This window comes from Rhinopithecus roxellana, chromosome 10 (assembly GCF_007565055.1).
Source record: "Rhinopithecus roxellana isolate Shanxi Qingling chromosome 10, ASM756505v1, whole genome shotgun sequence".
Classification (NCBI taxonomy): domain Eukaryota; kingdom Metazoa; phylum Chordata; class Mammalia; order Primates; family Cercopithecidae; genus Rhinopithecus; species Rhinopithecus roxellana.
In genome coordinates this window covers 56581570-56653192 of record NC_044558.1, presented here as the reverse complement: position 1 = coordinate 56653192, position 71623 = coordinate 56581570, and the positions used below count along the sequence as shown (strand labels likewise).

Sequence of the window (71623 nt, the reverse complement as noted above, 5' to 3'; positions counted from 1 at the left end):
CACACTAAATCTTAGCAGGGTGCATGGCTGCCAGCTAGATACTACACTGCCCAGCCTGTCTTTCAATTAGAGGTGGTCCCATAACTATGTTCTGGTCAATGCAATGTGAGTGAAGCAATGTGTGTAACTTCTGGGTCATGCCTTTAAAAAGGAAAGGTAGTTGCTCTCACTCTTTCATCCTTCTGCTTGCTATGACATGGTGACACATTAAGCAGCCACCATGGACCCAGAGATGCAAGCCTTTTCTATCAAAGACCATCTACTCCATATATCTCTGTACTAGTACTTTATTTGAAGTAAGAGGCTCACTATATTTGTGGGTTTCTTTGTTGTAGCAGCATGGCTGATATCCTTTGAATGAAAATTAAGATAACCATATAATTCATTAAATCCTTTAGCCTACTCTGAAGAATGTTTTCAAGGAGTGCAAAATAAAAACCAAGTTTCAAAATAGAGTTTACTGAAGTCACTTATTCAATGGCATTTTGTGAAAAACTATGAAATTTATTCTATCATGAGCATATTCAAAGTTGTAGGTTTATAAACATAGTAGCTCTTCTATTTAGCATTGCTTTTTATCATAACTTTGAAATCCCAGATAGATTATGTGGTAGCCTCCAAGATGGCCTCATTGACCCTCCTCTCTTGGTATTCATGCCCTTTCTGTTTTCCCTTCCTACACTGAATGATGGCTGGCCCATGTAACCAACACAATACTGTGGAAGTGACATGTGTAACTTTTAACACGAAATCATAGGAGACATTGCAGTTTCCACCATGGTCTCTCTCGGATCTCTTGCCAGCCACCAAGCAGCCACCAAGCAGCCCTATGGAGAGGCCAGTGTGGAAAGAAACTGAGGCCTTCCACCAAAAGCCAGCACCAACTTGCTATCCATGTGTGTGAACCTGCTTGCAGTACAGAGTGTTCAACCCCAGTCAAGCTTTCAGATAACTGCAGCCCTAGTTGACATCTTTTTTTTTTTTTTTTTTTGAGACGGAGTCTTGCTCTGTCACCCAGGCTGGAGTGCAGTGGCCAGATCTCAGCTCACTGCAAGCTCCGCCTCCCGGGTTTACGCCATTCTCCTGCCTCAGCCTCCCGAGTAGCTGGGATTACAGGCGCCCGCCACCTAGCCCGGCTAGTTTTTTTGTATTTTTTTTTTAGTAGAGACGGGGTTTCACCGTGTTCGCCAGGATGGTCTCGATCTCCTGACCTCGTGATCCGCCCGTCTCGGCCTCCCAAAGTGCTGGGATTACAGGCTTGAGCCACTGCGCCCGGCCCTAGTTGACATCTTGACTACAGCTTCAAGAGTGATATCAAGGCAGAACTGCTTCGCTAAACTGCCCTTGAATTCCTGACCCACAGAAACTGAGAGAGAGAATAAATGTTTATTGTTGTTTCAAGTAACTACATTCTGGGGGTAACTTCTTATGTATATATAACATATACTATAAATTTTTTGAAAGTAAGATTCATGACTTATACTTATTTTACCTCAAGTTATTGTTATCAACTACTCTCCCACCCCTAACCTAGGTGATTAGAGCATACTACAACATCTGATACATGAGATGTGAAATGATATTGTCTTTGAAATTCAGCATAAGTTAACTCAGTGAGAGAAAACAATTTATTAATTAGTCTGACTAGCTTTTCTTCCCTGAGGGCATTTAAGATTTCTCAGGGTGGAGGTGAGGACAAGTGGTAGAACTCAGGTCTTAGATGAGTATTATTACTTGTCATACTGGAATCTCCTCAAATTCTCTGTTCTCAGTAGTTAAGTTGAATATTTTCTTCAGACTGGGTGTATATGAAACCTCTGGTAAATGGAATGTTTCCAATATCCTATGGAAACTCACCTGGGCAAAGGAAGTGAATCAGTGTCTGGAAGGAAAGTGAAGGCATTCCTCTCTTCACAGGATAAATTCAGGCACAGGTCCTTTACTAGGGACCAGGTGAAAACTGCACCGGCAGGAAGAACTAACAGTCAGCCCACTGAGAATATAAAGGGGCAGGAAGAGACTAGTGAGGAAGGGCAGCAGCTGCTGCTGCTGGTGGTGGTGGGGTTGGGTGGGCAGTGGAGCAGAGATCAGAGACAGATTGGCCTTAGACCCAAAATTTACCTACATATATTTAAAGATGGGATCTTACTGTATTACTCAGGCTGAAGTGCAGTGGCCTGATCATAGCTCACTGCAACCTCAAACTCCTGGGCTCATACCATCCTCTCACTTAGGCCTCCTGAGTAGGTGGGACTACAGGCATGTACCACTGTACCTGGCTAATTTTATTTTATTTTATTTTATTTTTTTTGAGATGGAGTTTCACTCTTGTCTCCCAGGCTGGAGTGCAATGGCACGATCTTGGCTCACTGTAACCTCCACCTCCCGGGTTCAAGCCATTCTCCTGCCTCAGCCTCCAGGGTAGCTGAGATTACAGGCACCTGCCACCACGCCTGCTAACTTGTGGATTTTTTTTTTTTTTAAAGTAGAGACGGGGTTTCACCATGTTGGTCAGGCTGGCTTTGAACTCCTGACCTCAGGTGATCCACTCGTCTTGGCCTCCCAAAGTGCTGGGATTACAGGTGTGAGCCACCGCGCTCGGCCTAATTTTACTTTTTGTAGACAGGGCTCTTGCTATGTCGCCCAGGCTGGTCTCAAATTCCCGACCTCAAGCAATCCTCTTGTCTTGGCTTTCCAAAGTGCTGGGATTACAGTTGTGAACCACTGTGCCTGGCTTTGATACATATTAATATGATGAATATTACCCAGATGAGCATCACTTTCTTCTTGAAATAGTAGTTTTAGATTCTTTTGGTTACAAGGCTGACTGGAGCCTCCAGCCTTCTCACTCTGCAAAAGATGAGAAGATCTGCATCTCTGATATTCAGATCCCTGTAGTGGGTCCCCAGTGGTGGGAAACAGATAGTGGGAAAGGGACATTGGGAGCCCAGAACTTTCATTTCCCCACTCCTTTAGTGCTCGGTTCCCTTAGCTCAGACATAGCTTATGTCTGGGGTCACATGGGGTTCTGCGGGTGCTAGACTGGTCACCTTCAACAAGGCAAAGTCAATTACTTCTCAGAACTGAACAGCAGATGTTGGAGGAGGACAATATTCTAGATATCATTTAGCCCAATGTCCTCATTTTAAGCAAGGCCCAGAGAAAGGAAATGACTTGCCCAAGGTCATATAGCTAATGTGGGACAGAATTCAGGGTCTTTATTCCAAGTCAGCTCTTTTCATCATGCCACATTTGCTTTCACTCATTAGGATAAAATCATATTCCATTTTATCCTACTGACTCCCAACTTCCAGTTCTGGGTTGGGAAGGGTCAATTTCCAGACTTTTCTAAGGATAGGACGAAGAGACTTCGCTACTATTTTTAGGCAAAATAGAGCGTTACCCCCTTTCCCTGCCTCTCTTTCCCCTGTTGTTTTCAATGAAGAACTGAGTCTATTTCTCTGCAGGCAGGAGGTCTCTCAAGTTCTGAGTTCCATTCAGTTTGTGGCAGGGAAGCTGATAGGCACAACGCTGTGGGATGCCCTTCACCTTGGCAGGCTGATTGTATCCAACTGGTGGTCATGGCCTAGTGCCCATTGGCAGGCAGGGTGTCCACTCATGCATTAACTTGATGTCTGTTGTCCATGGATGCCAGATGGCTGGCTGAATACCTATAGTGCATCTTGTCTGGTCTGCAGTTCCTGGTTTGTGTCACTTTTAGATTTGAATATGTGTGACAATTTTAGGAGGGTGGTCGCTCCACGGATTTAAGATACTGGCATTTCCAGATTGGCAGAAGGGAGGACGCCTTACTGCCAACCTAGAATCTGTGCTGGATAGCACAAGACCTGGACTTCAGGAAAGTTCTTCAAATGTCTCTGTGATCTCTCTCTTCCCAACACTTCCCCCACTGTAGAGTTCTTGGTGTCACTCCTCCCTACATGGTATGTATCTCTGTCTCAGGCCAAAGTGTCTAAGAATGGGAAGGCAGAGAAGTGAGGTATGTGTGCGTTAGGATGAGTGGACTGGGAAGCAGAAAAGGCACCCTGCTTACTCTTTCCCACAGACTCAGAAGACTCTGGAAGCTACCTAATGCCCTAAAATTTCCACTGCAGTCCCAGACAACCTTAGACTATATCTCCACCTACTGGACACCAAGGAGATTGACAAGACTGTCTCAGTTTTTTCTTTAGAACTAGCATAGAGCCTAAAACCTCATCAATACTCTACGTTTATCCCAAGGTTAAATCATTCCTTCTCAGAATTTGTTGAAGCTATGGGGGCAGATTGACTGCCTTTTCAGGGAGACTGGGTACTAGGAAGACTTGGGTACAATTTCCCCCATACACTGCTTTCTCTATCAAAAAAATCTGTCAGTGGGGCACAGTGGCTCACGACTGTAATCCCAGCACTTTGAGAGGCCGAAGTGGGTGGATCTCCTGAGATCAGGAGTTCAAGATCAGCCTGGCCAATGTGATGACACTCCCTTTTCTACTAAAAATACAAAAATTAGCCAGGCATGGTGGCGGCGTGCGCCTGTAATCCCAGCTACTCTGGAGGCTGAGGGAGAATTGCTTGAACCTGGGAGGCGGAGGTTGCAGTGAGCCAAGATTACACCATTGTACTCCAGCCTGGGCGACAGAGCAAGACTCTGTCTCAAAAAACAAAACAAAACAAAAAAACGTCTCAGGGGCTGGATCAAGAGCCTCAATTCCTTGCTTCAGTTGCCCTGGATGTAGGTTGGTTAAACTCTATTCACCTCGTATGCCCATAGACAGAAAACAGCAGGTAGGTAGGGTTAGATCATAGGGTCCCTGTTAGCCTTAGGGCAAGGGGAAAGCAATCTTAAAGAATTGCCTTTTACTTGTCTCTCTGTCTGCCACCTGACTCAAATATGGGAGAGACTAGGGGTGTCCTCTATTGTTCTTTTTTTTTTTTTTTTGTATTTTTAGTAGAGATGGGGTTTCACCATGTTGGTCAGGCTGGTCTTGAACTCCTGACCTTGTGATCCGCCCGCCTCGGCCTCCCAAAGTGCTAGGATTACAGGCGTGAGCCACCGCGCTCGGCTCTATTGTTCTTTTTCACATCCACCAGCAGTTCTCTTCCTATGCTCATTAGCAAAGACAATTCCATTAGAATCCATTAACAATCATTTTGTCCATGCTGAAACCATGGGCTAGCTATTCACCAAAGTCCTTGGGCTACATCTTCAGAAGTGAAGGTCGTATATAAGTAGTGACAGCTCTCAAATGAATCCTTTATTGGTGAAATGGGGACAATGTCAATACACATCCTCAAAACTGATCAGGCTGCACAATAATATCAATTCATGGAGGTTACAGCACTAGGAAAACAATTTACATCAGATCCAGAAATTTACTCTACTTCTCCAGCTGAACATCTTACCAGGTGAAGTAAGAAGCAGTCATTTCTTTTTTATTTTTTGGATGTCTGGTTTTCACTTAAAACATGCCCTTTAAATATCTTTCAAATTTTTGCTTAAAGGGAAGGAATCAAGAAGGAATTAAGACAATGTTGGGGATCATCTTATGCTACATACAGTTCATGTCATTTCTGTATTATGTATCTTCAGTTTATTCATTATAGCTAAAATGTATAGAGTGTTTACTGTTAAAACTCTTAAAAACTTTAATGCATTTTTCCCACTTATATCTTTAAATTATCTTATGACATAAATACTATACTTTTATTTTCTTTATGTTCTTAATCACTACTATGCTTTTATTTTTATTTTGAGACAAAGTCTTGCTTTGATGCCCAGGCTAGAGTACAGTGGCGTGATTTCAGCTCACTGCAACTTCTGCCTCCTGTACTCCAGTGATTCTCCTGCCTCATCCTCCTGAGTAGCTGGGATTACAGGCGCCCGCCACCACGCCCAGCTAATTTTTGTATTTTTAGTAGAAACAGGGTTTCACCATGTTGGCCAGGCTGGTCTTGAACTCCTGACCTTAAGTGATCCACCCGCCTTGGCCTTCCAAAGTGCTGGGATTACAGGAATGAGCCACTGCACCCAGTCCCCACACTCTTTACTTTGTGATTTGTGTGTTGATTTTTAAAGAACCTGCGTCCTTAAAAATTCAAACAGTAGGCCAGGCACGGTGGCTCATGCCTGTAATCCCAGCACTTTGGGAGGCTGAGGTGGGCGGATCACGAGGTCAGGAGATCGAGACCATCCTGGCTAACACGGTGAAACCCCGTCTCTACTAAAAAATACAAAAAAAAAAAAAAAAAAAAAAATAGCCGGGCGAGGTGGCGGGCGCCTGTAGTCCCAGCTACTGGGGAGGCAGAGGCAGGAGAATGGCGTGAACCCAGGAGGCAGAGCTTGCAGTGAGCCGAGATCGCACCACTGCACTCCAGCCTGGGCAACAGAGCGAGACTCCGTCTCAAAAAGAAAAGAAAAGAAAAAATTCAAATAGCATACTTATCTTCCTTATATATTCCTAAAAGCCTTCATTCAATAATATGTGGTTTCAGAAACTGTTGTGCATACAAATTAATATAAGGGGTATTGCTAAAAATAGATTCCTGTTTGCTGCTTCCAGATACTCTGATTCAGGAAATCTGGAGGAAAGTCTAGGAATCTGTGTTTTTAAAACAAGCCTCTAAAATAATTGTGATGTAGGTGACAGTTGAACTATGCTTTGGGAAACTGCCTTTGATTATGAATGGTATCAGGGTAGGGCTGTAACTAAAACAAACCTTCATGTGTCCATCTCATTTAATTGGCTCCAAGTAGCAACAGATATAACATTGGGGTTTGTATCATCCTTGGCTAAGAACTAAACCCTGCTCATTCACTTATTTATTTATATATTCTGCAGCAAGGAGAGGTAGCCCTGGGGCCTGTTTGTTAAAAGCCCTCAGAAAAGAGGCTATTATGTTAAATTTTTTTTTCTTTCTCCTAACCTGAAACATCTCTGTGCAAAGGTTTGGTGAAGGCTGTACAATTTGACATGTTAGCCCTGGTGATTCTGCGGTTCTTCAAAGGAGAGGGCTGAGAAGCAGCTGTTATTTTTTTCCACCTTTTGAAATGCACAATGCAGGGGGCAGGGTAAGGGAGGAGAGTCAAGGGACTAAGCTGGAGTTAGTAAACAAGCTTTGAAGCACAATAAGAAAGCATATTGGCAGGGGAGAAATCAAGGGCTATGTAATACCACAGCATCCTCTGAAGACAGCACCAGTCGCTGCTGGGTCTTCTCTATTTTTGGGGAAATAACAACAACAGAACAGTACCGGCAAACTGTCCCTCGGCTAACATCTGAAGGTTTGTCTGAAAATGTTCTGAAAAGCAGTTCGCGTCGGAGAAGCAAGAGAATGAAGGGCAAGTCTTGAAGGAAAAAAAGAAATTAGGGCAAAAAACTCAGCAAGTACCTCAAATAGCCCAGAGGAGGTTGCAGGGACTTAGCAGAAAGCTCCATTTAATCTCTGGCCCAGCTAACATAGCCTAGAGGACACTTTCAATGTTTTTTTTTTTTTTTTTTTTTTTTTTTAAAACAAGCCTAGCTTTTGAGGTTGTGATGAGCCCTTCCAGCTTCTAGAATCAGTGATGGTTCTTTGGAGAATTTTTTCCCCACTTAACTTCTGGGGACATATTAACGAAAACCCCCAGTTGGGAAATTAGGGAACTCCAAAGCTGCTCCGTGTGTTTAAAAAAACTACATTTGATTCAATACAGTCAGGGAAAAAACCCTTCCTTTTCTAGGTTACTTTCTCCTCCCACTGCTTCTCTCACCTCATCTGGATGGCCTCAGAGAATATTTTAAGGTTGACAGGAAAATTTTACAGAATGATCAAAAGTAAAGCAAGCCCTAGAAATGGTTGCATAATTTTCCCTTTCATTATAAAAATACTTTTTCAACTGAATAACTAAAAAACATGAAATTTTACTGTTGGACTGAACCTTAGAGGTCATCTAGTTCAATTTGTTCACTTTATAGAAGAGAGGATTAAGGCACAGAATGTTTAACTGATAGTTCCAAGGTCACAGGGCTCATCTTAGACTCAATATGTTTGACTCCTAGTTCAATGTTACTTCTCAACTGCTTTCATAATCACTTTTTTTGAGACAGGGTCTCATTCTGTTGGCCAGGCTGGAGTGCAATAGTGCAATTATAGCTCACTGCAGCCCGAAACTCCTGGGCTCTAGGGATCCTCCCGCCTCAGTCTGTAGCTGGGACTACAGGCAAATGCCACCATGCCTGGCTAATTTTTAAATTTTATTTTATTTTTCTTGTGGAGACGGTCTCGCTGTGTCACTGAGGCTGGTCTTGAACTCCTGGCCTCAAGTGATTCTCCCACCTCGGCCACCCAAAGGGTTGTGATTACAGGCTTGAACCACTGTGCCTGGGTACAACCACTTTTGTCAAGTAGGTTTGCCTGTCCACTTAGTACTCAACTACTATAGTCATTGGGGGGTGAGGGTGGGGGGTGGTTTGGCATATGGTACATATTTCTCTGAGCTTTGAAAATAACTAATTTCCTTCAAAAAAAAAAAAAAAAAAAAAAAGACTTGCCTCAATCTTATTATAAAAGTAAGCATTCAAAACCCCCAACACACTCTAGAGCAAACTCTCAATGCTCCGGGCACTGACTATCCAGTTTCCTTTATTCTCCCTTCTGTGGACCACGTACTTGGATGTTTACATTAGTTACTAGCTCTATAAAAAGTCTGGTATTACATATGTTGTTGGACTGTGTGGCAGTTTCCTGATCTCTAGATTGTAGCTGTGGTGCTATCTTCTCATACTTAGTGTTCCAGTGGTCATCAGAGGCTGTAGCTCCTTTGGTGAGTCAGTTCGGTAGTGTTCTGAGAGTCATTCCTAGCAGTCCCACCTAGAGCCTGCTCCTTCAGCTATTCAGATGATTTTGTAAGCACCTAATTTTCTATATTAAATTCACTTTCTGCTTAAAATATCAAGAGTGGTTTCTGTTTCCTTCTAAACCCTGAAAGATACAAGCATTAAGAAGCTAATTACAACACAACTCAGTAAGTATATTTAAAAAAGTATGAACCGGCTGGGCGTGGTGGCTCAGGCCTGTAATCTCAGCACTTTGGGAGGCCAAGGCTCACACCTGTAATCTCAGCACTTTGATCATGAGGTCAGGAGATTAAGACCATCCTGGCTAACACGGTGAAACCCTGTTTCTACTAAAAGTACAAAAAATTAGCCGGGCATGGTGGCAGGTGCCTGTAGTCCCAGCTACTCGGGAGGCTAAGGCAGGAGAATGGCATGAACTCGGGAGGTGGAGCTTGCAGTGAGCCGAGATTGCACCACTGCACTCCAGCCTGGGCGACAGAGCAAGACCCCGTCTCAAAAAAAAAAAAAAAAAAAGAGAAAAAAAAGTATGAATGGGGAAGAATAGGAGCATAGAACAGGGAACTTGGAAAAATTACCCCAGAGGTAACATTTAAGTTGGAATTGAAGGTGGAATAGGAATATGCTAAGCAGAAAGGCATTGGGAAGGGGAGGGAATGAGTGCATTTCAGGAAACAAGATGTGCTGAGGTATGGTTATTAAAGACCACAATGTATTAGAAAGATGGTGAGTTCGCCATGGCTAGACTCTGAATAGGATGGCGAGAGATGAGGCTGTAGCAATCATCAAATACAGTGGGGTTAAAAGTGCTGCCTTTAGGAGTAGCAGACATGACTCCCATTCTGGTTTCCTCATATAGTAACTAAACAGCTCTGGTCAAATCTTGTAAGTTTGAGGACCTTCAGCTTCCTTATTTATCAAGGAAGGACTTGTAACTTTACTTGTAAGCACAGTATCCACTTTATTAAGATTACGTGGAATTAAATGTGACATGCATATAAAGTACATTGTATAGTACTTGGTGCATACCAAGTGCTCATAAGCCTTTGCTATTACTCTTTTTTTCTTTTTTCTTTTTTTTTTTTTGCCAGGGCCTCACTCTGTTCCCATGCTGGAGTGCAATGGTGTGAACATAGCTCATTGTAGCTTCTAACTACTGAAGGTCAAGCCATCCTCCCGCCTCAGCCTTCCAAGTAGCTGGGACTACAGGTACTTGCCACTATGCTTGGCTAATTTTTTAAATTTTTAGTAGAGACAAGGTCTCTTCATGTTGCCCAGGTTGGTCGTGAACTCCTGGGCTCAAGTCCTCCTGCCTCAGCCCCCCAAGGTGTTGGGATTACCAACAAGAGCCACCATGCCTGGCCTGCTATTTACTACTACTGGGTAAATTAAAAACAATTAAATATGAAAGTTGTGCTATGGCAGGTGGAAGATAAACGGAGTGAGGAAAACCTAGTAGCTGAAAGATTAGTTGCTGCAATAGTTCGGGCAAAGGTGATGATCTGAAATAGAGTAGTGGTGATGGAGATGCAAAGAACTGGTTGGTTTCGGAAGTCATCTCTGGTATTTAAATGCCAGGATTTGGTGGCTAATTGAATGTGAGGGAATTCTGAAAAGACTGAGTGAACAGTAACATCATTAATCTGGATTAGTCATGTACAAGGAAAGGCAAGTCTAGGTGACAGCTGAAGCTCTAAGTGCCTTCAAGTCCAAGGCCCCTTTGAGGAAAATGGCTCTAAGTAGTTCTTTTTGTTGAGACTGATCTCCTCACTCTGTCGCCCAGGCTGGAGTGCAGTCGCGTGATCTCAGCTCATCGCAACTTTTGCCTCGTGGGTTCAAGTGATTTTCCTGTCTCAGCCTCTCGAGTAGCTGGGATTATAGGCGGGCACCATCATGCCTGGCTAATTTTTGCACTTTTTAGTAGAGACGGGGTTTCACCACGTTGGCCAGGCAGGTCTCAAACTCCTGACCTCAAGTGGTCCACCTGCCTCGGCCTCCCAAAGTGCTGGGATTACAGGCGTGAGCCACTGCGCCCAGTGCCGCAACTAATTCTTTCATGAACAACATTGATATGACTACTATCACAAGCATCACAAGAAACAACCTGTTACTGCTTGAATGCTTCAGGGAGCAGGACTAAAATGGACCACTGGTCCTGCAAATAGGGGATCAAGTGGTGATGATGGTAACAGAGTGGCCAGATTGCAATGGATCAAGGAGTAAGTGGGAATTTAAGACCAGGTATAGACAACTCTCAAAAAACTTGGCACTGAAGTCATAATTGCTTCAGTGGGAGTGTGAAGGATTTTATGTATGTGGTCAGCATGCACACTCTTCTAGTGTGCAGAAGCTGGAAAGCTAAAGACTAAATTTCCCACATTCTCTTCTAGCTAGCTATGTTAAATCACTTCTGAATTAAGTTCTGCTAATCAGATGCACTAGTATTTCACTTGGATTCTGAAGCCAGCAGGGGTTAAGACAGGGTGCAGGGCATCCATTTAGGGATACTGACAGTGGCAGAGGTGGTATACTTCTTGGACTAGCAGCAGCAATGGCAGCTTCCTAACTACTGTAGAAGCTTCTTGAATGTAGTAGAAGCTTCCTAAATATAGTAGAAGTGGTAGCAGCTCCTTTAGCAGTCTTTTTTTTTTTTTTTTTTTGAGACGGAGTTTCACTCTGTCATCCAGGCTGGAGTGCAGCTCACTGCAACCTCCACCTCTTGGGTTCAAGCGATTCTCATGTCTCAGCCTCCTGAGTAGCTGGGATTACAGGCACCCACCACCACGCCTGGATAATTTTTGTGTATCTTTAGTAGAGATGAGGTTTCACCGTGTTGGTCAGGTTGGTCTTGAACTCCTGAACTCAGGTGATTTACCTGCCTCGGCCTCCCAAAGTGCTGGGATTACAGGCGTGAGACACTGTGCCCGGCCTGATTAACAGTTTCTTTTTTGAGGCAGGGTCTCACTGTCTCGCCCAGGCTGGAGTACAGTAGTAATATCTTGGCTTACTGCAACCTCTGTCTCCTGAGCTCAAGCAATCCTCCCATTTCAGCTTCTTGAGTAGCTGGGACTGCGGGTGCATGCCACCATACCCCAGCTAATTTTTGTATTTTTAGTGGAGACAGGGTTTCACCATCTTGTCCAGGCTGGTCTCCAACTCCTGGGCTCAAGCAACTTGCCCACCTTGGCCTCCCAAAGTGCTGGCATTACAGGTGTGTGCCACCATGACTGGCCTCCCTTAGCAGTCTTTAGGAATCATTTCTGGAAGTCCAGTTTAGAGTTAGTTTCTTCAGCCTGCCTCAGAATTCTGTGATCCATCCATTTAATGCCCTAGTAATAAGTCCTTTACTGCTTAATCTAGCTAGAATGGATTCTGTTCTCTGCAACCAAACCCTGATTAATATGGAGAACAAGGTATACATTAAAAAAAAATAATAATAAACATTTTCACAGCTGAAAGAGTTAAGGAAAGAGTAAATTTAAAGAGAAGAGGGCTAGATATGGTGGCTCACGCCTGTAATCCCAACATTCTGGGAGGCTGAGATGGGAGGATCACGTGAGGCCAGGAGTTTGAGACCAGCCTGGGCAACATAGTGAGATCCCATCTCTACCAAAAAAAAAAAAAAAAAAACCAAAGAAAGAAAGACCACTCGTGGAAGGTAAGGTGGGAAGATTGCTTGAGCCCAGGAATTCGAGGTTGCAGGGATGTATGATAGCACTCCTACATTCCAGCCTGGGTGACAGAATGTGGCCATATCTCAAAGAAAAAAAAAAGATAAAGAGGAGAGAGGAATTGACTTATGGAAGACATTGGAGGATAGGAGAAGCTCAGTGTAGCAGACTGCCTTCAAGACAGCCCCCCATTGGTTCTTGCCTCCTGGTATTCATGTTCCTGTAAAGTTCCCTTCCACACTGAAAAGGGCTCACCGGTGTAACCAAAAGCATATTGTGGAAATAATGTAGTATGACTTCTGAAGTTAGGTCCTAAAAGAATTTATGGCTTCCACCTTGCTCTTAGATTGCTCACCATGGGGGAAGTCAGTTGACATGTTGTAAGGATACTCGCAGGCTTTGTAGAGTCCCACGTGGGGGGCAACTGAGGCCCTGAATTTTCAGGTATGTGAGTGAGTCACTCAAGAAACAAATCATCCCACCTCAGTCAAGTCTTCAGAAATGGCAGCCCTGGTTGACTCTGTTTTTTTAGACAGAGTCTTGCTCTGTTGCCCAGGTTGGAGTGCAGTGGTATGATCTCAGCTCACTGCAACCTCCACCTCTGGGGTTCAAGCAATTCTTCTGCCTCAGCCTCCCAAGTGGCTGGGATTACAGGTGCATGCCACTATCCCTGGCCAGTTTTTGTATTTTTTTTTTTTGAGACGGAGTCTTGCTCTGTGGCCGGGGCTGGAGTGCAGTGGCCGGATCTCAGCTCACTGCAAGCTCCACCTCCCGGGTTTACGCCACTCTCCTGCTTCAGCCTCCGGAGTAGCTGGGACTACAGGCGCCCGCCACCTCGCCCGGCTAGTTTTTTGTATTTTTAGTAGAGACGGGGTTTCACCGTGTTAGCCAGGATGGTCTCGATCTCCTGACCTCATGATCCGCCCATCTCGGCCTCCCAAAGTGCTGGGATTACAGGCTTGAGCCACCGCGCCCGGCCTCAGTTTTTGTGTTTTTAGGAGAAACAGGGTCTCACCATTTGGCTAGGCTAGTCTCAAACTCCTGACCTCAAGTGATCTGCCTGCCTTGGCCTCCCAAAGTGCTGGAATGTGCGATTACAGGTGTGAACCACTGTGCCCAGTCCTGGCTGACTCTTGACTGCAACTACATGAAAGACCCTGAACCAGGATTACTCAGCTAAGTAACTCCCAAATTCCTTATCCAAAGGCATTATGAGAGTAATGTTTATTATTGTTTTAATACACTATGTTTTGGGGAAATTTGTTATGTAGCAATAGATAATACAATGTGATATAGTACAAGGTATGAAGATAAAGTTAGCCTTGTAGAGGAAGAATACTTTTTTTTGAGACAGAGTCTTGCTCTGTTGCCCAGGCTGGAGTGCAGTGGCGCCATCTCGGCTCACTGCAACCCCGGCCTCCCGGGTTCAAGCAATTCTCCCGCCTCAGCCTCCCGAATAGCTGGGATTACAGGCGTGCACAACCATGCCTGGCTAATTTTTTGTATTTTTAGTAGAGATGGGGTCTCACCATGTTGGCCAGGCTGGTCTTGAACTCCTGACCTCAAGTGATCCGCCTGCCTTGGCCTCCCAAAGTGCTAGGATTACAGGCGTGAGCAACTGTGCCTAGCCAGAAGTATACTTATGAGATAAAGGAAAAAGAAGTGCTGTAAGAGTTAAAGAGTAAGTTAAGTTTAATGACCAGTACCTTCTCAAGGAAGTCAAGACCAGGTGTGGTGGCTCATGCCTGTAATCCCAGTGCTTTGGGAGGTTAACGTTGAGGATCATTTGAGGCCAGGAGTTTGAGACCAGCCTGGGCAATATAGTAAGACCACATCTCTAAATTTTTTTTTTTTTTTAAATTAGCTGAGTGTGGTGGCACACACCTGTAGCTCTAGCTACTTGGGAGGATGGCTTGAGCCCAGGAGTTCAAAAAAGTTGGAGGCAAAGTCAATGTCATCTGCTGATAGTGGAGGATGGAAAGTAGGGACTACTAAGTTCAGAATAGTAAAAGGGCTGCAACAGTCACCAGGTAAATCTGAAAGTCAAACAGGAATGAGTGCCTGAGTTTAGAAATCTGTATCTGCAGTGGAGTTACATGGCACAGTTATATGATTTTCTGTAACTACACTTGATAACCTAGAAGGAATACAGTAAAAGATGGTGGGCTTCACTCAACTTGGGAATTGGTAAAGCAGAGGCAGCAGGGGTTAAGGATGCTGGTTTAGGCTACTGAAGTAATGGATCATGCAGTCTAAACTGGCAGACATGGAAATGAGTTCAGGAGGAAAGTCATAGCCTGAGAGAATGAGAGGTTGAGTGTAGAATCAACATTTAGGGAAGAATGGTACAAAAGCAGTAAATTAGAAATCAGAAGTCCCAGGTTATGGTCACAGGTCACTACTAACAAGCTGTGCATCCTCAGCAAGGATCAGATTTTCAGGGCCGGTTTTTTTTTTTTTTCCCTCCTGGGCTAAAATACATAAAATGCTAAGTAAGAATAGTAACTTGCGGCCGGGCGCGGTGGCTCAAGCCTGTAATCCCAGCACTTTGGAGGCCGAGACGGGCGGATCACGAGGTCAGGAGATCGAGACCATCCTGGCTAACACGGTGAAACCCCGTCTCTACTAAAAAATACAAAAAACTAGCTGGGCGAGATGGCGGGCGCCTGTAGTCCCAGCTACTCGGGAGGCTGAGGCAGGAGAATAGCGTGAACCCGGGAGGCAGAGCTTGCAGTGAGCTGAGATCCGGCCACTGCACTCCAGCCCGGGCGACAGAGTGAGACTCCGTCTCAAAAAAAGAAAAAAAAAAAAAAAAAAAAAAAAGAACAGTAACTTGCTTACAGTAAGAACTTTGCAACTCTTTTAACAATTATTCTTGTGTTTAAAAATTATATAGTATTTAATACACACTTGTGAAGCATAATAAACACCAAGAAACTCACCATCCAACTTACCAACAGACTACTACTACTATCCTGTGTTTCTTCCTGATCCCCTCATCCTGGCCTCTTCCCTAGGGATTACCGCTATCTTGAACTTTGTGTTTATTGTTCTCTTTCCTTTTAAAAAACTGTCGTGTTTCACACTTGTATAGGGCCTGTTTCTTCATATGCAAGATGAAGCTTTGGATCAGGTACTCTCTAAGCTCCCTTTCAGTTTTTTGTTTTTTTGTTTTTTTTTTTGAGACGGAGTCTGGCTCTGTAGCCCAGGCTGGAGTGCAGTGGCACACGCCATTCTCCTGCCTCAGCCTCCCGAGTAGCTGGGACTACGAGTAGCTGGGACTACAGGCGCCTGCCACCACACCCTGCTAATTTTTTGTATTTTTAGTAGAGATGGGGTTTCACCGTGTTTGCCAGGATGGTCTTGATCTCCTGACCTCGTGATCCGCCCGCCTCGGTCTCCCAAAGTGCTGGGATTACAGGCGTGAGCCACCGTGCCCGGCCTTTTTTTTTTCTTTTTTTTTTGAGACAGAGTCTTGCTCTGTTGCCCAGGCTGGAGTGCAGTGGTGTGATCTCAGCTCACTGTAATCTTCATCTCCTGGGTTCCAGCAATTCTCCTGCCTCAGACTCCCGAGTAGCTGGGATTATAGGCGTGAACCACCATGGCTAATTTTTGTATTTTTAGTAGAGACAGGGTTTCACCATGTTGGCCAGGCTGGTCTGGAACTCCTGACCTCAAGTGATCCACCTGCCTCAGCCTCCCAAAGTGCTGGGATTACAGGCATGAGCCACCATGCCCAGCCCATTTCAGCTCTATATGGGATACAATAGGTGGATATCAAATTTACATACCTGGTGGGAACCATGTGAATGCTTATTTTTGCAGGATTTTATAAAGCTAAAACAGACTCCTTTGTTGAAATCTGCAGTTCAACAAAAGGATATCTCAATGGAGCTTCCAATTTCAAGAAGACTTTCCATTTCTTTCAACTTGCATCTCTACTATAAAGATCTACTCTAGAGAAAAGCAACAGAAGGAGCTAAATCTAAGCCCCGGACCCTGTCCAGGGAAAACATATGATTTTCTGTAACCATATTTGGTAACCTAGAAGGAATAGAGTATAACGTGGTGGGCTTCACTTAACTTGGGAATTGGTGAAGCAGAGACAGTAGAATAGCGGGGGTCAAGGGGATTCAGGATGCTGGTCTGAGGCAACAGAACTGAAACAGACAAACTTGAAAAAACTATTTCAGAGACAAGTATTTTAATAAAAATTAAGAGGCATGGTTGGGTTCATAAGCAGTGGTTTTCAATAAACCTGATTTCTTCCTTACATATATAAAACAACTAAACTTGTCTTTTACAGGTTTCCTCAAAGTCTCTTACACTATTTTAGTTTCATATAAGTCTTTAAGGTAAATACAAATGCAAATCTGTTGACCAAATAGGTGTTCTTTGGGTTACTGTTTAGGATGCTGTTTTTCCTAGCTACAAACAATCTTATATTTCATTTTTGTCTGAACTGTTAACAAGTTTATGAGTTAAATGAGTTGGATCAGGCAGTGAATTGCTGTGTAAAAGGCAAATGCCCTGTTCATACCCAGGTTTGCATTTATCAGACCTTAGTGTGACTGGAATGGAAAGTCAGCTGAGGGGCAGTATGAGGTAACAGGTTAGTGTGTTTTCAGTGATCTCTGAAGAGGCCAACACTGTAAAGTAGGATGTAAATACGTTCTGAACCTTAACAGTATCAGGAAGACAGTGGTCAAAAGAATGAGCAGTTGTTATAGTATTTTTGCATAAAATTTAGGTAGTTTTTCCTTATTCTACCCATTGAACTGGCACATGAAAATGCGTATTTTCTTAGATGTCTCTTCTAAGGCCAATCCAATCACTTAAAATACAGTATATAAATTGCTTTTTCACAACCTGCCTCTTTAAAAATGGTAAAAATAAGTATAATGTTATCTTCTCAGTTTTTGCCTATTTTGGAGTTTAATATGAATTGTGAAAAGTACAACTAAAGGAATACAAGAATGCCAGTATAGTATATACTGTACATTTTGTCTGAGAGACAAACACAAGCAGCTACTGCCTCACCAATGAAAGGGCATTATTTGAAATTAAGTTCAAATACTCTCCTTGTTTAGCTCAGGTACAACTACCAGGAGAGTTAAGCATCACTTATCACCTACATTTGTTTTTTCCTGGTGAGAGCATTTGCAAATCACAATGGCACTTGTAGAACCCCTAGGGAGAAAGGCAATCTTCCAAAAAGCAAATCCTCTCCTTGGGTAGAGTATGGAAACCCTGGAGGAGACTAAAATGCAGGACTCAAAGCTTAGATCTCTGGCTAAGCTTTTGAAATGCCTCTGCATTTAACCTTTAACCATAACACTTGACTTTAGCTGAAACTGAGGCAGAATATTCAACTGTTTGCCTTCCATTGTTCACATCCCAAAGGAAGGGTATCCTCTGAAAAAGAAGGTCCCAAAGATAAGCAAGCTTTCCCTCTTTCCCTCCCAAGAACCATTTCTTTTTTTCTTCTTCTTCTTCTTCTTTTTTTTTTTTAAAGACAGGAGTCTTACTCTGTTGCCTAGGCTGGAGTGCAGTGGCACCATCTAGGCTCACTGCAATCTCTGCCTCCCGGGTTCAAGTGATTCTCCTTCCTCAGCCTCCCAAGTAGCTGGGATTACAGGCACCCGCCACCACACTTGGCTAATTTTTTTGTATTTTTAGTAGAGACAGGGTTTTGCCATGTTGGCCAGGCTGGTCTCCAACTCCTGACCTCAAGTGATCCACCCGCCTTGGCTTCCCAAAGTGCTGGGATTACAGGTGTGAGCCACCGCGTCCGGCCTAAGAACCATTTCTTTTTACTAGTTTTTGGGAATCTCCAAAAATTTCCAGCCATCTAAATCTAGACTAGTGAATCCTAGGCCTTAAAAGCTTGTGACCAGACAATTTGGTGGCTTTAATCATTAGTTTACTAAAGAAAGAGAACTGGCCGGGCACGGTGGCTCAAGCCTGTAATCCCAGCACTTTGGGAGGCCGAGGTGGGTGGATCATGAGGTCGGGAGATCGAGACTATCCTGGCCAACATGGTGAAACCCTGTTTCTACTAAAAATATAAAAGTTAGCTGGGCGTGGTGGCGTGTGCCTGTAATCCCAGCTACTCAGGAGGCCGAGGCAGGAGAATCGCTTGAACCAGGGAGTTGGAGGTTGCAGTGAGCCGAGACTGTGCCACTGCACTCTAGCCTGGAGACAGAGCAAGACTACATCTCAAAAAGAAAAAAAAGAAAAAAAAAGAAAGAAAGAAACTATTTGGTGAGCTAACAAAATTAACACAGGCAGGCATTCTCCTGTAGTGAGTGCTACTCACACTCCAAAAGGTCAGATGTTTTGTGATTATGTCCTAGTAGTCATGAGCAAAGAGATGTCTTCCTAAAATAACAAAATGTTTTTCATAAATGACAGATGCTAGCTTATCTTGACCCTTTAAACATTTAAGAAGCACAAAGTAACTATTTTCTTTTTTTTCCTTTTTTGAGACAGAGTCTTGCTCTGTTGCCCAAGCTGGAGTGCAGTGGTGCGACCTTGGCTCACTGCAACCTCCAGCTCCTGGGTTCAAGCAATGCTTATGCCTCAGCCTCCTGAGTAGCTGGGACCACAGGCACACACCCTCATGGCTGGCTTTTTGTCATTTTTAGTGGAGATCAGGTTTCATTATGTTGCCAAGCTGGTCTCAAACTCCTGGCCTCAAGTGATCTGCCCACCTTGGCCTCCCAAAGTCCTGGGATTACAGGCATAAGCCACTGCGCCTCATGAATAAATTAATTTCTATTTAATTGAGTTATATTTGAGTAGCTCTTTGCAATGAAACTCACATTACTCGGTCTTCCTAAACTAGGTAGGAGTTCTAGGTTCTAAGTGTAGTATAGACAGTTTTGTTTTGTCATCACTAAAATAAATAAAATCAAAAAGTGTTTTGTATTTTTGAGTAATATGACTTCTTTAAAATAAAGTTGTTGTGAGGTACTGATATACAAACATAAATGACTGGAATTAGGGGTCATATATGTGTATTTTTTCCTCAATATACTACTACCTTTTCTAGGAGAAACAGCCTACTTATTAAGATCACATAGCTGGAAGCAGAAATACTATTGTGCTGGGTCTTATCTTGAACCTGTTTTTAAAGATTGAGACTAAATAAACAGCTCTGCTTCATTAGGGGGAGAATCCTGTTCTGTGGAAAACTCCTGGAAGGAGGTATTCCACAGGAGTCCACTCCCCCTTTTTATCTGTCATTTTCAAACCATGCTAGAGAGATCTTTTTTGGAAATGTTTGTCAGTATTCTTCATCCAAGTCCCTATGTATACCAGATCCCAAATGCCTCCCCACCATGCTAGACACTAAAACCAAACCCAACCTGATAAAAACCAAACAAGCCGGGCGCAGTGGCTGACGCCTGTAATCCCAGCACTTTGGGAGGTCAAGGCAGGCAGATCACCTGAGGTTGGGAGCTCAAGACCAACCTGACCAACACGGAGAAACCCCTCCTCTACTAAAAACACAAAATTAGTCGGGCGTGGTGGCGCATGCCTGTAATCCCAGCTACTCACGAGGCTGAGGCAGGAGAACCGCTTGAACCTGGAGGCAGAGGTTGCAGTGGGCCAAGATCGCGCCACTGCACTCCAGCCTGAGGAATAAGAGTGAAACTCCATCTCAAAAACAAAAAACAAAACACAAAACAAAACCCCAAGATAATCCAAATAAACTAAAATCTGGTCTGGGGAGATTATAAAGTCTCCTTATTTTTTTTTTTTTTTTTGAGACGGAGTCTGGCTCTGTCGCCCAGGCTGGAGTGCAGTGGCCGGATCTCAGCTCACTGCAAGCTCCGCCTCCCGGGTTTACGCCATTCTCCTGCCTCAGCCTCCCGAGCAGCTGGGACTACAGGCGCCGCCACCTCGCCCGGCTAGTTTTTTGTATTTTTTAGTAGAGACGGGGTTTCACCGTGTTAGCCAGGATGGTCTCGATCTCCTGACCTCGTGATCCGCCCATCTCGGCCTCCCAAAGTGCTGGGATTACAGGCTTGAGCCACCGCGCCCGGCAAAGTCTCCTTATAAGGATCCACAAGATGCTAGGATAGCCAGAGCTTTGGGTGTTTCAGAAATCTAAGTCATTACACACGTATCCCAGGGCAGTCAGCAGGGCCTTTACACATTTAAACTCTGAAGTTTAATCAAATTTCACACACAGGTGGAAAGCCTATCTCTTCTTCACAGGTACACTTCCTCCCCTCCATTCCAATCTTAATTCCTACATAATCCACACTTAGATTAACCGCTAGTACAATTTCTAGCTGGAATGTGGGGAGATAAATAAAACTACCCTAGGTTGGAAATAGGCAGTAAGATGTCCTAAAGACTATAAATAAGAATGGAGTATTTTGCTATATAAATGTTATCAATATCTCAGAGAATGGATAAACAGATGCACTGATCAGAAAAGGTCCATTGCTATAAACACTAAAAGGAATTTGGTCCATGTGTGTCAGAGAACACAAATATACAGTTTCTTTTTCTAACCCAAGTGTCCTGTCTATTTCAGTTAGATCCTTTAAGAAAACTTTTAATCATAATGGTTCATTAATGTGGAATTGGATGTGATCTCCAATCTTGGGGCTGCAGGTACTTGACCAAACTATTAAGCAATCTGTATCAAAGGTTTATTTGGAAGCTTCTGAGTATGAGGGTACTTGCATCAAACGAGGATTCAAGTGGAGGGGGGGAGGAAAAAAATGTGCTTGTCAGTTTGGAAAGTCACAGAGTTTATCATTCTATAATTAGATTAGGAGGAAAATGAAGAACCCACTGGTAGCAGGAAGAAGCAAGAGTCTTTTAGGGTCTGGCATCTGCAAGTAAATGGAGAAAAAAAAGTTCTTAGTTTTTTTCAATGAAAAAAGCACCAACTACATCTGACAATGGGCCACACAACTACAACCCAATTAAATTGTCTTGTCCCGCTGGAGGAATCTGCTGTTGTTAATGGCAGAACACCAAGTACCTTCTGACCCTTAACTCTTTAGTACCACTGAGCACAGAGAAACTTGTTAATTGAATTTAAAACATTCTATACAGAAATCAATGTACACTCTGTGTCAAGAGTTTTACAAGTGAGGAGAATATCAGGAAATTGATTCAGATAATTCTGGATTAACTCCAATTAACTTACCTTGATCTTTTTCTCACATACTGTATTTACTCATTAGTTCAAAAATAGTTTTTGAGCTTTTACAATGTACATTAGGGGACAAGAATTAGTATGATACTACTTGCTTCTGAGGTACTGGTCTAGTAAAAAGTGGAGTTGTTGATAAAAACATAAATAGGATAAAACACATTAAGTGCTAAGTGAACAAACCCCTGTCATGTGTGTACATTCAAAAACATTTCACTCACACTTAAGTTCCTTAAGGGCACAGTCATATCTTTTATTTCTTTTGTATCCTTCCAAATAAACCAGAGAATTCTGCAACAACAGGCATTGGAAATAATACTTAATGGCCAGGCACAGTGGCTCCTGCCTGTAATCCTAGCTATTTGGAGGCCAAGGCGGGTGGATCACCTGAGGTCAGGAGTTTGAGACTGGCCTGGCCAATATGGTGTAACACTATCTCTACTAAAAATACAAAAATTAGCCGGGCGTGGTGGCGCATACCTGTAATCCCAGCTATTTGGGAGGCTGAGGAAGGAGAATTGCTTGAACCCAGGAGGTGGAGGTTGCAGTGAGCCGAGATTGCGCCACTGCACTCCAGCCTGTGTGATGGGAGCGAGACTCCATCTCAAAAACAAAAGCAAACAAAAAACTCAAACTTCATTTTTATTAAGAGGATAAGGTCTGTGGCTGCTTAAGGATTCTTATCTAACCTAATTATTTTTCTGATTCCTCAGGAGTTACACAGAAAAATAAATTTTTTAGTGTGTAAGGAGTTTAACTGCAAAGAGTTAAGTCCCAAAGGAGAGAAGGGTCTGGTCTTAAGTTATAGACACAGAACTTTCTCCTAGATTTTATCTTAGAGTAGCCTTTTTTTTTTTTTTAGACGGAGTCTCGCTGTGTCGCCCAGGCTGGAGTGCAGTGGCCGGATCTCAGCTCACTGCAAGCTCCGCCTCCTGGGTTCACGGCATTCTCCTCAGCCTCACGAGTAGCTGGGACTACAGGCGCCCGCCACCTCACCCAGCTAGTTTTTTGCATTTTTTAGTAGAGACGGGGTTTCACTGTGTTAGCCAGGATGGTCTCGATCTCCTGACCTCGTGATTCGCCCGTCTCGGCCTCCCAAAGTGCTGGGATTACAGGCTTGAGCCACCGCGCCCGGCCGAGTAGCCATTTTTACTAGACAGCTATTAATATTGTTTGATGGCAGACACCTTGTATAGCATATCAGAGAGGAACTCAAAATTCACCATTTATCCAGGTCTGTTCAATGTATGTTTCTCTTCCAATCCCCGCCCCCCCCCCCCCTTTTTTTTTAAAGAGTCAGGGTCTCACTATGTTGCCTAGGCTGGTCTTAAACTCCTGGGCTCCAGCCATCCTCCTGCCTTGGTCTCCCAAAGTGTTGGGATTACAGGTGTGAGCCACTGTGCCCAGCCCTCCCTACTTTTGTTTTGTTTTGTTTTGATTTGTTTTGTTTTGTTTTTTGAGATGGAGTCTCGCTCTGCCGCCCAGGCTGGAGTGCAGTGGCCGGATTTCAGCTCACTGCAAGCTCCACCTCCCGGGTTTTACGCCATTCTCCTGCCTCAGCCTCCCGAGTAGCTGGGACTACAGGCACCCGCTACGTCGCCCGGCTAGTTTTTTTGTATTTTTTAGTAGAGACGGGGTTTCACCGGGTTAGCCAGGATGGTCTCGATCTCCTGACCTTGTGATCTGCCCGCCTCGGCCTCCCAAAGTGCTGGGATTACAGGCTTGAGCCACCGCGCCCGGCCCCCTACTTTTGTTTTTTAAGAGACAAGGTCTCACTGTGTTGCTGAGGCTAGAGTACAGTGGCAATTCACAGGCACAGTCATGGTACACTATATCCTTGATCTCCTGGGCTCAAGTGATCCTCCTGTCTCAGTCTCTCAAGTAGCTGGGATGATAGGTGTATACCACCATACTCAATGTATGCTTTCCTGATGTACCCCAGTGCTGTTGTATCTCTCGTCCTTCTGGGACCAAATCCCATTTTCTGGCTTTCAAACGTATTTAACAATTTGACATCAGAATCTACTAGGAAAAATGGCTGGTACCTAGAAGCAACTGATAAGTATTATTGTCTATAGCTAAGGGATGTTAACTTTTAGCATCTCTTTTCTGCTTCTTACCAGAAGAAACATCATGTAGTTTTACTACAAAATGAAACTAACTCACAGATTTATCTGCTTCACTGTTCAGAGAGAATGAACAGACTGGAATGCAAGAGGCCAATTATTCATTAATTCAATAAATATTCACTGAGGGCCTACTAACTCCAAAACAGTTGGGATATAATCCCATTCTCAGGCTTTATAACATTCTCTTTGCCAGAAGCAATGTATCTGGGCAACCTCAGCCAAGACGACATTTGAAGGATCAAACTTGGCTCTGCCACAGGCACTTAGGGTAACCTAAAGGCAAGGCTTCATCTGTGCAAAGTGAGAGAGATTTTGGTCTCTTCACATAGATTTTGGGAGGTTCTGCTAAATCAAATACTCAGATAAGATCGACAGTGTAAGACTCTTAGAAACCCAAAACTTTTATTTTTTAAATTTTATTTTAGAGACATAGTCTTACCCTGTGGCCCAGACTGGAGTGCAGTGGTGTGGTCTTGGCTCACACTGCAACCTCTGCCTCCCAGTTCAAGCGATTCTCCTGCCTCAGCCTCCCGAGTAGCTGGGATTATAGGCGTGCACCACCACGCCCGGCTAATTTTTGTATTTTTAGTAGAGACAGGGTTTCACCATGTTGGCCAGGCTGGTCTCCAACTCCTGACCTCAACTGGTCTGAATGCCTCAGTCTCCCAAAGTGCTGGGATTACAGTCATGAGCCACCGTGCCCGGCCAGAAACCCAAAACTTTTAAGTGCTCATTAAAAAGAGTATGAATTTTTTGATGAGTATTAAACTGTACTGCACAGGGAATGAATTGCAGAGCAGTGAAGCACAGCTGTCTGATTAATCTCAGTCCATTAAAAGAGGCATGATAGATCTAGAATGCAACTTTGACTAAAAAAAAGGCAATGTGTACTAATGTTAGAGAAAACAACTTGGCATGTTAACAGAATTCTAATTTAACCAGTAAATGCCTATTCATTAGAGTGTAAAGCCATAACAGAGGCTATATATTTAAAAAACACATGCACACACAAAGCTTTAATTTGATACCATAATCTGAAAGAAAATTGGACCCAAATTGCTTTATGTCCAGTTAAATCTTGCTACCATCTGAAGAGACAGTGAAATAAAACTGAAACACTTACTTGATGAGATAGGTATTCAGTTACTGTGCATTTCCATCTACAAGTAGAAATATTTCAAAATAAATACACCATGCCAATTGAAATTCACTCCATCCCCTATTCTTACTAAATACAAATGACTTATTCCTGGGTATACCTGAATTATAATATAAAAGTAGAAGAATTTAATATTAGTAATCAGATTTCATCCAAGGGCATGGGAAGAGAAAATAGACCTTTACCTATCAAGCCTTTTGACATATAATTTGGTGACTTCATGTTTTGGGAAATGCAAGTATCCAGGGAAAAATGTTTTAAAGTGAATCCTCTAGCCACCTAAAAATTAGCTCAAACAGTAGCACAGACTGAAATCAAGAGAATCTGAATCTATGGGCAACATTGGAAAAGAAAGTTTGTATTAAGTAAAAATGACAGTATCTTGGGTGTTCCCTATGTGGAAATTTCATCATGAGGGTAATATGATACAAATTTCGTACTTGTTTACCCAGCATGACCTCTGAAGTCTGGGGAGGACATCTGAATACCATTCTTTATGCTGGTTCTTATGACTTATGACTTTCATTTTCTCTCTACTCATTTCCATTTAGGCCCTCACAATCCAATTTCTGATCCCAATTCTCTACTAATATTATGCCTTGAAAAAAATCAGGGATGACTTCCTCCTAGCCCAAATCATCAACCTTTTTATTGGTTCCCAAATTTTCTCATGGTATTTGATGTCAGTGGTCACCCCATTTTGAAAATATTCTTTTGGCTTCTGTGATCTTACACTTTCCTGTTCATAATTTCTTGCTCCTAACCAGGGTCAGTAGGGTGAACTGAGTAAGGTGCTTAGGGCATAAAATTTAAGGAGGCACTCACTTTAAGGGTCATGGAACACCTTCCAAGGTGTTCAGACTGAACACGTCTGAATAATCAAGATCAACTGTATTTAGCACAATGAAAAGAGTAAAACTATTTTGCCTCTGTTTCACTTACTGTTTTTCCATGGCAAAACATACGGCAGAGATTTGGGAACTCGCATGCCTGAAGCCAGGTTATTCTTATGTTCCGTAACTATATTGCTTGCAGGGCTGCAAAAAGATGAATTTGGCTATGTCGGCAGATCAGTATCATTCAAGCAGGCACACGTAAGATAATCAAAATGTGTTTTTTGTAATTTGGGGAAAAACAACAACCTACATTCATCTGAAATGTAAACACATTTCCATCAAAACATTCCGGCAATTAGAATGATTACCACTTACTTCTCTGGAAAGCTCCCTGTTCTGTACAGGCATTAAGATGGGTCTAACCATTTTCATTTTCTAGAAATTGAGATAAACAGCAATGCCATCTACTGTTCAGCTGTATGACAGGCTCATCAACTCACTCAATAAACATAAGAGATAAAACAAAGTGCTAAGGCAACCAAACCAAAAGCAGCAAATCTTCGACTGAGGTAAAATTAAAAGTTGTAGCCAATGGAATTCATTTTAAGTTTTTCTATCTTAATGCACATAATAGTATACACTTAAAATTATTTACTGACCTCAGTAGTTAAAAAGTAAAAATTTGATAAGCATTCTGTTTGGGGAAAAAAGTGAAGTATAGCATCTTATTCCTTCATTTCCTAAACCAGAAGTATTCTCATTTGGGTTTGAAACTTGATCTTCCAAGGTTTGAGTACTGGTGTTAATGAGAAATAGTTTCATTCATTTTTATTTTATTTAGGACAAGGACTCTTTCTGTCACCCAGGCTGGAGTGCAGTGGCATGATCATGGCTCACTGCAGCCTCGATCTCCTGGGCTTAAGTGATCCTCTGGTCTCAGCCTCCCAAGTAGGTGAGACTATAGACATCCACCACCATGCCCAGCTTATTTTGTTTTTTAAAAATTTTTTGTAGCGACAGGATCTCACTGTGTTGCTCATGTTGATCTTGAACTCCTGGCCTCAGTGATCCTCCCACCTTGGCCTCCAGTCATGAGCTACTCTGTGCCTGGCCAGAAATCTTCTAGTTGTCAGTTAGAGCTGGGCATGATGGCTCAGGCTTGTAATCCCAACATTTTGGGAGGCAGAGTGAGGAGGATCACTTGAGGCCAGGAGTTTGAGACCAGCCTGGGCAACATAGTGAGACCTTGTCTCTGCTAAAAATAAAGAATTAGCGAGGTGTGGTGGTGGGTCCCTGTAGTCCTTGCTATTTGAGAGGCCCAAGGGGATTGCTTGAGCCCAGGAGGTAGAGCCTGCAGTGAGCCATGATCATGCCATTACACTCCAGCCTGGTCAACAGAGTCCCTGTCTCTAAAAAAATAAATTGGATATAAAATCAGTGGGAAGAAGAGATGCATATTCTTTCCTAATAGGTACTCTGGATTTTCCAATCTCAAATAAAGAATTTTTAAGACTACTTTTTCCTTATACACTAGTTACCTAAAGTAAAAATGATCCAAGTGGTATAGTGGGAGAATTTTTTCAAAGCATTAAAATAATGTAAACCTAGCAAAAAACATAACTAAGACACATGAAAGTCTGGGGCCACTGTTTCCCTTGCTAAACGATAATGTATTTTTGTATCCCTAATGATTGGCACAAAGCACATGACCTTTTTATGAATCAAGGAATAAATATGAAAAACGACAAAACAATATCTAGACTAAACTACCATCAAGGAATATCGTTAAAGAAAGTGATCAATTCATGTTCCGGTGGCTTCTCTCGGTAACAGAACACCCTGATTTTGGGAGGCCATGCTGGGTTGAGACCATTTCATTTACCTGTTATTGTCAGAATAGTGAGTTGTGCCCCAGACAAATGGGGTGCTGGTCTGTTCCCACAAATCTGTCAAAGGAAGCAAAACATAGTTTGTGGTACTACTAGATAAGACACCAGCAGTTCATGTTGGTTGAATTTATAAGATGGGAAATAATACACCTACGTTTTGCAGAAGCAAGTAAAAATTGATCAAGTACCCTGCCTAAGTGACACAGTAGCAAGAATTTAATTGAAGGATATAAACACAAGCAACATAAATAATAATAAACGTGCCTAGTAACAATCAAACACAGATGGTACAACACAATTTATGGAAAAAAACAGATGTAAAGAAGTGCTTTTTCCAATCAAGAGGAATCGGCTGTTCCACGTGTCTGCACAGTGATACAAATGTGCTCGTTTTGGGGCCCAATAAAAATAATAAGGCATTCTGAACAACATGGTATGTTCATAAAAAAGGAAAATCTTCCTTCTGTCTTAAGCAAATGACTTGAGATTTAGACATTGTGAAGAAAAAGATGTAGAGGCAGCTCACCTTTATCCCAGTCTTCATCACAAGGAGGGCACTGCCAAGTGCTCTCAGCCAGAGTCTCTTGTCTAAGGCTTCTGGTTTGGTTGACTGTAAGACAATAAAGATTGGACATAAGAGGGGGATATTGCCAAGTTATTGTGTTCAAAGGGGCTAGCAGCTTAAAAAGTTGCAGGGTAGCCTGTTGGGTCTTTATTTCTGAAAAATGGATAGTATAAAAGCTAAACAGAGGGATCTTATCTCTTTGCTGACAGAAGAAAGAAAAGCAGAAACAAAAATGTTTACCATATTTATGGCAATAAAATATTTATTTTTAGATGAATTATTAGTAAAATGAACTAGGCTGTTTAGGAGAGAAAACAGTATGACATGTACAATCTGAAAACCTATTGCTGCCATGATACAAATCTCAAAGGTGGAAAAGTATTGTTCTTCTGAAACAATGAAAGCCAAAAATCAAGCCGACAACGTAGCATAATACAAATCTGAAGGAGCTACCCTCTAGTACTGAAACATTTGAGATAGTGAGTCTTACCAACATCTTGCTCAATACAACTTCTGTCATCACAGCTTGAGATATGATGACTAATTTCAGCTCGAGGAACCTGGTGGCGAGCATTGAAGGGACAAGTAGCCAATTTGCTTGCAACATCAGGATGATTCTGTGGAACCAAAATTAAGGGATCTGTTAGTTCTTTGAATCTCTTAAAGTCAACGGGGAGTAGCTAAGCCTTATTCTACAAATGCCTCTCCTAAATTTCCTCAATAAACTTCTGGCTTAACTATAACAAACTCATAGTAAAAAACTAAGAGGGAATTATTTATTGTTCTTATAGACAATGACTTCAAAATCATCGAAACATAAGTCTTTTTGTTATGATTGTAGAGACTGACAACACAGATATTGGGGTTTAAGTGCTTTATGTAGAGCTAAACAATGAATTTAGGATTGGGTATTTGAACAATATCTTTCCCTGCTGTTTATTTCTCAGAGTCACATGATTCAGGCAGCACAGCCCGTAATGAGAGAGCTCTCTGGATGTCTTTGAAAGCTGATATTCAGGATGAATAGTAACACTAAAATACACTCTGAGTCTGCATTGCAGTAGTGTCCCTGCCATTGCAATACAATAGTGCTGGAAAATAGCTGTTGGAAGGGAGCTGCAGAAGAGGCAAACCAATGATTTTTCAGATTAACACAGTGACGCTTACTTAAAGTAATGATGCCTGAAATGAATCTCTGAACAATTTGACCTTTATTTCAGCTATTTCACTAGGGAAAAATCCAAATGATAGAGTCTACTTTGCTGACCAAGTTCCTTATTTTAAAACAAAACAAAGGGTTTAGTATCACCTATATCCTATGGCAAATATACCAGCAATTAAGAAATTTATTAGGAAAAGAAAAGATACGTCATAAATGAAACTTGAAAAAGTAAAAAATAATTATGAAGCAGGGAGAAGGCTGGAAAAATATGTAGGTGTGAGAAACTTGCAGGCATCTCCATCATTTTCATAAGTGATATCAGGCATTCAGTACAAAGGTTTTGTGGCCAAAGATTAAGAACATTAGAAGAGGGGAGTTATGATAGTGTCTTTTTTTTTTTTTTACCACTTGGCTCCATTTGGGAAATGTCTGAGAGCCTAGAGGGGACAATGTGGTAGTGGTATCTGCTGATCCATACTCTCCAGGTTTAATGTTAAGGGATACTTGCTTTCAAGATTAAAAGGAGCTGGAGAAATAACAAAGATAAATTATGTTTCCAGGATTACAAGTACTTTTCAAAGGATGTTAAAGCTGAATTGTATGCAGTTTGGATTAAATACCTCAATTGCTTTCCAAGCATAAATTCTAGCAGAATTTTGGCTTCTGTATCAGCATTCTAACAACATTGTCAAAATGTCTCAATTAATGTAGCATGAAAGTAGTTTATATCAGCTAAGTCTATACAAGAGTGACCAGAAAGAAAATCCTTATTATTTTTTTAAAGATGTTTATTGTTGAAACTTGGAGATAGTTATTTTTAGGAATAATTTTTCTTGGGCTAACTTCTTAGCTGTTTAAGCTCTAAAATTTCTAAACAAAATAATCAGAAAAAGTGAATTATAGCACTCAATCATTGTTAGGCCGATGAATACATCAAATTTACAAGATAGGCGGGATTTCTCATTGTTAGCAAATATTAGTCTGTTTTACAAAGGGTGAGAAGACTCTAGAGATGCTATTTATAAAGGGTTCTTTGTCACTAGTTAATGGGAAGAAAACCAAAACAAGAAAAAATTTATCTTAAGGAATGAACAAATGCCTTTCTATAAATGTTGGTATTTAAGAGAGGTAGATTCCCAAAACAATTCTGGCAATCAATTAAAACATTTATGATAAAATTATTTGATGTTTATAAAATACGGCCTTTTAAAAGAACTCAGGAGGGCGTCAGAGGGCAAATTATGACCCTACCTTTCTGCACTTGATAAGATGATAAGGAAACCTGCAAGCCCTGATTTGATGGTTTTTGTCATAGGGGCATTGCAATAGCTTCTCAGGGTCCAGGGAGTCAGCTGAAAGAGAGAAGTATTTCAGTAGGTAAAACGATAACAGGCTCTTGTAAAACTACAGCATTCCAGGCACACTGGATTTTTTCAAGAGACTGTAATAATAGAACAATATAGTCTAAAGAAAACTTGGATTAAAAAAAGGGTGACTACACATTTAAAATATTTCTGAATCTTAGTAAGTTCAGCAGAATCAGAAATCTCAGGATGAAGTCTCAGTTTCATATTGAATTGAACATAGTGCTTTCATTGCTGGTTACTCTTATTACAGAACAAAAAGTTAAATAAAATGCCATCCTCTTTTTCTTTTCTAAAAGTGCTAATTCAGGGTTATTCCTATTCTCTAGCTATTCTATCTAGAGCCTCCCAACTAGTATGCTGAAGTTGAAATGGATTGCTGGTGTGCTAATACACTGATTTGGGGGCCCACTGCTAGTTCAAGCCATCCCTCACCCCCCATTTCCACAGGCAAGTTGGGGGTAGTTAATCCCCTTCACTAGCATTTCATCTATCACTAGTATCCCCTGACACAAAAAAAGTTGGTAAGCACTGCCCTATATCAGTTATGTTTTGTGGAAGCTTGAAAAATATTAGTGGATAGAAGATTTCTTTTTCATCTGTTTGCTTTAACTTACTCCTATAAGTAATTCCCAATCTCAGTTACTCTAATTACCTCTCAAATGAAACCAATACTGTTAACAGACAGGTAGTTTTTACTTTTCATATTGTGGAACACAGGTGAGAACAAAATAGAGAATTCTTTAATCTAGTGACTACTACATTAGCCAGCTAAAAAAATAGAACAATGTGCAAAAACAGAACCTCCTGAGGTTAAGACAACTGCAGACATATGGAACTGCCGCGTGAAAGAAAGCCCCTAAACTATAAAATGCTATTTAAAACAACCCTTAGGCTATACAAGATGCCCAGGCTGAGCCCCAAATTTTAACAAGCCTGGTTAAGGAAGGGAAATTAAATGGTTAAGCACATTCTGGTATATTATGAAGACAAGAGGCAACCTAATAAATTGCTCTTGCCACCCCTGAAGGCAATGATAAAAGTGAAATAAGATAAACAATTCACATTTGATAAGAAGCTTATAAACCAGGAGACTGCTATGAAAATCAGAAGCCAGTGGGGAACTGAAACAGACAGTTTCACTGGAAGAGTGGTAAACATGGAATAAATTGCTAACCATGATCGTGATGCAAATGAGCCAGAAAGGTGACTTGAAGGACAGAATGAATAGGAAGGAACAGTCTTAAAGGACAGGCAGGCTTATTATGCCAACCAGGCTCTTCTTGACCAGCAATGTTTTCATATTTCTGAAGCTTCAGGACAACCAGGGAGAATTTACAGATGAAATTCTTGTTAGTTTCCCCTCCTTTAATCCATCCCCATCACTAGCAAATGTTAGGCCATGTCAGCAGCTGATAGACTGGATGGTACCTTATGATTCATGTATATTATACTGTCCACATAGTAGCATATGTCAGAGTTGATAATGAGAGCTTCTCATTGTAATGCTTTACTTCCTGGTTTCCAGCAATTTAGGTCAACTTTAATCTGGCTTTCTAAATTAAAAAATTTTTTTTTTATTTAAAAATCTGTTTTTTTTTTTTGTTTTGTTTTGAGACAGAGTCTTGTTCTGTTGCCCAGGCTGGAGTGGCTCACTGTAACCTTCACCTCCCGGGTTCGAGCAATTCTTGTGCCTCGGCCCCTGGAGTAGCTGGGACAAAAATCTTTTATTGTGATTAAAAACACATATAAAATTTACCATGTTAACGATTTTTAAGTATACAGGTTCAATAGTGTTAAGTATTAACATATTCCCATTGTTGTGCAACTAGTCTCCAAAAGTTTTTCGTTTTACTAAACTGAAACTCTATACCCATTAAATATCAGCTCTCCATTCCCCACCCCACCCCAGCTCCCGGCAACCACCATTCTACTTTTTTGTTTTGGTGAGTTTGACTAGATACATCATATATGTGAAATCATAGTCTTTTTCTTTTTGTGACTAGCCTATTTCACTTAGCCTAAGGTCCTCAAGGTTTATCCATGTTATAGCATGTAACAGAATTTCCTGTACTTTTTCTTTTTTTGAGACAGAGTCACCCAGGCTGGAGTGCAGTGGCATGATCTTGGCCCACTGCAACCTCCACTGCCTGGGTTCATGCGGTTCTCCTGCCTCAGCCTCTTGAGCAGCTGGGATTATAGGTATCTGCCACCACGCCCAGCTAATTTTTGTATCTTTAGTAGAGATGGGGTTTCATCATGTTGGTCAGGTTGGTCTTGAACTCCTGACCTCAGGTGATCCGCCCACCTCAGCCTCCCCAAGTACTGGGATTACAGGTATGAACCACCACGCCCGGCCATTTCCTGTATCTTCTATCTTGCAATTTGCTTTTTTTTCTTTTCACTTAATGTATCTTGGAGTTCCTTCCAAGTCAGTACACACAAGAAATATTTCATTGCTGCATATGGATGTACCAAATTTTTAACTGATTTTCTTATGAATGGACATTTAGGTTGTTTCCAGATTTTACTTTTTTTTGAGACAGAGTTTCATTCTTGTTGCCCAGGCTGGGGTGCAATGGTGCAATCTCGGCTCACTGCAACCTCCGCCTCCTGAGTTCAAGCGATTCTCCTGCCTCAGCCTCTCAAGTAGCTGGGATTACAGGTGCTTGTCACCATGCCTGGCTAATTTTTTTGTATTTTTAGTAGAGACTGGCCAGGTGGGTCTCGAACTCCCGACCTCAGGTGATCCACCTGCCTCAGCCTCCCAAAGTGCTAGGATTACAATCTCCCAAAGTGAGCCACTGCGCCTGGCCCAGTTTTTACTATTATATACAATGCTGTGACTAACAATCTGGTTTATTCTTCTTTGTGCATGTATGAGTATTTTTCTTTGAGACATGGTCTCACTCTGTTGCCCAGGGTGGACAGTGCAGTGGTGTGTTCTTGGCGCACTGCAACCTCTGCTTCCCGGGTACAAGTCATTCTTGTGCCTCCAACCCCCAAGTAGCTGCGATTACAGGCACACCTGTCTAATTTTTTGTGTTTTTAGTAGAGACAGGGTTTTGCCATGTTGGTCAGGCTGGTCTTGAACTCCTAGCCTCCTGTGATCTGCCCACCTCAGCCTCCCAAAGTGCTGGGATTACAGGCATGAGCCACCGTGCCCAGCCAATGTATGATTATTTCTCTTTGATATACACCTAAGAGTATTGCATTGAAGTGTCTGTGCATTAAAAGTTGTAATAAATACTATCAAACTGCTCTACAAATTTATGTCTGGCTTCTTGGGAATATAATTTACTTTGGTAAACAAAGTAGGTCTATTTGACAAGCTTCCTCTAAAAGCACAGACTCAGCTGTTACTCATATTTGGGTAGGGACCAGAACCCATGGTGAGAAATGGAGGAAACTTCATGGAAATAAGGAACTATGCCTGACAAAAGTATCATCAGCTAAGAGGTACAGTTCAAAGAGAGAAGACAGAGATGTTCAGGAATCTATAAGATTAAGCTGGAAATCCAGGTCAATTTGGGAAAATATAGTCTAAGGCAGTGTTTCTCAAACTTTAACTTAACTCTCCAGGTGTTACATCACTTAGGGACTGTGTTAAAGTGCTGATTCTGATTCAGCAGGTCTGGGATGAGGCCTGTGATTGTCCATTTCCAACACACTCCCAGGTGATATTTAAGAAAAAAAAATGTGGCTGAAAAAAAGTAGCGAAGAACTAAGAGACAGAAAGGGGAGACGTTGTTTTCTAATTTAATAGAGAGTAGTATGCTTCCAAGAATAAGTATATACATATACCATACAGGGACTTCACATTCTTTTTTCTTTTAATTTTTTTGAGACGGAGTTTCAGTCTGTCGTCAGGCTGGAGTGTACTGGCGTGATCTTGGCTCACTGCAACCTCCACCTCCTGGGTTCAAGCAATTCTCCTGGCTCAGCCTTCCAAGTAGCTGAGACTACAGGTGCATGCCACCAGGCCCAGCAAATTTTTGTATTTTTAGTAGAGGGTTTCACTATGTTGGGAAGGATGGTCTCGATCTCTTGACCTTCACTATGTTGGGAAGGATGGTCTCGATCTCTTGACCTTGTGGTCCACCTGCCTTGGCCTCCCAAAGTGCTGGGATTACAGGCATGAGCCAACACGCCCAGCCTTCTTTTTTCTTTTCAAGAGACAGGGTAGGCAGGGCGTAGTGGCTCATGCCTGTAATCCCAGCACTTTGGGAGGCTGAGGTGGATGGGTCACTTGAGGCCAGGAATTCTAGACCAGCTTGGCCAACATGGCGAAACTCCATCTTTACTAAAAATATAAAAATTAGACAGGCATTGTGGCATACACCTGTAGTCCCAGCTATTTGGGAGGCTGAGGCAGGAGAATCGCTTGAATCCAGGAGGCAGAGGTTGCAGCGAGCTGAGATCACATCACTACACTCCAGCCTGGGTGACAGAGTGAGACTCCTTCTCAAAAAAAAAAAAAAAAAAAAGAGAGAGAGAGAGAGACAGGGTCTTGTTCTGTCACCCAGTTTGGGGTGCAGTGGTGTGATCATAGCTCTCTGTAACCTCTTAACTCCTAGGCTCAAGTGATTCTCCTGCCTCAGCTGCCTGAGTAGCTGGGATTACATGCATGAGCCACTGCACCTGGCTCAGGAATTTCACATCTTAAATAAAAACACTTTAAGAAAGTTGGGTGTGGTGGCTCACGCCTGTAATCCCAGCACTCTGGGAGGCTGAGGCACGCAGATCACGAGGTCAGGAGTTTGAGACCAGCATGGCCAACATGGTGAAACCTCGTCTCTACAAAAATACAAAAATTAGCTGGGCATGGTGGCAGGCGCCTGGAACCCCAGCTACTCAGGAGGCTGAGGCAGAAGAATCGTTTGAACCCAGGAGGTGGAGGTTGCAGTGAGCTGAGATTGCTGCCACTGTACTCCAGCCTGGGTGGCATAGCAAGACTCTGTCTCAAAACAAAACAAAAAACACACAAAAAAAAAACTTTAAGAAAAATTAAGGGGCAGGGGATCCCTTTTCTCAAAAGTGTGGTCCTCAGATCAGCATCACCTGGTAACTTGTTAGAAATGCAAATTCTCAGATACCAGACCTTTTGAATTAGAAATTCTGCAGGTGGGACCCAGCAATCTGTTTCAACAAGCTTTCCAGGTGATTCTGCTACATGCTAAAGTTTGAGAACCACTGTGTTCTAGATATTTCATAAAGATTATTTCTAAGTAGTTTCTGTATTTTGGAGATACAGCTCTCCACCGGACTCTTCCTAGAGGGTAGAATGGGACTGAAATATCCTTTAGTTGGGATTTTTAATTATAATGAGATTCTGAACAAGACAGCAAAGTAGGAAGAAATAGTAGGTACTATTGACAAGTTTTATCCACGGGCATAAACTCAGATATTTCCCAAATTTGGTCAGAACCTAGACATCAGAGCCTGTGGCATCACGTAGGGCACTAGGTGTAAACAATATAGAAGACTCTGGTTCTGACTCTGTCCCTAACTATGCAAACTTGGGCAAATTAATCTAGGTTCTATTTTCTTTGTTGTAATAAATGATTTTTCAAGTCCCTTTTGGTTCTACGCTGTATGATTCCAGGTGCTGACTCCGCTTTGATTTCTGGGGCCATCTAAGGTTCGTGGATCACTTGAGAAATAGAATCCTTCCCAGATTTCTTATCCTAAAAACTAATGTACATCAACATTATTATATAAGTATATTACTCCTCAAAATAGAAAGAAGTTACTATCCCTGTGTCATACATACAAGAAGGTGAAGTCCTGCTTCATTTAATAGTTTAATAAAGGTGTCCTAACTGTGGCCTTTTCAAAGCTTTATGACTTCTCATACCTCTTTTCTGAATTTTCAAGTACCTTATTTCAAATTTGGGTAATACTATACAGACTTTTCCTCCTCAGCAGCTGAGAAGTCTGACTTTTTCCCACATACTAAAAGTCTTGTCAGATATAAAACTATATGTAAATGATTTAACTTATTTTCTAAAAGCAACAAGGAGTACATACTGTAAGTTTCTTCCATGATGGAAATGAAGGAGCTGAATCCAAGGGCTGGAAAAAACAAAAGTGTGGTTCAGGAAATCAGAAATAAAATGTACCAAAAGGTAACCCTAAGAAGTGGAGTCACTTCTGGATTTGAAACTACCCAAGTTCAATATAAGAAGCCCTTACTTTCCCCACTTCCCCCGATCTTTTCTCCTCTTTAAAGCATACTTCTTGGAATCATTTCAACATCATTGCCTAATTCACATTCTTGGAATAAATTCTAGGGCCTACCAAATAGTTAAGAAAAACCAAATATGACTCCTATAGTTCAAATTTAAGCTGTATTTGGGTGACAAGATGTCTACCTTAAGTGCTATTACTTAAGTGCCTGTCACTGTTTAGCATCTATTAGGGTTTGACACTATTAATATAATATTAATTATAATATAAATATTAATATAATATTTAACATTGGAGGGGGCAAGTCAAGACCACAAGAATATTGTCATTTAAACTTATGCATAAGGGCCGGGCGTGGTCACTCACACCTGTAATCTCAGCACTTTGGGAGGCTGAGGCAGGAGGATCACTTGAAGACAGGAGTTTGAGACTAGCCTGGCAACAAAGCAAGACTATGTCTCTACAAAAAACAAAACAATCCCCCCACCCCAAAAACAAACAAACAAAAAAACAAACTTAGCCAGGCATGGGGGCATGTGCCTGTAGTCCCAGCTACTCAGGAGGCAAAGGCAGGAAGATCGCTTGAACCCAGGAGCTATGAGGTTCGTGCCACTGCACTCTGGCCTGGGCAATGGAGTGAGATCCTGTCTTTAAAAAAAACAAAAAAAAAACCCTTATACATAAACACAGAAATAGTGTTCTATTATAAAGCTTTCCTCTTGGGTTCTTAAAAATACAGATAGGCAGGTTATCAGTCTTGTTCCTCTCTAGGACCTGGAAATGCTGGAAGTCTTTGATAGACAGTATACACTTAACCCTTCCAATATGATTGGAAACACTAGTTCACCATTTTCATGACTTTTCTTAAACATGATCGGGAAGGGCCACACTGACATTGTCCCTTTTTCTAGTGAGGTTTCACCTCCTCTCGTCCCAATATTCAGTGCTAAAGTGGCAATACTTTAAGCTTCTCCAATTAATACTCATTCCCTCTATGCACTGAGGGAAAATCTCTGAATGTCAGGACTCAAGAACTGTCCATATTATGGATAACAGAGTCACAAGAGAACAAATCTGTAACAAGAATGTGAAAGATTAAAAGAGAAATGGTTTCATAGTTTGAATCCTCTTCTATTAGAAATCTCTTCTATTGAACACCGAGACTAAATAAATTTATTATTGTGGGAAAAACCTAAATGTATATAAAACCATCCCCATAGGAAACTTCTGAAAATTGTCTGTCTCTAGAGCATGCTCTCCTTTGGCCCCTCACACAATTCTACACTCCTCACAACTCCCCCCACCCCCATTCTATGACATAAGCAGCTTTGGAACCTATGATAGGAAATACAAGTAATCAGCTAGAACTCTAGTTTTTTTTGCTGCAGAGCCCATTTGTTAATGACAATCATTAGTGAATTTGTCTTAAAAATATTTTCCATGTTTATGTTTGGATCAAGAAACCCCACCGTCTTTTTGGACATGTTTCACATATACATAGTTACTTCATACTTTTTCATTAAAAATAAGAGTTTTGGAAGGAAGAACCAAGTATGTTTCTTGATTTTAAGTGATGAGCACCAGATTCAGCAGCTTGTAGGAAGCCAACCTATTCTTTCCGGACAAAAGGACGAATTACAGTACACTGGGGCACTGGAATTCACAGTACTATCACTTAGCCATGTCCGTTTTAAGTATCTTCCGCATCAAACTGTTAACAGGGGATTCTTTACCTTTTCCCTACTACTAGATCACGGTGAAACAGACAAGCTACACGGAAGCAATCAAGTTTAGCGGGTGGATGTAGTCGGCGGCTATTGGTTAAACGCTTAACAGAATTCCGGGCCTTAGTAAAAGAATCATTTTTCTTCCTTTAAACAGCAGCAACAACAACAACAACAACAAAATCACAGATTTAATCAATGAGACTAAATAAGAGAAAGTGATGGAGGTGGTTAACTTAAAAAGAACGTAGAAAAGGCGCCAAGAAGGCCCTCGAGTGGGCGATGCAGCGAAACCGGCTGGTAGCCAAAATAGCTGCACTGAGAGCCCACAAGGCTGTAGGCTACTGGCAGAAAAGGGAAAAGAGAATATTAGAAGGTGAAGGTATCCCTGTACGCAAAAGAGGAATTGCTTAGGGGCGCCCAGGGATGCCTTTCCTTACCTCGGTGGACACACACCTTCCTCACAGTCACCTTCCTCCCACGCACTCCCCAGCAACGGTCACTTCCGGCGCGTAACGTTGGGAGGTGGGGCGGGGGGGCCGGCCCTTCCTGTGATTGGCAGCCTCGGCTCTAGCCAAGTGTGGGGTCGGGGACTCAGCTGTGGAGCTCACTTGTGAGCCCCTAGGGTCAGCTCCCAGATGACCCTTTCCCACTAGGATCTCCTCCTTGGGCACCCTGTCCTTGGGCGTATCCTCCCCTGGCCCCCAGAACAATGGTGGCCTTGAGAGGGTGGAGCTTGCATTTCTTTCCCCGGGTTTTGTGGTGGCCATCTTAGAAAAGGCAGATGAGCACTTAGAAATGGGCAGCTGGGATTACCTTAGGAGTTGAAGACCAGCCTGGCCAATATGGTGAAACCTCATCTCTACTGAAAATACAAAAATTAGCTGGGCGTGGTGGCGGGCGCCCGTAATCTCAGCTACTCGGGAGGCTGAAGCAGGAGAATTGCTTGAACCTGGGAGGCGGAGGTTGCAGTGAGCCAAGATCGCACCATTGCACTCCAGCCTGGGCGACAGACTGAGACTCCGTCTCAAAAAAAAAAAAAAAAAGGAAAAGAAATGGGCACCTGAGGGAATGGGACTGATGGAACTGGTTAGAGTTGGGGAGCTGCCTAGAAAGAAGCCTTGTTTGTGGAAGTTGTCTAGATAGAAAGGTAATTTAGATTTTGAGGGAAGAGAAGAGGAATTATAAAGGAGATAGGCAGTACAGCCACAAAACAATCACCAAGGACAGGAATTTTGTGTCTGGCTGTTCTTGTTTAGAATGTGTTGTAAAATCCCAAAATTCAAAAGGCACTAACTATCTGAGAATGCTTGATAGGATGATGGTTGTTGCTGTCTGATGAAAGCGAGTTTTAGAGTTGGGGAGAGAGCTCAATGAAGAGTTGGAGAGGACAAGAAGGCTGGAAGGTTACAACTTGATAATGGAAAAACCAAACGTAATGTGAGGCTTTGTTCTGGGGAAAAAAAAGTGTAAGCTGCAGTTCTTGTCCCCACAGTGCTTAGAAAAACGAGTCTCAAAGTGGATGAAAGGTTTAATAGTACAAAAGATGCCAAAAAAAGTGGTAGAGACTGTAAATTCCTGTAAGGAAAAAAATTGATGGAGCCTGAAATGACCTGGGAAGGCATTATAGAGAAAAGGAACTTGTGGCCTTTGAAGGTTACACAAAAAAAGGAAGGCATTGACACTACAAGTAGATCTGGTGGTAATATTTTTCAAAACCAAGAAGTAAAAGATGTGACAAAACATTCTGTGCTGTTCAAGGTGTAGGAAGCAGTCTGGGAGATTAGTCTGGGTGTTGAAATACTGGGATTTCTACAGCATTTCAGTGGTGTAGAGCCCAAATAGGACTTGAGAGGACTATCCTGACAAAAACTGAATGTAGCTTTAGTAAAAATGATCAGTGGGGCATTTTCTTTTTCTTCTTCTTTTTTTTTTTCGAGATGGAATCTCGCTCTGTTGCCCGTGCTGGAGTGCAGTGGCGTGATCTCGGCTCACTGCAACCTCCGCCCCCTGGGTTCAAGTGATTCTCCTGCCTCAGCCTCCTGAGAAGCTGGAACTACAGGCATGCACTACCATGCCCGGCTTTTTTTTTTTTTTTTTTTTTTATAGTAGAGACGGGGGTTTCACCATGTTGGCCAAGCTGGTCTCAAACTCTTCACCTCAGGTAATCTGCCTGCCTTGGCCTCCCAGAGTGCTGGGATTACAGGTGTGATCCACTGCGCCAGGCAAGGGACATTTTCGTTTTACATGATTAATTTGTGAGTGTCTATTGTTGTTACTCCCTCTGCCTCCCACCTCCTTTATTCCTACTAGAATAGTTTGCTCCACAGCCATCAGTTCAGATTAAGATGCTAAAAAGAACCAAGTGTTGATGGAAGCCAGGCTCAAGCCATTCTTATAGGCTAGTGGTTCTTAATCTTGTCTGCACCTTAGAATCATCTGGGGAGCTTTTAAGACATATGCCAACTTCCCATCCCAGACCAATTAATGTGAAAGAGCCAGACATTTATTTTTAAAAACCTACCCAGATGATTTTAATGTGTAGCCAGGGCTGAGAACAACTGACCTAGGCATTGTTTTGAAATTTAAAAAGCCATTCTTTCACCGGATGGCCTGGATGATTCATACGAAGGAGGAGCAAACAAAGCGCTTTGCGAAAGAGAATTGCTAAGAAGGAAAGCTTCATTGCAAGCTTAGCACTAAGCATTTTAGAAAAAGTTGTTTTGGCAAATCAGTTTTAGATTGTTAGGAAATATTTTATAACAATTTTCATGATATCCTAAACCTCTGAATTTATCACAATATCATTAATGCAGATTGGTGAGGCCAGTGTGATTTGAAATGAAATATTTTTTCAGGCTTTACATTGCAGTAATCTGGTGAAATTGTTGACACTGTTACTGTGACTCATAAATACTTTTTATTCAGATACTGGCAGATTGGAATTTCTGAGGAAGAAAGAGCTAAGGGCTTGGGAGGATAAGGGAATGGGTACCAAACCAGAATCCAAAGTCAGGCTTCACTGCATTCAGTGGTAATGTCTTGTCAGGATGACGGGATCCTCAACTGATAATGCTGTTTCATTTAGCACCTGTGAGTAAGCCCACCAACTTTCAGACAAGCAAAAATCAAACCTGTTTTTCAATGGTGATTTTGAAATAAAAATGCACCACACATCTATTCTTTCTATTCTTAAGTGCTTTGTTAATTCCTTTCTAACCCATAAATTTTCTGCTTTTTGTGAGGTCCCTGCTGAGCTTTCTTTTAGACTGGTTTTCCAGCCAGGTTGATCATATTTGAAAAGGAAAAAAACAAAACAAAACAATGAGACAAGGCGTTTTATACAAGGGTCATTCTAGGAGCGATTGGGAATTAATACCCTAAACTGAATCTGATCTGTGCTGATTCTACCTGTGTATATACCAGAATTTACCTCTAAATGGTGTGTGTGTGTGTGTATACTTTTTTTTTTTTTTTTTTTTTTGAGACGGAGTCTCGCTCTGTCGCCCAGGCTGGAGTGCAGTGGCCGGATCTCAGCTCACTGCAAGCTCCGCCTCCCGGGTTTACGCCATTCTCCTGCCTCAGCCTCCCGAGTAGCTGGGACTACAGGCGCCCGCCACCTCGCCCGGCTAGTTTTTTGTATTTTTTAATAGAGACGGGGTTTCACCATGTTAGCCAGGATGGTCTCGATCTCCTGACCTTGTGATCCACCCGTCTCGGCCTCCCAAAGTGCTAGGATTACAGGCGTGAGCCACCGTGCCCGGCCGTGTGTGTGTATACATTTTTTGTAGAGATCGGGGGTGGGGATCTCACTATATTGTCCAGGCTGGTATCGAACTGCTGGCCTCAAGTGATTCTCCCACCTCAGCCTCCAGAGTTGCTGGGATTACAGGTGTGAGCCACCACCCCCAACCACCTATAGATTATATTCTTAGAATTAATAATAGTTGGCTGGGTGCGATGGCACATGCCTGTAATCTCAGCACTTTGGGAGGCTGAGGTGGGTGGATTGATTGAACTCAGGAATTTGAGAGCAGCCTGGGCAAGATGATGAGACTCTGTCTCTCTAAATACAAAAATTAGCTAGGCCTGGTAGTGGGTGCCTATAGTCACAGCTACTCGGGAAGCTGAGGTGGGAGGATTCCTTGAGCCCAGGAGGTCAAGACTGCAGTGAGCTGAGTTTGCAGTTCATTGTGGAGTGCAGCACTGTACTCCAGACTGGGCGACAGAGTAAGACTCTGTTTCAAAGAAGAAAAATGTAAAACAAAATAATTAATATAGTAAAAATAAAATATCTGAACTAATGAGTAAATAGATCTATTCTCTTAGTTATTGGAAAAAACTCTTTGTTAGGAAAATAGTTTTCTCAGATTTTAGAATTGAAGGAATTCCAGTAGTCCTTGAAGTTCTTTAGAAACTTTCAGTTTTCAGACAACCTTAATAAAACTTAAACTTTCACCCATCAAAAGACCAAAATACATTTTTTTGTTTCTGGCTTCGGTTTTATCAAGTCCTGGTTCTCTCATCTAATTATTAATTAATTAATTATTTTTTCTCTCATCTAATTATGATTTCTGTTTGGCAGTTGAGAGTATAATTAAAATGGAAAAATTCTTCAATAAATTCAGTTGCAAATTCTTTCAAAATGAGGGTTCAGCTGGGTGTGGTGGCTCACACCTGTAATCCTAACACTTTAGGAGGCCAAGACGGGCAGATGACCTGAGGTTGGGAGTTTGAGACCAGTCTGGTCAACATAGTGAAACCCCATCTCTACTAAAAATACAAAAAAAAAAAAAAAAAAAAAAAAAAAAATAGCCGGGTATGGCGCTGTCTGTCTATAGTCCCAGCTTCTCAGGAGGCTGAAACGGGAGAATCACTTGAACCTGGGAGGTAGAGGTTGCAGTGAGCTGGTATCGTGCCACTGCACTCCAGCCTGGGTGACAAAGCAAGACTCCGTCTCAAAAAAAAAAAAAAAAAAAAGAAAAGGGGGCTCTATGGGGTAACATAATAGATATTCTTCTTGGTGAGATAGATTAGGAAATACTGCTGTAGGGGAGGGTAAAAATATGGGGTTGGTTACAATTGTTCAGGAAAAGTATCAGGGAGAGGTAGTGAGAGCCAATGAAAATAAATTTATGTTTAAAAAAGAGTTGCTAATGAGGACTTGCCAAGAAGAGCCAACATTCAGTTCTAGAAAGCTAAAGCAAAATACAGGATGAGTGAAAAAAAAAAAACAAAACTGGTAGTGATATTTTGTTTGTCCTAGAGTCATCATTCTGTGTTCTAACATATAAATGTTACATATTTCTGGGCCGGGCGTGGTGGCTTAAGCCTGTAATCCCAGCACTTTGCGAGGCCGAGACGGGCGGATCACGAGGTCAGGAGATCAAGACCATCCTGGCTAACACGGTGAAACCCCGTCTCTACTAAAAAAAATACAAAAAACTAGCCGGGCGAGGTGGCGGGAGCCTGTAGTCCCAGCTACTCGGGGAGGCCGAGGCAGGAGAATGGCGTGAACCCGGGAGGCGGAGCTTGCAGTGAGCTGAGATCCGGCCACTGCACTCCAGCCTGGGCAACAGAGCGAGACTCCATCTCAAAAAAAAAAAAAAGTTACATATTTCTGTAATCCACATTGCCTATAATAAGTTACCAGCATACCTGAGAAATGTATTCTTTATGTTTTTCCTTTACATATATAGTTATTTCCCCAGGACTCAGCAACAAGTATCTCCTTATACTTTTTCTAGTGCTGGCACCTAAGATGTAAATTGTAAGCCAAAGTTCATAAGCATCACTTCGGTAACTTCTTAAAAGACTGTTGAAAAGATGGTAGGAGGTGTGAACCTATGGATTATATTGAAAGAAAAAAAAAAGATAGTAGAAGGGCAGAATTACACTGAAAAAACCTTACCAAAAGTTCTGTAAAGGACTGGTCTTCCATAGAACAATTCTAAAATTCCAACACTGCTGTTTTTCGGATCTATTATTTTAAGGCATATAAAATGTTTAAATCCAAGGTTTATTTTCTCTGTGAAGACTTCTTTTAACCTTTACTGGGGATTAAGTCAATTCTTCCTTCCTTTCTTTTTTCCGTTCTTTTCTTTTTTCCTTCCCCTCCCTCCCTCCCTCCCTTCCTTCCTCCCTCCCCTTTCCCTTCCCTTTCTGTTTCTTTTTTTCTTCTTTCCACAGGGTTTTGCCATGTTGCCCCAGCTGCTCCTGAACTCCTGAGCTCAAGGCATTCCCCTGCCTTAGCCTCCCGAAGTGCTGACATTAAAGGCAGAAGTCACCATGCCCAGCCCCAAGTCCTTGTATTTTCTTGTAATCTTCCTCCACCCTCCTATCCTCCCAGCACTGAAACTATCCCTGATACCAGTGGCTCTCAAAGTGTGGTGCATAGACCAGCATCATCAGCATCACCTGGGATTTGAGGAAATGCACATTTTTGGGCTCTGTTACAGATCTACTGCATCAGAAACTCTGGGGGCTGAGGTGCCCTACAGTCTGTGTTTTCATAAGGCCTCCAAATAATTTTAATATCTAATAAAGTTTGAGAACCATTACCCCATACTGTAGTTGTCAACATTATTCCCCCATAATGGACCATGGCCACTACAGTTTTTTTTTTTAATTGAGGTGATTGGCAAATAAATTGTATATATTTAAGGTGTACAACATGGTGTTTTGATCCAAGCATACCTTGTGTAATTATTTCCACAATTGAACTAATTAACAGATCTATTATCTGATGCAGTTATCTTTTTTTATGTGTGGTGAGAATACTTAAGATCTATTCCCTTAGCAAATTTTAATATGTAATACATTATTATTAACTATAGTTACCATGCAGTATGTTAAGTCTGTAGAACTTATTCATCTTAAACTGAATATTTGTACCTTTTAACCAACATCTATATCCCTATTACCCCAATACACTACAGTTCTTAAGTAGTAACATAGTAGATACTTGATTATTTGACTTGAGAACAGGTATATTTTTTCAGGTACTGCAGCAACTATATGACATCATCTATCTTGTGAAGAGCATGGGGGAGGAAAGAGACTAAAATATTTAGGTTTTTTTGAACCTCTTTTATACTGCAGCTACTTGGAAAGGCAGAGCAAAAAGGCCTATAAAGTATGGACCAACCACAGGATAGATAAAGATGTGGAACCAATGGGATATGTTTTGATGCATATCTAGGACATGAGTAATGGGTCTTAGCAGTTTTTTCCCTTGTAGTTCATACTATGAATGTAAGGGTTTAAACCTTAAAACCTGATTTTAGGGGAGAAACTTTACCAGAAATTCTTTACTATTCCATAAATATAACTTAAATTGCCATTTTTTTTTTTTTTGAGACAGGGTCGCACTGTGTTGCCCAGCAGTGGCACAGTCTCATCTCACTGCAGCCTCAACCGTCTGAGCTCCATTGATCCTCCCACCTCAGCCTCTTGAGTAGCTGGTGATTTGCTTTCCAGGAAACTGATTTGCTTTCTAGGAAGCTAGGGCGAGTATTAAATGACCAGCAAGTAGGCAAGGCTAGGAGCAAAACTGCACATTTATTTTTGGTCCCCCAGCTTCAGGAAAGAAGGTGTGGGGGAGGGGTGAGGTCCGTCCGTCTCCGGCAGGGGAGGCCAGGGGAGTCACCCGGTGGAGCTCTCGGGCGGAGTTCCTACAGTCCCGACAGGAGTGAGGGCTGAGGAAGTGCGCGCAGCCCGCCGCGGGGAGCGGCTTTTACGTCCTGGGCCTGGGAGTGGGAGGGCAGTGGGCGGGATGTAGGCGGGTCAGGGGCCGGGTAGTGGGCAGTGGCTAGGCGGGTTCCGGTTTTTCTCCGTCGGAGGTCGGGTTGCGCCTGCGCAGTCGACCTGTGTCTTTCCCGGGCCGGGAAAGCTGACGGTGAAGAACCCGGAACTGCACCATCTTGCCTCCGTTCGTCCAAACAGCTGGGACCACAGGCACTCGCTACCATACTTGGTTAATTTTAAATTTTTTTGTAGAGATGGGGTCTTGCCATGTTCTCCAGGCTGGTCTTAAACTCCTGGGCTCAAGCAATACTTGTGCCTTAGCCTCCCAAAGTGCTGCGATTACGGGCATGAGCCACTGTGCCTGCCCTTAAATTACCTCAATAGAATTTTTTATTTTATTTTATTTTGAGACAGGGTCTTGCTCTGTCCTCGAGGCTGCTGGAGTGCAGTGGCATTAACACAGTTCACTGCAGCCTTGACCTCCTGGGTTCAAGTGATCCTCCTTCCTCAGCCTCCTGAGTAGGTGGGACCATAGGTACATGCTACCATGCTCAGCGAATAGAACTTTTTAGAGAAGAGAACCTGGTTAGCAAAGTTTTTGAAAGGTTGATTTATTCTGATAGAAATATTTAGCCCAGGTGGGGTGGCAGTGGCTCACACCTGTAATCCCAACACTTAGGGAAGCAGAGGTGGGAGGATAGCTTGTGCCCAGGAGTTTGAAACCTACCTGGACAACATAGCAAGGCCTTGTGGTATTCTCCACAAGAAGTAAAGAAAGAAAGAAAGAAAGAAAAAAGACAAAAAAGAGAAATATTTAGCCTAGACTACTGAGTCTTTCTTTTATCCCATCGATAAAATATAGATTCTCCACATTCAGCAACCTTGCTTGTAGGTACAGGATGACTACATAGTCAAGATCATACCTATCTTAAAGTGTCTTATAGCTTAACAATAATAAAGTGGAATGAAAGGTTATTTGGAGACATGAGCCTCCTGTTATGGGAAATTGGGGAATAGTTTAGGCTTTGGGAATTCTAAGAAGGCTTTGAGGTAATTACTTTTAAACACTACTAAAAAAAATTCATGTGCTTTTTTTCCCCCCCCATAAGTTTATTTGATCTTTCTTGAAGCTTTGACCAAATGTTATGTTAGAAGCCACAAAGTGATGTTTTAACTTCTATTGTGCTTTCTTGTGAAGACCTCAGAATTTCTTAAAGATTTGAGTAGCTCTGGCACCCATACTTTGAATGACACAGTTACCTGTTAAGTGATGTGTTTTTCTCTTAAGACTAGGGTGGCCAACCTGATTAGTCTGGTTGTCCCAGGATCATTATTTTTATTTTTGTTTTTTTTTTGAGATGGAGTCTTGCTTTGTCACCCAGGCTGGAGTGCAGTAGTGTGATCTTGGCTCACTGCAACCTCTGCCTCCCGGGTTCAAGGAGTTCTTCTGCCTCAGCCTCCTGAGTGGCTGGGATTACAGGCACACGCCACCACATCTGGCTAATTTCTTTTTCTTTTTTCTTTTTTTTTGAGACAGAGTCTTGCTCTGTCGCCCAGGCTGGAGTGCAGTGGCGGGATCTCAGCTCACTGCAAGCTCCGCCTCCCGGGTTCACACCATTCTCCTGCCTCAGCCTCCCAAGTAGCTGGGACTATAGGCGCCCGCCACCACGCCCGGCTAATTTTTTTTTGTATTTTTAGTAGAGTTGGGGTTTCACCATGTTAGCCAGGATGGTCTCAATCCCCTGACCTCGTGATCTGCCCGCCTCGGCCTCCCAAAGTGCTGGGATTACAGGCGTGAGCCACCACGCCCGGCCGCTAATTTCTTAATTTTTTGTAGAGACAGGGTTTTGCTGTGTTGGCCAGGCTGGTCTCGAACTCCTGACCTTAGGTGATCCACCCTCCTTGGCCTCCCAAAGTACTGGGATTACAGCCAGGATAATTATTGAAAGTGAGCCCTTTCATACTCAAAAGTATCCTTGTTTGGAAAAACAAAATCATGTGGTCACGTCAAATAAGACTGTATGGCCTTTTAAGGGAAGATTCTCTATACATAAAATATGATAAAGAAAGACACTTGATGGGCCGGGCGCAGTGGCTCATGCCTGTAATCCTAGCCATTTGGGAGGCCGAGGTGGGCAGATCACAAGGTCAAGGGTTCGAGACCAGCCTGACTAACATGGTGAAACCCCATCTCTACTAAAAATACAAAAATTAGCCGGGCATAGTATGTGCGCTTGTGATCCCACCTACTTGGCAGGCTGAGGCACGAGAATCACTTCAACCCGGGAGGTGAAGGTTCAGCCGAGATTGCACCATTGCACTCCAGCCTGGGTGACAGAGTGACACTCCATCTCAAAAAAAAAAAGAAAGACATTTGATGATGTTGGGTCATTTTCCTTAGGGAACTTTTTTTTTTTTTATAATGTGGTATCGATATACCAAAGGATAATTTTAAAAATTGAAAATATGTGTAAGGCCTTAGTCAAGAGATGAAAGTAGGCTGGGTACAGTGGCTCGTGCCTGTAATCCCAGCATTTTTGGAGACCGAAGAGGGTAGATTGCTTTAGCCTACCAGCCTGTGCAACATAGTGAAATCCTGTCTGTACAAAAAATTAAAAAATTTGCCAGGTGTGGTGGGGTGTGCCAGTAGTCCCAGCTACTCAGGAGGCTGAAGTGGAAGGATTACGTGAGCCCAGGAGGTGGAGGTTGAAGTGAGCAGAGATTGCCCCATTGTACTCTAGCCTAGGTGACAGGTAAAGCCCTGTCTCAAAAAAAAAAAAAAAAAAAAAAAGATAAAGTAAGAAGATTATTCTAGAAAATAGGTAAGGATTAGCCTCCTATGGGAAGAAAATATTCAGTTGGCTATAACTTCTTTTAATTGTAAATCTAAATACACCTGAAGCAATCACGAAACTAAGCAAAAAAAACCATGTCATTATTTTAAAAGGCTTAGTTAGCTACAATAAAAAACAATTATGGCTTCAGAGATTTTGGCCTGTCATAAATCGGGTCTTGGTTCAGTTTAAGCACCAAGTATTTCAATATCTACTAGATGCACAGCAGCAGACTAGTGGTGTAACAAGTGCAAAGCAACACATGATTCCGACTTCCCTCGTGAGGGTTTGTGGTATGGTTGAGGTTGGAGAAAATTGTCTATACTTAACTGCCATGATAGAAATCACTGAAGAAGATAGGGAAGGTTTAAATGAGGTGAGGAATAGGAGTTGGATTAAAAAAAAAAAGCTAGAACAGGAATTTAAACAATTGAAGGGCAAGAGGTGACATTTAAAAATGAACAGAGTGAAAAAGAATAAGGGATATTTAAGCTGGGAGTAAGTTGCCTGTTACAGAGTTAGGAAGGTACATTTGGAGCCGTGTTCCAGATTCAGCTTTCCATAAAACGCTATCCTTTAAGCATGGGAAGTTTTGTGTACAGAACTGATTGAAGAATAATCTGATGGTTATATAGTAAGTGACTTGGAGAAAAAGCACCAGCTTGCCTGGCTAATTTTTAAATTATTTTTATTTTTGTAGAGACAGGGTCTTGCTATGTTGGCCGGGCTGGTCTTGAACTCCTGCCCTCAAGTGATCCTCCCACTTTGGCCTCCCAAAGTGTTGGGATTATAGGCATGAGCCATGGAACCTGGCCAGGAAAAATATTCTTTATTTACATAAATAAAATCGTGTTAAGATGCCAACAGTACCAAGAGTTGTTACCTAAAACTTGCTAGTTAAGATTTCTCCGAAGTTTAAAAAAAGACTTAAAAATAAATATTTTGTCTGCTGGCTATTTAATCTACAACTTCTCCATCACTTTTTATGATTTGTGGGGGGAAAGAGAAGACTGAGGTAGTGTCATTTTGATGGCAAGTTTTTTTGTGTGTGTCTTTTTCTGAAATGAGGTTTCACTCTGTCACCCAGGCTGGAGTACAGTGGCATGAACACAGTTCACTGTAGCCTCAACCTCCTGGGCTCAAGTGATCCTCCTGCCTCAGCCTCTTGTGGGACCACAGGCCTGGCTATTACCCTGTCTGGCTAATTTTTTGATTTTTTTGTGGAGACAGGTCTCACATTGTTGCCCAGGCTGATTTTGAACTCTTGGGCTCAAGCAATCCTCCTGCCTCGGCCTCCCAAAGTGCTGGGATTACAGGCGTGAGCCACTGTGCCCAGCTGCAAGTGTTTTTGTGGAAGATCTAAGCTTGATGTGTGTTAGTAGCATTTCAAATAGATCCCTAGACAGCCCTTTCTCCTAAGACTAATTTAAAGCCATCAGGACTTTCCCTGCATTCTGTTGTGGGTGAAATAGGAATGTGAAATAGAAAATATGGTTTAATTTTTTTAAGAAGAAAAGTTTGTTTAAGAATCTTTAAAGACTTAGGATATATTAGTTAAAACTATGACATCAGTTTTTTTAAAAAGTTATTTTATCTTTTCTCCAGGGCTTGTTTTTAGGATGTTTATCATCCATAGCCTCTTTTTTTCCTTATGTGTCTTGAGTCACTGTAGGTGATGACTATAAGAGGAAAGTTAGTTGAAATCCAGTACTGCAGAATTAATCTAGATAATCAATTATAGGACATTACAGTTACTCTATCAAATGTAATTGGTATTACTAAGTGTCAGAAGAGAGATCATTGATTTTGTTTTTGCTTATTTCTGTTTTGTATAATTATTTTGCACTTTCCCATCTTCCTGTGTGTGTGGCAGGTAACTCCATTAAATGACTCCTATAACTCTTGGATGTGCCCTTCAAGCTTGTTTAGTTGGCAGTCCTGACCTCCTTCATGTACAATATGCTTATTCTTTTCCCTTCACAGTTTTGGAAATTGGTCTTTTATTCTTTGAAAACCTCACACAGAATCAAGAATGTTGTGTATGCAAGTCCTTGATGGAATACAGTCTGAAGCAGAGCCCTTGAGAAGGAATGGAAGTACTCAGGGCCCACCAATACAGATCTTTTACATTTGTAATTGAAGCTTAGGCATCTGCCATGTCTGGGACCTGATGGCTGTCTCACTTTAAGAATCCAGGTTTAGGCCAGGTGCGGTAGCTCACGCCTGTAATCCCAACACTTTGGGAGGCCGAGGCGGGCGGATAACCTAAGGTCAGGAGTTCAAGATCAGCCTGGTCAACATGGTGAAACCCCGTCTCTACTAAAAATACAAAAATTAACTAGGCGTGGCAGTGGGCACCTGTAATCTCAGCTACTTGGGAGGCTGAGGCAGGAGAATCGCTTAAACCCAGGAGGTGGAGGTTGGAGTGAGCCAAGATCACGCCATTGCATTCCACCCTGGGCAACAAGAGCGAAACTGTCTCAAAAAAAAAAAAAAAAAAAAAAAAATCCAGATTTAAAGGTATTCTGCTGTCTCTTCCAACAATGAAAAGATGGTTTATCTTACCTTTCACAAACCAGCATTTTTGGAGCAAAAGTCTTAAGAAAAAAATAGAGTATGATGCATATTATCTACAAACATATAAAATACTTTTTTATATGTTTGTAGAGAAGGCTATCTGGTAGCAGAGATGTGAGTCTTCCTTCCACAGTTGTTGCCAAGGAGTGGGTGCTTTGCCACCTCCGTTACATTTAGGTATGGTCACATGACTAGTTTTGCCAGTGGAATATGAATCAAAGTATTCTTTTCCAGGCTGAGGTGGTGGAAAGGCAGTTGTTCCTTCTCCATTCTCTTTGTGGTAGCTTTGGAAGCCAAGTGTGGAAGGTGACAGTCACAAGGTGGAAAGAGCCTGTGTCCTCAAATCACTACCACGCACTGAATACTTGTGTTGGGATTTATACAAGAAAACTTCTGTTGTGTTAAGCCATGATATTAACACAATTTGGAATTCATATATAGAAGCTAGCATTGCTCTAACACACACATACATCATATTTAATATTAGTCACCCTTGTGAGGGTGATTGTGAGGCAGGCTTGCACAGATGAAGAGGATGTGTTTAACAAGTAACTTCCCTACTATGCAGTCATAAAAAGAACAAGATTACATCCTTTGCAGCAACATGTATGCAGCTGGAGGCCATCATTCGAAGAGAATTAACACAGGAACAGAAAACCAAATACCACATATTCTCATGTTTAAGTGGGAGCTAAACATTGAGTACACATTGTCACAAAGATGAGAACAATAGACACTGGGAACTAATACAGGGGGTAGGTTGGAAGGGGGGTGAGGATTGGAAAACTATTGGGTACTGTGCTCATTTCCTGGGTGAGGGGATCATTTGTACACCAAAACCAGTGACACAAAATTCACCCATGTAACAAACCTGCACACTGAACCTAAACCTAAACACTGAACCTAAAATAAAAGTCAAAAGAAAAAAAAAAAGGAAGTAACTTCCATTAAGGTCAGAGCAGATAGTCAAACTTACATCTGACTGAAGGCTAACGAGGTCTCCCTTATAACATGCTGCATTTTAGAGAAAGAGATCACTGGAGATAAGACAAATCCCACCCTTTCAGATTACAAGTTTCAGTTTATACCAGTAATTTTTTTTATGGATAGGAAAGTGACCAGATATTGGTATGATAAGAAGAATCTTTTAAGTGTTCTAAGTGATTTTAGATTTTAGTCAGATTCCTTTTTACTGGGTTGCCTCTCCAGAGACAGGTGATATTCTTAGATTTACTATTTTGATGGTTCTTGTGAAGGATTTTGTGGGAAGAGTCTTAAGACTTAAGTCTTCAGGGCTTTAGTACTTATTACTATGAAGGGCTTAGGGTCCAGGCCTTAATTCATGAGTATATTCGCTGTTTCACCTTTGTTCACCTACATTCCAGACATCAGGGTCAGGAATCTGTTAGCATTAGAAAGTTTTCCATTTAGTCCTAAACTTGGAGAAATAACCTTTGGAAGATTAAATGGCTCTGAAATAAAGCAGACCACAAGTTATAGAAGTAGAGTAGGAACTTATTTTTGTTTTTTCTTCCTCTTGTTTGTAAGGCTTCCATAGCTATGTGATATTGGAGTGGGAAAAGAAGCGATAGAATTTTATGCCACTTATCTGCTCCCAAAATGAAAAACTTACCATCATCTACAGCAGTTCTGTTGACACAGCCTCATGTTCCTTGAGCTTTTTTTTTTTGAGACGGAGTCTCGCTCTGTCGCCCAGGCTGGAGTGCAGTGGCATATGGTCAGAAGCTTGTTTTATTTATTTATTTATTTATTTATTTATTTATTTATGACAGAGTCTCACTCTGTCACCCAGGCTGGAGTGCAGTGGCGCGATCTTGGCTCACTGCAAGCTCTGTCTCCTGGGTTCACGCCATTCTCCTGCCTCAGCCTCTCAAGTAGCTGGGACTACAAGTGCCCGCCGACACGCCCAGCTAATTTTTTGTATTTATTTTTTAATAGGGACGGGTTTCACCGTGTTAACCAGGATGGTCTCAATCTCCTGACCTCGTGATCCGCCCGCCTAGGCCTCCCAAACTACTGGGATTACAGGTGTGAGCCACCGCGCCCAGCCTATTTTTATTTTTTGTTTTTAGAGATGCGGTCTTGCCATGTTGCCCAGGCTGGTCTTAAACTCCTGGCCTCAAGCAGTTCTCCCACCTCGGCCTTCCAAGGTGCTAGGATTACAGGTGAGACCCACTGCACGCAGCCTGATTTTTTTTTTTTTTTTTTTTTAACATTAGCTTTTTATTTCTGAGGTTATTTTCTCCCTCTAGTGGCTTACAGTTCTTATCAGGAGAGCTTACTCTTCTGCATAACAGGTGGTACTGTAACCCGCTGGCTGGCCTTCTGTGGTTTGGGTCATAAGGATATATTTCTAAGGCTTCTGGCTTCATGAGGACTAAATGGCAGGAACCACAGGTTGTCAAAGAAAAAGAATGACATTTAAGATCAGGTAGTCTGGCATAGACCTATTTTCTGTTGTCAAAACAAAAGTAATATGAAAGATATGAGTATCTCAAGTCTTACCCATGAAAGTTTTGAGTAACCAAAGCAATAGCCTAGCCAGTTATTCACTGCTTCCCTGCTTTGGAAGGCAAAAAATTAACATCTGTATATATTTTTAGTCTTATAAGTTGTGTTAAATAGAGTGCTTGTCTCTCAAAGTATTAAACAGGCAAAGATCCTTGGAAAACTCATAGTCTGAAGTAACATGAATTTTTTTTTTGTAGACAGAGTTTCGTTTTTGTTGCCCAGGCTGGAGTGCAATGGCGTGATCTCGGCTCACCACAACCTCTGCCTCCTGGGTTGAAGTGATTCTCCTGCCTCAGCCTCTGAGTAGCTAGGATTACAGGCCTGTGTCATGCCCGGCTAATTTTGTATTTTTAGTAGAGACGGAGTTTCTCCGTATTAGTCAGGCTGGTCTTGAACTGCCGACCTCAGGTGATCTGCCTGCCTTGGCCTCCCAAAGTGTTGGGATTATAGGTGTGAGCCACCATGCCCAGCTGATGAAATTTAATCCTGTAAGCTTGAGTGCTGGAGAAAGAAAGGCTGGGGCAGCTGGTTCCTTTATTATTCAGCATTGGTCCCTCCATCCCTTCTCCAGCTTACCTAAATTAAGCTCTTTGCCAGGGAAAGATGCTAATTGTCAGGTCAGCATAGCCACTTTTGGAGAAAAGGAATCTGAAGTATGAACAGTACAATGTTTAAGTTCAGGCTATTTTATAATTATAATAATTATTTTTTACAGATGGGGCCTTGATATTGCCCGGGCTGGAGTGCAGTGGCTATTCACAGGCGTGATCATAGCACATGACAGCCTCACACTCCTGGGCTCAAGCAATCCTCCTACCTCAGCCTCCTGAGTGGCTGGGACTACAGGCACATGCCAACATGCCCATCTTGGGCTACTTTATAATTACCTGAGAATGCCAGTCTCAAATTTCTAAAGTTGTAGGTGTTAACTATGAACACTCCTATAAATGATCCAAGAATATACCATCTCAAATCTGCTGCATTTTACTGCCAATATAAGGCCTACTTTCTTCCATGGCTAGCTGTCTTTAGCTATCCTAGCAGACATTCGTATTAAGGACTCTCAAGTTTCCAGGCAACAGCTACACCAAGATTTCTGAAAAGCATGGACAGTATAGTTTGATAGGGGGAAAATAAGATCAAGGCAGACTGGAATAAGCAGTAGGGATAGAAAAGTGCCTTAGAATAGTCCATTTCAATTCTGCTTTGCATCATGCCTAGGGCATAGATAAAGGGCACAGAGCTAGACTATTAAATGTCAGATTTTCCTGAGGGCATTTTGGTGACTAAATCCAGGGATTTAGACTCAGGTACCTTTCAGGAACACAAACCAGGGTAGTTGTTTAAAGCTTTCACTGCATATTAATGATTATGTTAGAGCCATGAACCCTTATTATAAAGTGAATTGGCTCTCTGGAAAATAAAGGCTGCAGTATAATTCAATATTGCATACAATTATCTTTAGATTTTTAAAGATAATGGAAAAAGAGCTTCAATAACTCAAATGTAGTCCTCAGTAGTCCTCAGACAACCCCAAACCCTCATTTTGGCCAGCAGCCTAGAAAAGTATGAAGTTTGACCAGACTGATAAGGCGGTCTTAATAAATGAAGACTGCTTTAGAATAGGTGGTGAGAATTGGTGACGCTGGTTTATTCACCTGATTATGGATAGCTGAATGGAGGCTAAAACCATTTCGTTTGATATATGTTAGACATGGCCAAAGTATTCCCAACCTTTGTGCCACCTTGACATTTAAACCTAGCCTAAAGGATCTTGAGACCTACTTTATTCTTGAAGCAGTGTCTGTCAAGAATCTGAAGGCAAGTGTGAGTCGAAGGGGAAGACAATCCTTTGGTAAGACAAAATAAGACAAATAGCTGAAGTTTGAGGAGAGGGAGAGCACAGTACCTTTTAGCCCAGTGATGTGAATCAACTTTCCATTCAAATTACTCAATTCCTGTCTTCCCACCATATGTTCTATGACTTTTCAGAGGTTAGGAAATTTTTGATGTCATAGTTAAGTCGTAGAGAAATAGCTCTCAATCCTGATTGTTCATGAGAATCACTGAGTAGTTTTAAAGTGACAGGTCCTTTGGTCCCACTCCAAAACTACGGGATCAGAATCTTCAAGAATGGGCTCTGGCTAAATGTGGCTTTAAAAGAGTTCCACAGGTCTGGCACAGTGGCTCACACCTATAATTCTGGCACTTTGGAAGGCCGTGGTAGACAGATTGCTTGAGGCGAGAATTTTGAGACCAGCTTGGGTAACGTAGTGAGATCCCCATCTCTACAAAAAAATTTAAAAAATTATCCTGGTGTGGTGGTGTGTGCCTGTAGTCCCAGCTACATGGGAGGCTGAGGCAGGAGAATCACTTGAGCCCAGGAGTTCAAAGCTGCAGTGAGCTATCATGACACAATTGTACTCCATCCTGAGCATCAGAGTAAGACCCTGTCTCTATTAAAAAAAAAAAAAAAGAGTTCTACAAGGGATTCTACTTTGCAGCTAGGGCTACCAGGTCGTACTTTGGGAGTAATTAAATACCTTTAGAAGGGTTCCTCCAGCTTATGGGAGAAACTGCTGAATGGTCTTTCCAATACGTTTCTCTAAAGACTACTAGTTGGCATAGTTAGTTCCATTAATTTTTTTTTTTTGAAACAGAGTTTTGTTCTTGTTGCCCAAGCTGGGGTGCAATGGCATGATCTCAGCTCACTGCAACCTCTGCCTCCCGGATTCAAGTGATTCTCCTGCCTCAGCCTCCCGAGTAGCTGGGATTACAGGTGTGTGCCACCACACCCGGCTATTTTTTTGTATTTTTAGTAGAAATGGGGTTTCTCCATGCTAGCCAGCTGGTCTTGAACTCCTGACCTCAGGTAATCTGCCCACCTTGGTCTCCCAAAGTTCTGGGATTACAGGCAGGAGCCACCGTATCTGGCAGAAAATTTTTTTTTGAGACAGGGTTTTGCTTTGTCTCTCAGACTGGAGTGCAATGGTGCAATCACAACTCACTGTAGCCTCAACCTCCTGGGCTCAAGCAATCTTCCTGCCACAGCCTCCCGAGTAGCTGGGACTACAGGTATGTGCCACCATGCCTGGCTAATTTTTGTATTTTTTGTAGGGATGGAGATTCACCATGTTGCCCAGGTTGGTCTTGAACTCCTGGGCTCAAGCCATCTGCCTGCCTCAGCCTCCCAAAGTGCTGGGGTTATAGGTGTGAGCCACTGTGCCTAGTTCCATTTTTAAACCTAGAGTTTTTCTTTATGAGTGTCAAATAGAATCCACAGAAAGTGACGTAACAAGCTCACTACACACTCAAAGATCAAAATTTTACTTTACTGTTGACATTCCTAATCCAATGTAGCAGGTCTTGAACGAAACGTTTACATATGCCATATTATTTCATCAGTTCCACAATTGTATGAGGGATTACCACCATTTTATAGATTAGGAAACAACTCAGTGGTGATAGACAGCTAAAGTTACAAAGCTAGTAAGTTTTTAGCATTGTTAATATTAATCGAGGTAATACATGTCAGCTTGAGTGCTTATAGTACTTCAAATGCTTTACATGTACAGAGTAAGTAACTAGTTTATAACTTTTAAAATACGCACAATAGTTCCGTGAAATAGGAAGTATTATCGATATCATCTTTATTTTACAGACAGGATAAATAGGATGTGAACTCAAGATATCTGGTTCCAGAACCTGGGCTCTTGGTCACTGAATCATAAGGCTCAGCCCACTGTACTCAACTACACTTGAGCCAAATTCTGTTTGATAACAAAGTGTAGGCTTTTCCCATATACCAAGTACAGGGGAATAAGTGTTTCCAGGTTTCAACAATCTTTTGGTTCAGCTGGCTAGGCAGTATTATATGAAATGGGCAGTTAAGGACAGCCTGATTTAGATATAAAGTATGTGGTATAGACCAAGTGTTGTGGGAGTTCGGCAAAACCTAGACTTGGGACTATTGAGCTAGATCCTGAAGATTGACTAGGATTTGGGTAAGCAAGAAGGAAAGCATGCGTAAGTGAAGTCAGAGAGGCAGACATGAACATAGCACATTCACAGCAGGCTGAGAAGGTGGTTCCCACCAAGTTGGGGAGTATCTATTAAGGAGCAGAAAACAAGATTGGCTTGGGATGGAGAGTCTTCAACCACATTTTCAGGATCAAGACAAGAAATTCAAGCGAGGTGACTCTCAAAAATTACAAAAATTAGCCAGACGTGGTGGCCTGCACCTGAAGTCCCAGCTACTCAGGAGGCTGAAGTGAGAGGATCTCTTGAGCCTGGGAGGTCAAGGCTGCAGTGAGCCATGATAATGCCACTGCACTCCAGCCTGGGCAACAGAGTGAGAGCTTGTCTCAGGAAAAAAAAAAAAAAAAAAAAAAAAAAAAGGAATGCAAGTGAGAAAGAGCTGATAGAGATAGAATTATACTAAGCTCACGAAGACTGGTGCCATGCTGCTGCTAAGCTTCCTAGATGTTGGCCTCTTATTGCTTGCTCCATATTCTCCTTGGTAAAGGTAAAAGACCAGTAGAAATCCTACAAATTGCTTTAGTAAAACCTGGGCTTCTTTGATAACAGCAGGTGATTCAAATCTTCATGACCAATATCACATTACCTCGGGCCCACAGCTTTCTAGGGACCCAATTTAGTAAATAAAATGGAAGGCAGATTCTATATTCCTAAAATGCAAATTCTACCTTAGAGGTATTTGAAATTTCATGCGTTAAGTGTTGCCATCTTGCTGCTGCTTTTAAAAATACATTCTCTTTGGAGCATGGATGTTAAATTTCTTTTTAAAATTAAAAAACATTTAGATTCAGGGAATACACGTGTAGGTTTGTTACATGGGTATATTGTGTGATGCTGAGGTTTGGGCTCCTAATGAACCCATCACCCATGCCCAAGTAGTGAACATAGTACTCAAGTATATTTTTCTTTCTTGCCTTTTAAAATGTATTTATTTAGAGACAGAGTCTTGCTCTGTCGACCAGGCTGGAGTGCAGTGTTGAACTCCTGGGCTCAAGCAACCCTCCCACCTCAGCCTCCTGAGGAGCTGGGACTACAGGCATGTACCACTAACCCAGGCTATTTTATTTTATTTTATCTGCAGAGGGGTGGGGGAAGGTCTCGCAATGTTGCCCAGGCTGGTCTTGAACTCCTGGCTTCAAGCAATCCTTCCTCCTTTGCTTCCCAAAGTGCTAGGATTATAAGAATGAGCCACTTCACCTGGCCCCAACTTCTTAAGTAATAGTGCTGATCAGCCTTGTCTCTCTTCTCCCACTCCCTAGAATTTATTGAGACAGTGGGAACTCTGGATATGGAAAATGGGAATGATTGAAAACCCGAGAAAAGGAATTGGCAAGGTGGTGGAAATGAAGAGAATGCTTTTTGATTTATAATTTCTCCTAGGACCTTTTGCTTTGTGTCTTGAAAGAAAGTTGAAATAAGTTGAAAATTTCCTTGAGTTATGGAGTTAAGGCCTCATTGGAATGGCAAGAATATTTTAATGCTAAAATTCATTCAAGTCTCTAAGATTTAAGGGTGATTACTAATTTCCTCTTTTTAATCTTGATTAATTTGGTTCTTCTTCATGGGGCCTATTTCCTAATTTAGTCTTAATAATTCAACAAATAAACCAGAATAATTATTGAGTGACTGCCGTGTCCAAGAGGTGTTGTTCTAGATCAGCGTTTTTCAGCATGGAATATTTGTAACAAAACCTCCTACAACAGTGCTTATATAAGTACAGACTTCTAGGCCGCACAACAGACTCACCTACCTATCAATGCTAATCTCGGAGGACAGGGATTAGTCTGTTTCTCAAGCACCCATAAATACCAGGGTACTAGAGCACTGGTTCTCAAACTTGAGTGTGCATTGGAATCACCTGGAGGGTTTATTAAAACACAGAGTGCCTGGACCCACCCCAGAATTTTGGATTCAGTGGTCTGGGGCGGGTCCTAAGAATTTGCATCTCTAACAAGTTTCCAGGTGATGCTGATGCTGCTGGATCACATTTTGAGAATTGTCATGTACTTCTTGAGAATTACTATGTACTGTAGAAGTACAATGCACTGAAGTAGAGCATTGTAAGGAATATAAAAAAGTATTAGAGGCCGGGTGTGGTGGCTCATGCCTGTAATCCCAGCATTTTGGGAGGCTGTGGTGGGCGAATCATCTGAGGTCAGGAGTTCGAGAGCAGCCTGGCCAACACGGTGAAACCCCATGTCTACTAAAAATACAAAAATTAGCAAGGCATGATGGCGGGCGCCTGTAACCCCAGCTACTCAAGAGACTGAGACTGGAGAATTGCTTGAATCCGGGAGGTGGGGGTTGTAGTGAGCAGAGATCGCGCCATTGTACTCCAGCCTGGGCAATAAGAGCAGAACTCCGTCTCAAAAAAAGAAAAAAAAGACAAAAAAAGGATTAGATATAATTCCTGTCATTAAGGAGCTTATGCTATAGTTGGGGGAGATACAACATACACTATAAAAATATAACAAGGAATATATATATTTGACAATATAAAATTTAATACAATATTTGACATTGATGGGGTCTTTAGGAGAAGATGGGATTTGATCTAGGTACTAAAAGATGATGAGGCCGAAGGTTCATAGGCATCCTTGGATATAAAAGAGCGAAAATATAGAGGTGTACAGGGGTAGGGTGGTAGATACTTGTTTGTCTAGCATAAAGCTTTTTATTTTTATTTTTTTACAGAAATGGGGTCTTGTTATGTTGCCCAGGCTGGTCTGGAACTCCTGAGCTCAAGGGTTCCTCCCACCTTGTCCTCCCAAAGTGCTGGGATTACAGGTATAAGCCACTATGCCCAACCTGGTGTAAAGCTTTGTCTAGGACACCTATGGGGGCATAAGACCAAAAAGGTTGGTGCCCGTCTGTGAAGAGTCTTCAAAGCCTGTCCTTCTCCTCAGCTCCACCCATTTCATAGCCTTACCAAAAGTGCTGCACAGCCAGAAAGAGGAAGTCTCCCCTGCTGAGTGTGCAAGAGGAAGCACAAGAAGGCTCTAAGGGCCTGTGAGCCATAATGACTGATTTCACCCATGAGCCAATTGCAGAGGAAACAGAAGACCAGCGCACCAACCACGCTGGGTCCCTCTGCCCAGAGGGTGTCACCACCTAAGCTGAAAGTGTTTGGGAAGATCAGACGTTGCTGTCTGGTGCTCCTCTCTCTTAGTGGCCATCATGTCTTTGACATCTGCTTACCAGCATAAATTAGCAGAGAAGCTCACTATCTTGAATGATCGCGGTCAGGGGGTTCTCATCCGTATGTATAACATCAAGAAGGTAAGCATGAACAATGGGACCAGTCCTGATTATTCCAGCAATAATTGGGCAGGGAACCGTGAGGAGGCAGGTGCAGCAGTTAGACTCCCCCCTTTTCCACTGCTTTTCCACTGACTATAATCTACATAATCACTCAGATTATATGGGCCCGCCAGTTCAGGAAGGCACAAGTGGAGGCTTCTTTTCAAGGCTTCCCCTTTCTAGGTATGATTCTCACCCCCAGTGACGGCATCTGCTTTCCTCTGGGGATGGGGGTGAGGGTGGGGATGGGGAAAAAATGGTTGTGTTCCGAGCGACTTGGATAAAGGTCTGGGGTCCAGCCTTCTGGGTTTTATTATTTATTGCTGATCCTCTACACTCTGAAGAGATCTAAAGCTGGGTCTCTGGCAAAAACTTGTCTGTGGAAGTACTTCCCTAAAAGGAAAAAAAAATAGATAATTACATATTTAGATTAAACAGGGTAGGTGTCTTCTGAGATGCTCCTGGGGTAGTTCATGCTGCGGTGGTTGTGTGTGTGTGTGTGTGTGTGTGTTTGTGTATGTGTTTTAGAATAGGAACTGAGGAATTGAAAGAAGCTGGTGACAAGAGGTGGGCCAGGGGCTGGGCAAACCATAGAAAGTAAAGAGATAAAGACAGGGGTGTTTATGGGGAGTTCCTGGCATAGAAAATAGGGGACTTTGGGGGAGGGAGCTTTTGTGTCTTTTGTAATAAAACACATCACCAGGAACATGGTTTCTCTGTTGTCATGAATCCTGTAAATGCCCTTTGGGATAAGAGACTTACTCAGTGAACAAAACTGTGACACTGAATCTTGTACAAAGTCTAACTCCTGAGCAGCTGCTTTTCTCGTTGCTTCCGGTTTCAGTTGAGGGGCGGGGAAACAGCTTCCTCTTTGTGCTGGGCCAACCAGACATTAAACTCTACCCATCAAGACAAAATGCCCAGGTTGTTATTAAGTTCTTACATACTTGGCTTAATGTCTTGGACTTTTTTCTTGACCTACTCTCATGCTTTGTATTATTTATTTATTTATTTATTTATTTATTTATCGGAGTCTCGCTCTGTCACCCAGCCTGGAGTACAGTGGCATGATCTTGGTTCAATTGCAACCTCCGCCTCCCGGATTCAAGCGATTCTTCTGCCTCAGCCTCCTGAGTACATGGGACTACAGGCGTGTGCCACCACGCCCAGCTAATTTTTGTATTTTTAGTAGAGACAGGGTTTCACCATGTTGGCCAGGCTGGTCTCGAACTCCTGACCTTATGATCCACCCGCCTCGGCCTTCCAGAGTGCTGAGATTACAGGTGTGAGCCCCTGTGCCCGGCCTCTCATGCTTTTTAAATTGATTCCAGGTTGCCTTTTCCTAAGACAGATTATGAGAATGAATGTTGCAAGAAGAGGTATGTTTCTGAGGAGGAGGAGGAGAAAGGTTGAAATATAGTACGGTTTCTCTCTGCAGACTTGCTCAGACCCCAAATCCAAGCCACCTTTCCTACTGGAAAAGTCCATGGAACCATCTCTCAAGTATATCAACAAGAAATTTCCTAACATAGATGTCCGAAACAGCACGGTGAGAATTTGGTCCTTCTCTCCTTTCTCTGAAGTAACTCTCTACTTGAATGGCTGTAATTCTCCTCTTTTGATGCCTCTCTTCAAACTTGGCAGGGGATGGAGTAGTCTTTTTTTTTTTTTTTTTTTTTTTTTTTGAGACAGAGTCTCGCTGTGTTGCCCAGGCTGGGGTGCGGTGGCACGATCTCGGCTCACTGCAAGCTCCGCCTGCCGGGTTCACGCCATTCTCCTGCCTCAGCCTCCTGAGTAGCTGGGACTACAGGTGCCTGCCACCGCGCCCGGCTAACTTTTTGTGATTTTTTTTTTATTAGAGACGGAATTTCACCGTGTCAGCCAGGATGGTCTCGATCTCCTGACCTCGTGATCCGCCCGTCTCGGCCTCCCACCGCGCCCGGCCGGAGTAGTCTTTTTTATTAATGCTTTTCCAAGGCTCGACCATAGGGCTTCAGGTTGTTGTAGAGCTTTTTTTTTTTTTTTTTTTTTTTTTTTTTTTTTTTTTTTTTTTTGAGGCGGAGTCTCGCTCTGTCGCCTGGACGGGAGTGCAGTGGCCGGATCTCAGCTCACTGCAAGCTCCGCCTCCCGGGTTCACGCCATTCTCCTGCCTCAGCCTCCCGAGTAGCTGGGACTACAGGCGCCCGCCACCTCGCCCGGCTAGTTTTTGTATTTTTTTTAGTAGAGACGGGGTTTCACCGTGTTAGCCAGGATGGTCTGGATCTCCTGACCTCGTGATCCGCCCGTCTCGGCCTCCCAAAGTGCTGGGATTACAGGCTTGAGCCACCGCGCCCGGCCGTTGTAGAGCTTTAAGTCTCGAGAATTTTGAGATAAGATGGGATTCTTCCAGGGTAAGCTGGAGCAAACCATCACCCTCTTTCCTTTGCAAGATTCACGAGAAAACATTGTTTTTGTAGAAGACAGCTCTATCAGCCCAGCAGGGTACAAGTATTTTATTGTTTCTGTTTCCCACTCGTTGTTTCTTTGCTGTTTGTCTTAGATTTATGCGTCTAATGGGATAGCTCTACTTTTCCCTTATTAAATGTTAACCCTAGATTTCTCACCCATCTTTGTAGCATCTTTGCATTCTGTTTCTTTTGACTTTGATATAAATAGTATATCTGTTCATCTGAAAGTGTCCTTAAAATTTCCTCTCATTTAGCCCTCTATATCTAGTCAGGATCACATGCAACCATTCTACCTAGATAGACAATCTCCTTTGTTTAAAGACCTTCAGAGCATTGAAGAGTTTCTAACTTCGTCTGTCAGTGTATTTCAACCCTCTTTCTTTTTCTTTTCTTTTCTTTCTTTCTTTTTCTTTTTCTTTTTTTTTGACATGGAGTGTCGCTCTGTCACCCAGGCTGGAGTGCAGTAGTGCAGTTTCGGCTCACTGCAACCTCTGCTTCCTAGGTTCAAGTGATTCTTGTGCCTCAGCCTCTTGAGTAGCTGGGATTACAGGTGCCCGCCACCACGCCCAGCTAATTTTTGTATTTTTAGTAGAGATGGGGTTTCACCATGTTGGCCAGGCTGGTCTTGAACTCCTGATCTCAGGTGACTGCCCGCCTCAGCCTCCCAAAGTGCTGGGATTACAGGCATGAGCCACTGTGCCCGGCCTCAACCCTCTTTAAGAATGTTTTAGGTATAGTTCTTCTTGAGTTACTTGGATCAATTGTCTTCTTATTTTGCATTTTTTATATTGTTTTGTTTTGTGTTTCTCTCAGCAACATTTAGGACCAGTACATCGTGAAAAAGCCGAGATAATTAGATTCCTCACCAACTACTACCAGTCGTTTGTGGATGTTATGGAATTTCGGGTGAGCTCTCTTGAGCCCTTTCCAACATAGGCAAGGTCTTTCAGAGGCTGTTCTTTCTTTAGATGTTCATGTATTTGCTTAAAACAAGTTCTTGAAAAAATGAGAGAGATGTACTGATATGGAAAGATATCTAAGTTATATTGTTAAATGAAAGCAAATTTAGTATATGATAAAATAGTATATGATACATCACATTTCTATTTTAAAAGAGTATGTATATATGTATTTAGTAAATACCTAGGAAAGATCTGGAATATTTTACATTAAATTGTTAAAAATAACTACCTTTGGGGATTATGACTGGCTTCAATTTACTAAGCTATGCATGTTTTTTTCTATTTTAAAAATTGTGGGCAGGGCGCGGTGGCTCAAGTCTGTAATCCCAGTACTTTGGAAGGCCAAGACGGGCGGATCACGAGGTCAGGAGATCGATACCATCCTGGCTAACACGGTGAAACGCCATCTCTACTAAAAAAATACAAAAAAACTAGCCGGGCGCGGTGGCGGGCGCCTGTAGTCCCAGCTACTCGGGAGGCTGAGGCAGGAGAATGGCGTAAACCCAGGAGGCGGAGCTTGTAGTGAGCTGAGATCCGGCCACTGCACTCCAGCCTGGGTGACAGAGCGAGACTCCGTCTCAAAAAAAAAAAAAAAAAAAACAAAAAAAAAGAAAGAAAAAATTGTGGTAAAATACACGTAATACAAAATTTATCATCTTAATCATTTTTAAGTATATAGTTCAGTGGTATTAAGTATATTAATAATGTTGTGCAACCATCTTTTCATCTTGTAAACCTGAAACTCTCTACCCTTTATGCAGTAATTCCCCATTTCCCTTTCTCTCCTGCCCCTTGCCATCACAATTCTACTTTGTTTCTGTGATTTTGACTATTCTAAGTACCTTATATAAGTAGAATCATAAAGCATTTGTCTTTTTGTGACTGGCTTATTTCATTAGCATAATGTCCTTCAGGTTCATCCCTGTTGTAGCATATTGTAGAATTTCCTTTTTAAGCTAAATAATATTCCATTGTATGATTATACTACATTTTGCTTGTCTGATCATATGTTGATGAACACTTAAGTTGCTTCCAAGTTTTAGCTATTGTAAATGATGCTGCTATGAACATGGGTGTACAAATATATCTTCAAAACCCTGCTTTCAATACTTTCAGTTGCACACACGGAAGTGGAAGTGCTGGATCATATAATAATTCTATTATTAACTTTTTTTTTTTGAGTTAGGGTCTCACTCTGTTGCCCAGGCTGGAGTATAGTGGTGCAATCACGGCTCACTGCTGCCTCGACCTCCTGGGCTCAGGTGATCCTCCCACCTCAGCTTCTTGAGTAGCTGGGGCTAAAGGCACATGCCACCACACCTGGCTAATTTTTTGTATTTTTTGTAGAGATGGGGTATCCCCATGTTGGCCAGGGCGGTCTCAAACTCCTGGGCTCAAGCTATCCACCCACCTCGGCCTCCAAAGTCTGGACAGTGCTGGCCTATTTTTAACTTTTTGAGGAACTGCTATACTGTTTTCCATAGTGGCTGTACTGTTTTACATTCTCACCAACAGTGCATAAGGGCTATATTTCCTCCACATCCTCACCAACAATTGTTATTTCATTTTTTTGAGAGTAGCCATCCCAATGGGGTGTGAGGTATTATCTCATCTAAGTTTTTATTTGCATTTTTGCTAATAATTAGTGATAATGAGCTTTTTTCATGGGCTTATTGGCCATTTACATATCTTCTTTGAAGAAATGTCTGTTTCATTCTTTGACCATTTTTGAATTGGATTTTGTGTGTGTGTTGAGATTTAGGAGTTCTCTATACAGGTTGAGTATTCCTTATGGAAAATTCTTGAGAACAGAAGTGTTTTGGATTTCGTATGTTTTCAGATTTCAGAATATTTGCATTAAGCAGTTCAGCATCCCTAATCTCAAAGTCTGAAATTTGAAATGTTTCAATGAGCATTTCCTTTGAGTGTCATGTTGGTGCTCAACAGGTTTCAGATTTTGAAGCATTTTGGATTTTCAGGTTAGGGAAGCTCAATCTGTATAAGCTATATATCTTTGCATTATTTGAGCTTTAAAAATTTCAAGTATTTTTCCACAATATTTTATTACAAACCTACTGTAAAATTTCTAGAATAGTACAATGAGTATTGTTATACTCTTCTCCTGGATCTCCTAATTGTTAGTATTTTGCCACATTTTCTTACCCTTCTCTATTTTTTAATGAGCTATTTGAGTTAGCTACATACATCATGACATTTCCTTTCCCAAATACTTAAGCATACATCTGCTAAGAGCAAGAATATTTTCTTACCCAACCCTAATATAATTATCATACTCAGGAAATATAACATTATGGCTAGGTGCTGTGGCTCACGCCTGTAATCCCAACACTTTGGGAGGCTGACAGGGATGAATTGCTTGAGCCCAGGAGTTTGAGACCAGCCTGGGCAATATGGTGAAACTCCATCTACACCAAAAAAAAAAAAAAAATTAGCTGGGCGTGGTGGTGAGTGCCTGTAGTCCCAGCTGCTTAGGAAGCTGAGGCAGGAGAATTGCTTGAACCTGGGAGGTCAAAGTTGTAGTGAGCCATGATTGTGCCATCGGCCACTGTACTCCAGCCTGGGTGACAGAGTGACACTTTGTCTCAAAAAAAAAAAAAGAAAGAAACAAAACCCCACCCAAACTAATATACAGCCTATATTCACATTTCTCCAAGTTGTCTCAAGGATAATACGTTGGATTTAGTTATGTCTCCTTCGTTTTTAATCTAGAATGATTTCCGGCCTTTGTCTCATATGACACTGACCCTTTTGAAGAGTCCAGGCTAGTTATTTTTGAGAATATCCTTCCATTTGAATTTGTTTTATTGTAACAGTTTTTGGTAGCAATACTACATGAATGATATTTTATTTGAATTTTAAACAATGAGCATGTATTATTTTTATAAACAAAAAATAAAAATTATTTAATATGATGTTTTTGAAAGAAAAATTGATAAGGTATTTTAAACATTTTAAAAATTAATGTAGTAATTTTACCTTCAGAAATTTGTCATAAGGAAACAGAATTTTTTCTTGGGGAAATAAAAAAGACATATGTATGAGAATATACTCCATTGCATTATTTATGATAATTACAATGTGATAATTGGTATATCCAATAAATAAAGGTTTGGTTAAAAGTTTAGAGTATGTGCCCACAAATGAATATTCTGTAGCTGTTGTACACACACATATACATATATACACACACACACATATATATATACACACACACATATACGTATATATTTTTTCTTTTCTTTTCTTTTTTTCTAAGGCGGAGTCTCACTCTGTTGCCCAGGCTGGAGTACAGTGGCGCAATCTCGGCTCACTGTTGCCTCTGCCTTCTGAGTCTCCTGCCTCAGCCTCCTGAGTAGATGGGATTACAAGCACATGCCACCACACCTGGTTAATTTTTGTATTTTTAGTAGAGATGGGGGGGGGGGGTCTCACCATGTTGGCCAAGCTGGCCTCGAACTCCTGACCTCAAATGATCCACCTGCCTTGGCCTCCCAAAGTGCTGGGATTATAGGCGTGAGCCACCGCACCCAGCCAATAATATATTTTTTATGTGAATTTGTATAGAAAATGTTCATCTTACGTTGTTTAATGTAAAAGCAAATTGCAGTACAGTTTAAGACAGATGTAAGATGTCCCTAAAATGTATATTTGCATAGGTAAATATGCACATAAAGGAGATTGGAATTCCTGATCAGTGGGATTATAGTTTAACAAAACAAATTAAAATTAAACTTGTCAGTATTTTCTAGTGTTTCTACAATAAACATGTATTATTTATGTATTCAAGAAATAATGCAAATTTTAGCCCTCTGAGCAACCCAAACTTGTGGTGGCGTTATAGTATTTTTTCAGATGATACAAGAGTAATGTGTTCTGTGCCTACCCTAGGAAGCAAATCCAGGATATTCAGTAGATCACATAGTGAAGAGAAGTGAGGACAAGAAGGACTGTAATGTATGTATGAAGGAGGGTCAGGTCTGAGAGTATTCATTGTGGAATTGAGAGTAGTGGTTAGGAAGAGGGTAGGCACTGGTGAAGGCAGTGGGAAGAATGTTGGAAGCACATAAAAAAGTCTCTTACTGAGAAAAGTTGAAGGGCAAAGGAGATTTTAGAACACTTGGTTGCTGCAGTTGTAAATAAAGTTCTGAGCCCAAGGTGTTTGGTATGGCTTGTTTAGGAAAGGAGGGGAAATAGGAACATGGAAGTATGATGCACTGTTAAGTAGGCACTGAATTAGACAGACTTGGTTTCAAATCTCAGCTTTACCACTTACAAACTGTATGACTTTAGATAAGAAACTCTTTAAATTCCAGTTTCCTTATCTATAAAATGGGAAAATAAGATTTACTATGTGAGGCATCTGTGAGAATTAGAGATAATGCATGGACAACATCTAGCTTGGTGTTTAGCATATAGTAAGGCAATAGACCAACACATGTTATTTCTGTTCCCTTCTGATTCTTGTCTTTAGAGAATAAGACCTGCTTAGTGACATTGGTCACGTGAGTGGCTGAAAGTGAATTTCAGCTATATTCCACTGGAATTCGGTTGTAGGCTGAAGTTGTAGAAAGGCATTCCTAGCAAATGAGGAAGTATAGACCTAAACAGAGGTCATGTAGCATGCAGGGAAAATCAAAAGCTCTGCGTTCAAATTCTAGTACCATTCCTTACTAGCTCTGTGGTCTTAGGCAAGTTTCTTATCTGCTCTTGTCCTTGGTTTCCTTATCTGTTAATTTAGACACAGTCTTTTTTGGGAAGATAAGTAAGAAACACTTTTCCTACAGATTTTAATAAATTTTGACAAATGTATATGCCTGTGTAACCACCACTACAAAGTATTTAATATTTCTATCACTCCAAAGGTTCCTTGTGCCTTTTTTTTCTTCCTTCAGCCAACCCCTACCCTTCACTCCTGGCCCCAGGCAACCACTGGTCTACTTTCTAGAACAGACTTTTCTTTTCTAGCAGTTCAAATAAATGGAATCTATACAGCATGTACTCTTTTGTGTCTGGCTCCTTTCACTCAGCATAATGTTTCTGAGATTCATCTATGTTGTTGCATGTATCACTGATTCAGTCCCCCTGCCCCCACTTTTTGTTTTTTTGAGACAGAGTTTCGCTCTTGTTGCCCAGGCTGGAGTGCAATGGCATGATCTTGGCTCACTGCAACCTCTGCCTCCCGGGTTGAAGGGAGTCTCCTGCCTCAGCCTCCCAAGTAGCTGGCATTACAGGAATGCACCACCACACCCGGCTAATTTTGTATTTTCAGTAGAGATGGGGTTTCTCCATGTTGGTCAGGCTGGTCTCGAACTCCTGACCTCAGGTGATCCACCCACCTTGGCCTCCCAAAGTGCTGGGATTACAGGCATGAGCCACGGTGCCCGGCCTCAGTCCCACTTTTTGCTGAGAGCTATTCCATTGTATGGGTGCGATTTATCCATTTACCTGTTGATAGACATTTGGGTTGTTTCTAGTTTTTGGCCATTATGCGCAAGTTGCTGCAAACTTTCAAGTACAAATCTTTGTAGGGACATATTTTTCATTTCACTTGGGTAAATCTAGGAAGTTGAATTGCTGAATCACATGGTAAGAGTATATTTAATTTTATAAGAAATCGCCAAACTTTTTTTCAGAGTTGTTCCATTTTATCCTCCCACCAGTAATATATGAGAGCTTCAGTTTCTCTATATTCTCATCAGTACTTGCTATTATTAGACTTAAATTTTAGCTATTCCAGTGGGTGTGTCATGGTATCTTATTGTGGTTTAAATTTGTATTTCCCTAATGGCTAATATCATTGAGCATCTTTTCATGTGCTTATTTTATATACATATATTTTTTAGACAGAGTCTCGCTCTGTCACCCAGGCTGGAGTGCAGTAGCATGATCTCAGCTCACTGCAACCTCTACCTCTCAGCTTACTGCAACCTCTGCCTCCCAGGCTCAAACAATTCTCATACCTCAGCCTCTTGAGTGGCTGTGATTACAGGCGTGTGCCATCACACCCAGCTAATTTTTTTTTTTTTGTAGTAGAGATGGGGTTTTGTCCTGTTGGCCAGGCTCTCTTGAACTGCTGGTCTCAAGCCTTCCAAAATGCTGGGATTACAGGTGTGAACCACCATACTTGGCTTCATATTTTTTTATGGTGTTAAGTGCCTGTTCAAATCTTTTGGCAACATATTAAAAAATGTGTATATATATATATATATATATATATATATATATTCCTTAATCTATCAATTTTACTTTTTTAGAAATGAAAGTACCAATATTCAGTGGATAAGGCTAGGAACTGGGAACAAAAGAATCAGTGGGAGAAAGGCTGAATGAATTGTGGTATACCATGGGCTATTATGCAGCTATGAAAAAGAATGCATTCGTGCTCTAGGAGATGACTCTGAGGACTTTTGGCAAGTAGGAGTGAATGAGCAAAGCAAACTGACAATCAGGGCATAATATT

General features: G+C 42.0%; 2 protein-coding genes across 3 annotated transcripts in view; one reads left to right on the top strand and one right to left on the bottom strand.

Moving 5' to 3' along the window:
• Positions 1 to 21157: 21157 nt before the first annotated feature.
• On the bottom strand, positions 21158 to 39197 carry GTSF1 (gametocyte specific factor 1). 2 transcript variants are annotated; one of them, XM_010373855.2, is made up of 9 exons: positions 37351 to 38218; positions 36824 to 36868; positions 30681 to 30781; positions 28758 to 28884; positions 28229 to 28312; positions 27696 to 27759; positions 25920 to 26014; positions 24942 to 24978; positions 21158 to 21363 (listed from the first exon to the last, which is right to left on the bottom strand). In XM_010373855.2, exons 2-8 carry the CDS (start codon positions 36837 to 36839, stop codon positions 24962 to 24964), a joined length of 504 nt encoding a protein of 167 aa, XP_010372157.1. In that variant the 5' UTR covers positions 36840 to 36868; positions 37351 to 38218; the 3' UTR covers positions 21158 to 21363; positions 24942 to 24961. The 2 variants fall into 2 exon arrangements, with proteins under 2 accessions (XP_010372157.1, XP_010372156.1); XM_010373854.2 differs by lacking the exon at positions 37351 to 38218 and adding an exon at positions 39147 to 39197 and having other exon boundaries at positions 21161 to 21363.
• A 22377-nt stretch (positions 39198 to 61574) lies between these two features.
• The window catches only part of NCKAP1L (NCK associated protein 1 like), a 51572-nt gene continuing 41523 nt past the window's right edge, over positions 61575 to 71623 (top strand). The window contains exons 1-3 of the mRNA XM_010373853.2: positions 61575 to 61712; positions 63172 to 63282; positions 64994 to 65086. Of these exons, the coding sequence (XP_010372155.1) occupies positions 61611 to 61712; positions 63172 to 63282; positions 64994 to 65086 (306 nt within the window). The 5' untranslated portion in view covers positions 61575 to 61610. The remainder of the gene's footprint in view (positions 61713 to 63171; positions 63283 to 64993; positions 65087 to 71623) is intronic.

What these genes read in the sequence shown, in the direction of transcription:
- GTSF1 (XM_010373854.2), bottom strand. An exon ending in ATCTTATCAAGTGCAGAAAG is followed by an intron (nt 28,885 to 30,680) that starts GTAGGGTCATAA and finishes TTGGTTCCACAG; the next exon opens with AATCATCCTGATGTTGCAAG. An exon ending in TGATGAAGACTGGGATAAAG is followed by an intron (nt 27,760 to 28,228) that starts GTGAGCTGCCTC and finishes TTCCTTTGACAG; the next exon opens with ATTTGTGGGAACAGACCAGC.